We start from the raw sequence: 72,089 nt of genomic DNA on the forward strand, positions 1-72,089 counted from the left end.
ATGGGAATTTAATCATATGACTTACTCTCGCTTTGAGAATTTGATTGTCATTATGATTGTGTTCGTCCAAATTGAACCTTATGTGACGATTTTACTCTTATCAAGATTTTTATCATCTACTTGGTTTTACTCATTAGACTTTCAATGACAGGCTTTCTTTTTGAAATTTTTTTTTTCTTCTTTTGTATGGTAAATAATACTTTCAGATCTTTCAAGAGAATGACATTTATTCATGTAGGAAAAAATGCCCCCTTATTCATTACTGCTTAGAAAACAGTTTGATAAAAGAAAATTGAAACGTCATCTAACTAGCAATAATACCTCTTGAAGTGCTCTACATTCCATGGACGAGGTAACTGTTTATCATTGAGTGATTTGAGGTAATAAGTTCCTCTTTTGGAATATTTGATGATCTTGTATGAGCCTGTGTATTTTCATATCATTCTTTCAACTAGGGGAACAATCCTTCTTCTCCTTATTTTTGTGTTAGAGCTCGTCGATTTCTTCCATCTTTTGCTTGCCATCTATTCCATTTGTAGTTAATGCAGCCTCTCTGTTCATGTTCTTCTGGGCTTTGAACAGGAGGTCTATCATTGTAGTTGACGGAGTCTTCCCTAGAGAGAAGATGAGGTTAGGATTGTTCAACCCTGCTTGGAAGGTCGTCATTATCACCTAATCGTCTACCTCGTCAATTTCTAACACTACTTTGTTGAAGCATTTTACATACTCTCTTAAGATTTACCCTTCTTGTTGTTTTATAGTTAGCAGGTATGAGGTGGGCCTCTTATGGTGTTGGCCCCCAATAAAATGGCAAACAAAAGAGTCACTCAGTTGCTCAAAGTTTGTGATAGATGCCATGGGTAGCTTGCTAAACGATACCCTTGTTGCTTCTCTAAGGGTTACTGGGAATGATCTTCATAGGGTCTACTAGAGGTTTAATATTGTCTTGAATGCCCCTATTTATGATCTAGGGGATCTTTAGTGCCATTGTAAACCTCTAGCTATAGGAGACAAAATTTGGGAGGCAAGGGGCACTCCAAAACGATGGCAGTGAAGGGTGAGTTTGTCCTCTTGATCATACCATCAAGATTTATTGCTGTCTTTCCCTTCATGGTGTTCTTAACTTCATCTAACTCCTTCCTCTTGTTTTTCATCATCTGATCATTGCCATGAGTTGACTATGTGGTGTGCTTAGAAGTTTCTCTTTTGCTATTTCCTGGACTGTGGGTTCGTCGTCATTGTCATTGCGATTATGTCGTGATTGTGACGTATTTGTGTCCCCTGGACGCACTCTCCACTTCAAGTCTTCATTTTGTTTCTTCAATTCTTACATATTGGTTGTTAGTGCTTGGATTTGTTAAGCCATCAACACCAGGTCCAGCGATGCAGTTGTGATTAAGTCCATCGGTTCTAAGGAACTTAGTCAGTAGAGAATTCAACGGCTTATAGTCGAGTCCCCACAAATGACGCCAAACTGATAAAACGTGATTTCACCTCATTAGTATGTTCCTCATCACTATGATGGATGACCTGGTGCTTGTCAGTATGTTCCTCGTCAGTATGATGGATGACCTGGAGCTCGTCATTATGTTCCTCGTTACGATGGACGACCTATAGATCCTATACCAAAGAAAGCACTAAGCAAATAATGACATTGGTTTGGGGCCTACCAAAGACCCTCCGATGCTTAAATTAGCTTAAACTCTTTAGAAATCTATAATCTATAGAGTAATTTGTGTATGTTTTCAACTTGAATCATTTACCTGTCTCTCCTGGCTTTTTATAGCCTTTGTGTGAGTAAATGCTCAATCTACTGGCCTCTCTAATGTTGTACCACAGCTAGAGGATTTATGGCCTAATAATGATAATTTATCCTCAACCCTTTAATATCTGTAATGGCCATTAAATGCACAGAATTGGGCGGTAGTAATGGCTCCGTGCTCATTTATCACTTGAACATTAAATGCTATCTGGAACTAATGCGCTTACACTCGTCCATACTTTTACTCATCATTAACTTGGTTAGTTTGAAAGTACGGACGAGCATGTTATCGCTATCCATCAGTTATGGTTGAGCTGGAGGGTTAAATGACTCATTTAATAGCCATTTAACTTCCCCATTCAATGTCCCTTAATGGTTGTGTAATGGTTAGCTTGAGGTAGTTGTAACAGTTGTGAGATGGTGTCTAGAAAGGTTATACGTCCATTACCCTTGTGTCATTTAAGTAAGAAATTTATATCTGAGCATTAATGTGTGCTTAGAAATGTTCTTAGTAATGACGGTCGTCCTTAGTAATGACGATCGTCTTTAGTAATGACGGTCGTCCTTAGTAATGACGGTTGTCTTTTTTTCTTTTTTTTTTTTTTTTGCTTTTCATGTTCTTTGCATATTTTTCTTTTAAGCATATCATGCATGAGCATATAGGAGAGAGAAAATAAAATACCCAATTATGTAAGTTGAACATCTTGATTTTGCTGTGCAAGTGTTACACCTTTCCAAGCATGGCTTTTATGAATTGTACACAGATGTTTTATGATTGATGAGTTTTATTGGTGAGATAGTTATTTATGCCTTTCTCTTCAGATTTTCTAGTCCTTCCCGAAAAAAAGAGTGATTTATGATATGAAAGATAAGAGATCAACCAAATCATACAAATCACATAAAAGAGTCACAAAGCTCACATTACTTAGTTGTGCATGAAGATATTCATCTAAGCTACAAGTGATACAAAGTTGAGAAACTTTGTTTCAAATGCCATCTAAGATACACAAATACCAATATGTTAGGATTAATGCCTTTAAATCCTATTGTATGATGCTATGTATGATATTATGTATGACATTATGTATGACTTAATGTTATGATTAATAAAGTTTTATTATTATCTAAAATAATGGTAACATGAATATTTGGACATTATCATATAGTCCATGAGATGCATAGTATGTGATTTATGTGATTTAGTCACAGAAGATATAAGTCACAAGTTCTTTGTAAACTCAAAATTTTAGTTCGTAGTCGGTGATGAAAATTGGGCATTTCATCTTCAAAGACTAGAACATATCAACTAAGATGATTTGTCTTGATTATGGAAGTAGAGTTTTCTAGTTGATATGTTGATATGTTTTAAGAGTTAAGACATATTGAACTAGACCGTTGTGAAATTTATTATTCTCCTAACAACTGTCAAATTAATAATAAATCTCACGACTTCTATTTACATCAACTCTTAATCCTAAGAGAATAATGGACCTGATCATGAAGTGTAGGTTGCTTTGATATATCAAGAGTGAGATCTAAAGTCACGGTCAAAACCTCAGTATGTTGGGTAGCCATATTTAGTGTTGATGGAACACATATTCTCAAGATGGAATTCATAATTTCTTAACGGAGATATAAAATATTCCCTTGAGATAAGTTTAATGGGTTTGGTTATTCAGAATGTTAGGCCTAACTATTTTGGTAATGAGTTACAGAAGTATATGTTTATGAAATTGGATTTCATAAATATATGATGAATAACTTAAATGATTAAACTAGGTATTCAAGGATTAAAATGTAGTAATCTTCAAAGTGACAGTCTACTTTTATGACTTTGTATTACTACGAATATTTTATGAAGGGGTTGCATGTACAATAAAGTCTTAGGATATAATTTATTAATAAAGTATAGAGTGCAATTATATTTAAATAGTGGTATTAAATATAATTAATGGTAATTTTGGGCTTGTCAAGAATTGATAGAAAAGCCCAAAACCCATTGGAGCTAGTATCTTATTTGTTCCCTTTTGGTCCCACTCCAAGCCACACACTAAAACCCAATTAGAAGGGCTCAAAAGGCTAGTCCAATTAGATAATCAGTTATAAGGAGAGAAACATACAGAATTTTGTAAGTGAATGAAATGGTTTGTATGTGAGTGTTGGACACTCTCTTATTCTCTCTTGAACACAAACATATAAACTGATTAAGAGACCACACTTCTTGGGCACTAGTAGAATTGGAGTGAAGATTAAAAGTGTTTCCAAATACTTCTAATATTTGGTTTTGAATTTCACCGCACCAAGGTACACTCTCTTGTTCTTATATTTTGAAATTTACATAGTACATATTATCAATTGCGAATGAAGTAGATCTGTTAATTTTCCGCTGCGTGTATGCGATACAAACATGTATTTTTCCAACACAATATACATAAACACACTATTTTTGTATTTTTCAAATTTTCTCTCTTTTTTTTTATTAAAAAAAATTAAAACAAAGTAAAGACAAACAAACAAACAGACTTAGCATCAAACTAGATTGACTCAAACCACAACACAAACCATGCATGAGATTAGGAAAGTGAAGGAATCACTTGAAATCTTTTTCCTTCCAGATGGGAGACCTGGATGGCGATCCTTTTTTTTGCATGAACTTTTGTTCAGATGGATAAGGAGGAGAGTTGAAAACATTGAAATTTGAGAGTAACATGACCGCCTTAAGAAGTTCTCCAAGAGGGGCTAAAGAAAGTTGGAGTTGATTTTGGTTCCTAAGAGATGACACACTATTACTTTGTTGAGTGGTTAACTACTTATAGCAATTTGTATGAGTGTGCCCAGATGCTCCACAGTAGTGACAGAAGTAAGGCCTCTTTGGTTGAGACTTCTTGTTGGTGGAACGATGATTATTCTGCTTAGTCTCTTTCTTACCAACCTTAGGGCGTTCTCCTAGAATGAATTTTTCCTCATCACTTGTATCCTCACTCACATTTTCAATTTTAGGATCAATTACTTCAAAGTTATCATTATTAGTAGGGTGAACAAAAATAACTCTATTTAAAGCATTAGAAGAGGTATTGCAAGAGGAGAGAGAATGATCATACCCAATACCTTTTTTGTCAGATGCAGACTTCTGGAAGTTTAGCATTTTATCTAGCTTGGCACTTGAAGTCCTTTCCAATTGTGCTCTAACCTGAAACAATTTAGCATCCAGTTTCTTGGTTTTTTCAACAAGATGATTGTTCTCAAATCTCAGTGCTCCAATGGTTTGATTAGCTTCATCAACCTTGGTGGAGAGTTCCTCATGTTCCAACTCCACCTCACTGAGCTTTCTCGTAGCCAACTTGTATAGCATCTCATGCTTCTCAGAAACCTTGTACAACTTAGAGGAGGCAGTGTGGATGTTATCCTGTTCATCCATCTTCTCAAACTTTAATTCTATCAGTTCTTCTTCCTCATCAATTAGGTCTATTGCTTCCTTAGGAGACTTAATAGTAGCTGCGAAACCACTCACTATCCCATCTTAGTCACTTTCATCAGAATCTACTTCTGGTTCTGTATCACTTAAGGTGGTAGCTAGGGCTTTGCTTTTGCCAATGGATTTGAGATATGTGGGACACTTTTGCTTCATGTGTCCAAATCCTTGACACCAATAGTACTTTGGCCTAGCAGGAACACTATTGCCTTGACCAGCATCCTTGAATTCTTTCTTGCCTTTGTCTTGGGACTTGAATTGAGAGAATGCAGATTGTTTGCGATCTTTATCACCTGCTTTGAAGTTTGCATTTTTGATGAACTTCTTGAATTTTCTGGTGATATAAGATTTTAACTTAGTATCCTTATCTTTAAACGACTCATCGTTATCATCATTCTTAACCTTCAAGGCCATGTTCTTCCCTTTGCTACCGTTGCCAACACTTGCTACCCTTAGTTCATAGGTTTGCAAGTTTCCAATTAGCTCTGTCAAAGGAATAGAGTCAAGATCCTTTGATTCTTCGATGGCAGTGATCTTGGCATGGAATCTCTCTGAAAGAGATATGAGAATCTTCTTGACAATCTTGGGTTCTGGAATTTGTTCTCCAAGATTAAAGGCTGAATTCACTATGTCCTTGAGCTTGGCATAGAATTCATCGAAAGACTCGTCCTCATCCATCCTTATTTCCTCAAAACTGGTAGTGAGCCTTTGGAGCTTGGAATTCTTAACAGCTTTTGTGTCCTCGTAGGTATTCTAAAGAATATTCCATACTTCCTTTGCATTATTAGTGGAAGAGATCTTCTTGAATTCTTCATTGGTCACAACAATAAATAGATCATTTAGTGCTCTACTGTTAAAATTTGCAGCTTTGATCTTTGTATCATCCCATGTTGCTGGTGGCCTTTCAGGTTTCTTCCAGCCTACTTCAACTGTAAGCCACATTTTCTCATCTAAAGACTACAAAAAGGCTTTCATGTGTAATTTCTAGTATGCATAGTTAGTACCTTCAAATAAAGGAGGTATAATCAGGGATTGCTCATGATCCATAATAACAGGGGCTGATGGATCACACAAAAATGATAAAAACCTAATTAGAGTGTGTTTGGTTTGATACCACTTGTTGGGTTAAAATAGCTTGATCGCGGTTAATTAATTCAATTATCCAAGTTGATTAATTAGGTTCAATTGCATGCAAATCGTGGAGGCAGCAACAAATCACCAAAAATATTAAATGCGATGGAAAAAAAAATTGACACAATGATTTGTTGAGAAATTGGGAAAAACCTCGCAAGGCAAAAACCCCACCGAGTAATTTAAGGTCACCACTCCCAAGAATCCACTAATCAACGATCAAGCGGTTACAAGTATAAGAAATCTTACCAACTACCATGGCCTATCCCGAAATACTAACCTACAGTTGAACCTTTGCTCCAATACCTAATTGGACTTAATCTTGTAATAGCCTTCTTTAACTTGATGCACAAACCTCCAATTTGTGACTAGCTTCTTTGCACAAATCCCAATATGTGACTAACTCTAGCAACTTGAATGGTTGTTGTTGGGTGCAAAGTTCTTCACTTCATTAATAATGAAGATCAAGAAGCACATGGTTACAAAACCCAACGGCGTATAAACGCAGTAGCTTTTTACAGAGAAATTAAGCACTTGGTCACTGTATCCGTACATTGACGGCTTTTAAAATAAGCTTTATATATGTCTAGGGTTGTGAGAAAAGAAATCCCAAACAAACACATAAGATTGGGTTGGATTTCAGATCTGGAAATTCTGAAATCGTAATTCTCGATAGATTGAGTTGCTGTTGAGCTATCTATTGAGCTTCACATTAAGTTTAGATAGCAGGCATTTGTCGAGACTTAATGAACAACTTTTCTTCACTTGTTTCTTGGATCAATCTTCATGTCTTTAATACTTGACTTGAATAACATGTTTCTTGAAATGCGTAACCCATTTTAGATCTACCTAATTACAAGTAAAATGCATTTTGTTAAAGGATTAGCCAATTACAAAAAAATGACCCTAACAGAGACCACCACACACCCTTGACGTGATGGTCACTTCACAGATATAAAGTTATTGTGGGGTGTGAGGAGGCAAGGGTCGAGGTTAAGTTTCCAAGATGGTACTTTACACACATTTATATTTAGATTAGGCTAGAGTAAAATTTCTATCTTATTTTTTAAAAAATTAACTACTTGAAAATTTAAAATTTAAAATAATGTTCATAAAAATGTTGAAATTTAAATGGAGCATTAAAGTTTAAACAAAACATTTCCAAAAATTATTGAAAAAATAAAATAAAACATTTTCAATTTTTTTTGAGAAAATTTCAACCTATGGTGTTCACTCTTAATGATAACGCTTTATTATCAGACCAAGACACTAATCGGTTTTAGCTATAAGCAGGGTTTGAACCCCAGATTTTTCATTCAACTATCAAAGACTTTACTAGTTGAGTTAACTAAAACCTACTTTTTCAAAATTCTAAGGTTTGAAAAGTAATAGAAATAAATATTAAAACACGGAAAAAAAAAAAAAAAGAGCCATAGAAATCATATAATATAAGAACATGTTAGAATCGTGAGTTTACTGGACTGTTTTCTGATATTGGGAAGATAGTTTATGTTTGGTCCAAATGGATTAATAAATGTGTCGCACATAATAAAATTAGTTTGTTTTGTCAAGTGATTCATTAATCTATAATCTATATTTATCGTTTTTCTTAAAAAAAAAAAAAAATTTAGAATCCTATATTTATCTATATACTATATAATAATGTAAGTGTAACATTTAATATTACTATACTTTTGTTGCTTCACATCATTGTCTACATCTATATTTCTTTGTTCCTTTTTTATTTATTTAAATTTTCCATTTTTGTTAATTTCTTTTCAAGAATGCGAAATATATAAAATGCTAAAATGTTTATACACCATGACTTAACACATTCTCTTAAACGGTTCTAGTCTTCTAGCTATCGTTTAATGTTGTTTTATTTTGCATGTTTATTACTAACATTAATATTATTAATCTCTTTAAATTTGTAACTGAAAAAGCATACCCTAAACTATTCGTTTTTAACTTGACATCTATTCCCTTAAAATTCTATTGCACTACCGCTTAACAAAATGATTGTCCTATTAAAATAACGGAAAATAATATATCTACAACATTTTCACAACATTTTTACAACAAATTCTAAGTAGCGGATTATTACTAGTTGTTATTTGTTGGGGTAAAAAATTAATCTTTGTGTTAGGTTCAAATTTGAACCAATAACAACTAACCACCTATGATTTGTTGTAAAAATATTGTGGACGTAGCACCTCTCTAAAATAACATTAATAATTATTCAATTTTCTCCAATACTTCCTAATTAGTAGCTTAATTGAAGGAAAAAAAAAAAAAAAAAAAAGCCACTTTTCGCCTCCTTTATTTCATCAAACATTCAACGTTTCAAATTCATTCCCTGAAATTCTGAATACCTTTTTCAATTCTCTCATTCATGACCTCTTAAAGATTTCCATTACATTTTGTCCAACATTTCCGCTTCTCTCATTTCTTATTGCGTTTTCAAAATGGACCTCAAATAGTCTATTGCCCGAAAAACATATTTTATTGGGCTAATTCTACAAAGAACAAAATTTAACTACAAAATTAATTGCAATTTAAGACTATACTTTTACTTAATATTTTTAATTAGATGTAAATTTTGTCAAATCCACAATTAAATTACATTTTTCCTCCTATATTCTTCATGCTTGCAAAATTTTCAAAAGATTAAAAATTAATAGTTATGTTCAATCAATTGTTTAAATTACAAATTTTTATAGTTTAAAGCTATGCATAAATAATAAGTTTATGGATTATATAGTAAATAACATCTAATTGTCACAAAATTTGAAATGTGCTAAAAGCGTAAAGAACATATAATCCAACAATTAAATTTTCAAAATATATGATGTGGGCGGATAAAAATTAGTCCCCCATGGACCTCCACAGATTATAGCTAGTAAGTCTCACACAATCTATTTATAATTGAACGATTGTGAATAATCACTCTACAATGGGAAGCTCAAACAATTGGTTTCATTGACAAAAATCATATTACAATGGTATGACCAGTACAACTTCCTCAACCCCCACTTGTGTTAGGATGTGTGCCCTTAAATCCTATTGTATGATATTACGTTGTGATTAATAAAGTTGTTTTATTATTATCTAAAATAATGGTAACATGAATATTTGGACATTATCATATAGTCCATGAGATGCATAGTATGTGATTTAGTCATAGAAGATATAAATCACAAGTTCTTTGTAAACTCAGAATTTTAGTTCGTAGTCGGTGATGAAATGGGGCATTTCATCTGCGAAGACTATAACATATCAACTAAGATGATTTGTCTTGATCATGAAAGTGGAGACTTCTAGTTGGTATGTTGACATGTTTTAAGAATTAAGATATATTGAACTGGACTGCTGTGAGATTTATTATTCTCCTAACGACGATCAAATGAATAATAAATCTCACGACTTCTATTTACATGAACTCTTAATCCTAAGAGAATAATGGACCTGATCATGAAGTGTAGGTTGCTTTGATATATCAAGAGTGAAATCTATAATCACGATCAAAACCTCAATATGTTGGGCAGCCATATTTAGTGTTGATGGAACATATATTCTCAAGATGGAATTCATAGTCTTTTAACGGAGATATAAAACATTCCCTTGAGATAAGTTTAATGGGTTTGGTTATTCAGAGTGTTAGGCTAAACCATTTTAGTAAAGAGTTACTAAATTATATATTTATGAAATTGGATTTCATAAATATATGATGAATAACTTAAAAGATTAAATTGGGTACTCAAGGGTTAAGGTATATTAATCTTCAAAGTGGCGGTCTACATTCATGACTTTGTACTACTATGAATATTTGTGAAGGGGTTGCATGTACAATAAAGTCTTGGGATATAATTTATAAATAAGGCCTAAAGTGCAATTATATTTATATAGTGGTATTAAATATAATTAATGGTAATTTTGGACTTGTCAAGAATTGACAGAAAAGCCCAAGGCCCATTGGAGCTAGAATCTTATTGGTTCCCTTTTGGTCCCACTCTAAGCCACATACTTAAGCCTAATTGGAATGGCCCAAAAGGCTAGCCCAATTAGATAATCAGTTAGATATTAAGGGAGAAACATACAAAATTTTGTAACAAGTTGTAAGTCTATGAAATGGTGTGTATGTGAGTGTAAGCCACTCTTTTATTCTCTCTTGAAAACTGATTGAGAGACCACACTTCTTGGGCGTTAGTGGAATTGGAGTGAAAATTAAGAGTGTTCCCAAGTACTTCTAATCTTTGTTTTGAAATTCACCGCTCGAAGGTACGCTCTCTTGTTCTTAAATTCTGAAATTTACATAGTGCATGTTATCAATTGTGAGTGAAGAAGATCAGTTAATTTTCTATTGCGTATGTTTTGTATGAGATACAAACCATGTTTTTCCAACAACTAGTACCCGTGGTGCTAAGCACTCTTTCATTTTCCTAGGTTGTCTCACTTCTTTTTTGCCACCCCTTTCCAAATCTCTATTTCATTTGTTTCTTTCTTCCTTATTTATAGGCACACTTCTCATTCTTATTCCTACAGCTGTCCTGGCGCTAACTAAACAATCAGGGATGTTTTTCCTTACTTTATCGGTTTCCTCCCTCCCTTATCCTTGAGCTCTATTTTCTAGGGTATATTTTCTTTGTTCAAGTTGTCTCAAATGTATTTAATGGGGTAGAAGTTACGTAAGGGCTCCCAAATTGATGCAAAAGTAAAAATCTTCAACCTTCTTACGTGTTATGGAAGTTTCCCCAGGTCTTGGATACTGTCTGGGAGCTACACGTGGGTCATCCGTGCACCTTGCTTCTAGTAAGGTTTGTCTCTTACCTTTTCCACAGGAACCTTTTTCCCATGGTGTTTCCCTTTTTCGGGTTTGAGGGTTCGTTTAGCTTCCTTTTTCTTACAACTTGTTTCCTTCTTGGACTCCACCCATGCATACAGGTTTGGCCCAATTTGTTCCCGTGACCCAATCCATTATTGGGCTAAAGTCTGGGTGGGGATTCTTCCACTCCCCACAATAGCCCCCCACAATTTCTAGGTCATTATTACTGAATTAGGGATCATGGTTCAAGAAAAACGGAACAATCATTAACTAACATTTATGAATAGTGGTGGCGTCAATTAATTAATACCGCAGACACACCCGAGTTTCCCGCCCCATGATCATTGCCACGTATCATTAATGGATGGTTAGACGGGGATTTTGGAAAATGGAAAATTGAGCGGGAAAGGAAAGGTTTCTGCCCATCCTTTCCTCTCCCTTCTCTCCCTCTATATATGGAGCGCAGACCTCCACACTATGGTTTCTTCTTTATTGATTTACTATCAAAAATACCAAAAAAAAGTACAAACCTCTCTCCACTACATCTTTTTTTCTGGTGAACTTCAGGCGACCTTCAGTGCACTTCTGCTTTCTAACTCCGTTGTAAGTTCATCTTCTCTTCTTTCTCAAGAGTTTAGCTTCACCTCATTAATTTTTTCGTAGTTTTTTTATCTTGTTTTTTTCTTTTAAACCATGTCTCCACTACATGGTAGGGGTACCAATGTTCCGTGGTGATCGAGGAGAGGTATAGGCAGCCAACGTTAGGGCCGAAATGCTAAACAATGACAATGAGGATCTTTTTAAGAAGATCTCAGATGTCATGAGCAAGGTCTCGAAATCTGAGAGACTGCAGTCTAAGGCTGAAGAGAACGCTAAGTCCGACATGGAGAGGGCAAAAACTTTGGAGAAGGAACCGCAAGAGGCTAGAATGGCCCTTGCAGATAAAGATGCTGAGCTAAAAGGCTATGTGGCAGCTGAAGATGCATGGATTCAAGAGGCCTACTACTAGGGCCAATATGATTGCATCACCACCGTGAAGCCAAAAGTTCAGCAAAATCTCCAAGTCTATTTCTCCAAAGGATGGGTTACTACCCTTGACAAAATGCAAGTAGAGGCTTCATCCTCCTTAAGGCTAAAGAGTAGTATACCTATCCCCGCAGATATGGTCATTATTCCAAACCCTAAGATCCAGGCCATCACTAATGATGAATCTCCTGCTCGAGAGGTTGACTAGACCGGGCCTGCCACAGTGTTGGGAGAAGAGGCAACCACTTCTTCTGCACTATCTTCCACCGAAGAACCTCCTTATGCTTAATTTGCTTTGAACTATTTACTTTTTCGAGAAAAATTCCATATTTTGCTCAGTTTTAGCGGCTTTTGTTTTGCAATTATTTAAGTGTTTGAAACTTCCTCTTATGAATGCTTCTATTTTATCCATCTATTGCCTCGTATATATATATATATATATATATATTTCCCAATCTGCTTAGATTTATGGTATTTCCTGTGTGGGAAATACCATTTTCCTTCTATCACATTAATAATTTGCTGAGCTTTGACAGTGTCTAATAGCTAAATACTTAATCAAACTTAATGTAATAACCTTAACTAATCACTTATCTAGGATACTTGCTCTGCGAAACCTTTCTTTTACGCACTATCAAGTTCCACCTGTAGCAAGTGTCGATGCCGGGCCGCGAATGGCTGGAAAACTACTGGGCCTTCGTTCGACCACCTACCGTGGCGACACTCCCGTGCACGCGGGGCCTATTGGAGGCCCCTCTCGATAATTGTATGGTTCGTGCAGAGCTTCATGTGCTCTTTCTCTCGGGGGAGGAATGTAGGTGTCTACCTTTGGAGGTGTGGCAGGAATCTTGGCCAAATTTTAGGTGATTATCAAAGGTAAGTGAAAGTTGCCATCGATCATTGGGTTTTTCTAAGATGTGATTGGTCATCTATTTCTAGTTGATTTTATTATCAATCCTAGGCTAAGAAAAAGGGCATTTTTCCTAATCTAATGTGGATGGCAAAAGATCTTGATTCTTGAGTCTGAAAGTTTGGTTATGTGTGGCGAAAGTGTTAGGCACCCTACAACGCCTATCCAAGGACAGTCGTTTGTTTTGATGAAACCTTAATTTTCAAAAATTTGTAGTAAAAACATGATTTTGGCATTGGCTTTCAAGGCTTTGCATGCATGGGGGGCTTTGAGGTTTGGCTTTTGAATGGGTGTGGTCCCAATCTATGCTTTCCTAAGGCATTCGGGCAAAGTACCAGATTTTCATGGTGAAAATTTGGCGACGTGTCACCTTACTTTCATGGCAGAAATTAGGTATCGCTTTTCCTTAGGTGACATGGACTGTGACAATCACTCTAGAAGGGGGAGCAGGTATATATATACATACATCATACATAATGCAAGCACAAGAGCAAGAAAATAAATGTCTACATCCCTAGAGCATGGCCTAAAATATAGGTGCAGGAAAATAAACAGGGGTTGCCATATTCTAGAGATAAGGATGAATGGCACATGGCGTGATATACCTAATATAACCCATCTAAGAGATAAATGAGGGAGGAAGGAAGGGGGTTTAAAAGAGTACATAACCAAATGGGAGAGGCTAGACACCTAAATCTACTGAACATAATTGCTTGGCTTATATCCACATGCTCGCATCCTCGCCCTTTTTGCTTGCGCCTGGGAGATCGTGCCCTAACTCTATGCGTCCTCGCTCCATGTGTGTACATGCAAAGGAGAAGACAAGAAACTAGTAGAAAAGCAATGGAAGGAAAAGATACGAAGAGCATATGAAAGAGACATAAAGTAGATAAGCATGATGAACATGGCTAGCAAAGAAACAAGGAAGCAAGCAAACCAGCAAGAAGGTAAACAAGCAAGAAAGCAAACAAAAGGTAGTGTCTGCGAGGGACAAATGTAGGTTGGATTGAATGTCCATAACTTCATTGTGTTGAAGCATGGACGACACACTAGCAAGCAAGACTCATGCATGGACATGTGACCAAGCATGTAAAGATGCATAGAAAGCTAATGGGTGGCGCGAACAAACATGGTAAGCATAGCATCGCACAGAGCGGAAAGGGAAAGGTATGTATGAAGCAACTCAGCATCCGAAGATGCTTCCCAAATGGTCACATCTAAGCAAGGCCTCATGAGCATCGGATGTAACCAAACAAGATCAAGCCCATGAAGGGCGTCAAGCATGGCAAAGCCTAGAACAAGAAAGGCTAGCACAAGCATAAAGCATAGAAGCAAGTAGGCATAGACATGCAAATAGGATGATCCAAACCCTTTGATATGGGCCTTGGTGTATGGACAATGACAAAGACCATAAGGTTTAGATTGGGTCTAAACCAGTAGGCCAAAATGCAAGAAAATGTGATAAAAGGAACAAAAGGGCTACAATAGCACATGGCATGATAAACAAGGTCTAGGCCCAAACACATAAACGTGGCATAGAGCATCTAAGCACATAGATCTAACGTAGGAGATGACACAAGGCATGTAGCAAGGAAGATCCAAACCTTAAAGCACACGGAGGCGTAGATCTAAATATATATATATATATGCATGTAGATATACATCTAAGCATGTGGATATGGTCATAAAGACATCGTAGAACACAAATCCAAGCATGGATATAGTTATAGAAGCATAGGACCTACATACAAACATGTAGATCTAAGCAAGACATAACCATAGACATGATATCAAGCATGTGGGCATGTAGGCCCAAGCATCAACACATAAGAAAGAAGGATATAAACATGGCATAAAGCATAAAGCATGAAGAAAAGGCAACTAGCTCATGAACAATCATGGAAGTATATGGAAATAAACCAAAAACATGCTAGAAGCAAAATAAAGCAAAGAGCATGCTAGATAAAGCAATAAATCATGTTATTAAGGCAAGATAAAGTAAGATAAAAGCTAGATAAAGCTTTAAAGAAAAAGGGGTATGGAGGGTATGAACACTACCTCGTATTTTTGGTAAAGAGAAGAATCAAGAGGCTTTGATGTGGTTTTTGTGTTTGGAAGAGAGGAGAAAAGCCCAAAATTTGTCCAGGCAAAGAGCATGCAACCAGGAAGACATTTTTTTTTTTGGTCTGGAGGTGCCTGGGGCCTTTTATAGCCCCAACATGAATTATGAGGCGATGGCCCTTGTTGGGCTATAAGAGGCCCTTCAAGGGACGCCACCTTCAAATGGTCCTAGATGGGGTTGATCTTGACACCCCTAGAAAGATCTTGACTTCCATTTTCTAAAAAGGTATGGAATTCAAAAATCCAACGGTCGGATCAAAAGTTATGGCTTTGGGAAGTTAGCAATGCATCGATCGGTGCGTTTACTCGGTTTTCATGAAATCTCAACCGTTCTAACTCCGATTTTGACCCATGAATAGTCGTTAGAATGAGAATTTGATAATCTTCGCTATGGTATTGAGTTCAACCAGTTTTGACAGCCAGATCAAAATTAGGATTTTTGGGGCTTACTAAGAGTTAACTCTTGGTCAAACTTGGTCACAGTTGCCAAAAATCTCCAAGAAGCTCAGGTTTGATGCAAAACTACAAAAAGTGATATTTTGAGGGGATTTTGACCTTGTTTGACTTTCGGCCAATCTAAGGTTGACCAGGGGCATTTTGGTCATTTTGGCTAAAAGAGGCACTTTGAGTACTTCTGTGTCCGAACGGGTTGCACCACATTATTCTAGATGTTCTCATGGCCCCATGGAGAGAAGATGATATTTTTGGAGTTTTTGTGGTCCGACACACAAATCGAGGGTAGACAAAATATGGTATCAACAGCAAGGATGAAGTTCCTTATCATGAAACTTGTCTTTCCTCCTATATAAAGTCTTTACCTCGCTTTCTGTTAATGACTATGAGGTCATATTAAAGTAGAACATGTTCACAATTCACCCGAGGCAAAGACAAAGTCTGGTACCTCAAGGTTTACTTTCAGTAAAGTTTTAATTTCGTTTCCTATTAGTGACCCTGAAGTCAGGCTAAGGCAAACAGGTCAGCTTAAAACCCACCCGAGGCAAAGTACCATGGGGTTTACTTTCAGTAAAGTTTTAATTTTGTTTCCTGTTAGTGACCCTGAAGTTAGGCTAAGGCAGAGAACTCAGCTTAAAACCCACTCGAGGCAAAGACAAGGTCTAGTACCACGGGGTTTATTTTCAATAAAGTTTTAATTTTGTTTTCTATTAGTGACCCTAAAGTCAGGCTAAGGCAAAGAACTTAGCTTAAAACCCACCTGAGGCAAAGACAGGGTCTAGTACCACAGGGTTTATTTTTAGCAAAGTTTTAATTTCGTTTTCTGTTAGTGACCTTGAAGTTAGGCTAAGGCAGAGAACTCAGCTTAAAACCCACCCAAGGCAAAGATAGGGTCTAGTACCACGGGGTTTATTTTCAATAAAGTTTTAATTTATTTTTCTGTTAGTGACCTTGAAGTCAAGTTAAGGTAGAGAATTCAGTTTATAACCCACTCGAGGCAAAGACAGGGTCTAGTACCATGGAGTTTATTTTTAGCAATGTTTTAATTTTGTTTTTTGTTAGTGACCCTGAAGTCAGACTAAGGCATAGAACTCAGCTTAAAACCCACCCGACGCAAAGACAGGGTCTAGTACCACGTGGTATACTTTCTCCATATAACCTTTGAATTCCCAATCATGCTTTTACAGAACTTGTTGCTATTCACCGAACTTAGACAAAAAGGAAGCATGAGTAGTACATATCTTCTTACATAATAATCAAAAGCAATACTTCTTCAAATCAAAAACATCCCTTGGCCTTGCTATAGGTCTCTCATCTAAGTCTTCTAGTCAATACACTCCAGTCCCTGCAATGGATTGACCTTATAAGGCCCTTCCTAAGTTGGGCCCAACTTTCCCATAGTGGGATCTCGGGTATTTCCCAAAACTTTTTTGGGCACCAAGTCCCTTGGAATAAACTCCCTATTCTTGATTCCTTTGTTGTACCCTCGACTAATCCTTTGTTGATAGTTAACCAACTTTGTCGAAGCGACATCGCAGTTCTCCTCTATTAGGTCCAAATGCTTGTAAAGTAGTTGATCATTCTTTTCCATGTTAAACACGTTTGTCTAAGAAGTCGGCAGCCCCATTTCCACTAGTATTACAGCTTTTACCCTGTACATCATGGAGAAGGGAGTTTCCCCCATGGAGTGCCTCAGGGTAGTTCGATACGCCCATAGTACGCTCAATAGCTCTTCTGCCCATCTCCCTTTTGAATCATCAAGCCTTTCCTTCAACCCATTGATGATGGACTTATTAGTTGCTTCAGCTTGACCATTACTTTGGGGATAAGCTGGGGTAGAATATTGTTGGTAATTCCTAACTCCTCGCAATACTGCCGAAAAGCCTTGTTGTCAAATTGCAATTTGTTGTTCGTTATAAGAACCCTTGGCAGACTAAATCGCATCATGATGTTCTTCCACACAAATGTCTTAACATTTGTATCTTAGATATTGGCGAAGGGCTCAGCTTCCACCCACTTGGTGAAATAATCTGTCATTACCAGGAGCCATCTTCTACTACCCATTGCCTTTGGAAAAGGGCCCACTATGTCTAGCCCCCACTAGTTAAATGGCCACAGGCTAGATATAGGATTAAGAAGACCCTGTGGCTGATGGATGCTAGGAGTAAACCTTGCATTGATCACATTTCTTGGAGAACTCCATTGCTTGTTTCTGCATGTTCGACCACCAAGGGCTTGGTGAGCCAATGACCTTCCCCCTATATGATTCCCACATATTCCTTCATGTAATTCCTCAAGAAGCATTTCAACTACCTCAGGGTGCACACATAACAATAGGGACTCGAATATGATCTCTTATATAACTTCCCTTCTTTAGACACCTAATACTGTGGAGACTTATATCCTCAAGTAGAGTCCCATTTCGGAGGTAGGCAACAATTGGATATATCCAACTTACGAATGGCTGTATACTCAAGATGGAGTCCCTCCCTAAAAGGATAACACTTGAGAAGGGTAGGAGCTCAACTGACACAATTCTTTGAAGGGGATTTGCCACTAAGGAAGCCAGAGTAGCTAGAGAATCAGCATGACTGTTGTTACCCTTAGAGATCTGTAAGATCTCCATCTCCTTAAATTGATGTTTTAGTACCCCAACCTCTTTTAAATAGCTAATCATCCTTTGATCCTTGGCTTTAAATTCGTCAAAGATTTAACTAACCACTAGCCGAGAATCATAGTGTAACCGCACTCTATCTGCTCCTACCTATCTAGACATCCTTAGTCCCGCGAGGAGAGCTTCGTACTCGGTTTCATTATTTGATATCGGGAATCCTAGCCTGATAGACTTTTCCATTCTAATTTCTTTTAAGGAGATTAGTATGATATTGACTCCTGCTCCTCCTTGGCAAATTCAACGCCCCATCCATATACACTTGCCTTATTCTTTCACGGAGTTTTGCTACCTTGCTTCCTTCCACTTGCATAATTTCTAGATGCCCTGGAGTAAATTCCACTACAAAATCTACCAAAACTTGTCCTTTGATGGAAGTACAAGGCCTATACTAAATATCCATCCCGTGAAGTCAGACTTTCTGAGTAATGCCTGCAATGGATGCGCAATCAACACGACTACTGTATGAGCTTGAAAGTAATGAGGCAACCTTTGTACATCATGGATTATTGCAAGTGTAGCTTTCTCCAACGGTAAGTAATGTGTTTCAGCTTCCAGAAGTGTTTTACTAACATAAAAGATTGGCTTTTGAACACCCCGGTCCAACCTTAACAAGACCGTGCTGACCGCGTGATCCGTCATGGCTAGGTACATATACAATGTCTCCTCGGGAATTGGTCTTAACAAGACAAGAGCCTAAGATAAGTAGAATTTAAACTTATCAAAAGCTTGCTGGCATTCATCTGTCCATTGAAAGTCTTTCCATTTCTTCAACAATTGGAAAAAAGGCCGACACTTGTCTGCATAACGTGAGATGAACTGATTGCGAGCCGCAGTCATCCCAGTAAGGCGTTGAACCTCCTTAGGGTTCCCCAGAGATTTCAAATTTTGCAAGGCAACAATCTAATCTAGGTTTACTTCAATTCCCCGGTGTGTTACTAGATAACCTAAAAATTTCCCCAAGCTAACCCTGAAGGCACACTTAGAAGCATTCAATTTCAAACGGTGCTTTTGTAATGTCTTAAAGGTTTCTACAAGATCGTTAAGGTGATCCTCCATGGCCTTACTCTTCACCACCATGTCATTTATATAAGCCTCCATATTCCTTCCTAATTGCTCTTTGAACATCTTGGTAATCATTCTTTGATAAGTGGACCTGCATTCTTCAACCCAAATGGCATGACTTTGTAATGAAAGTTACTAGTAGGGGTAATGAAAGAGGTTTTCCCTTGGTCTTCGGGGGCTAAAGCTATCTGGTGGTACCCTTGAAACGCATCAAGAAAACTCATACTGGGGTGCCCAAAAGTTGCATCCACAAGCTGGTCTATCTTGGGCATGAAAAAAGGATCTTTCGAACATGCCTTATTTAGATTTGTGAACTCTACACATACTTGCCACTTTCCATTCTTCTTTTTCACTACTTCTGTGTTAGGAAACCACTCAGGGTAAAAGACCTCCTTAATTGCCCTAGCCTTTTTAAGTTTATCTACTTCTTCTTTTATTGCCTTGGCATGTACATCTGAGGACCTGCGAGGTCTTTACTTCTTTGGCGGATACTGGGGGTCAACATTAAGCCGATGGCAAATAAAATTTGGATCCACCCCAGGTGGTTCATATGGATTCCATGCAAATACATCTAGATTGCTTACTAAAAATAAGATTAACTCCACTTTTTCTGAGGTAGGAAGGCTTATTCCTACTTGAAAGTATTTATCCCCAAGGTCAATGTGTATCTTTTCCAATCGCTCACATATGTCCTTAGGGGGTGACTGTAACTGCTATAACTGACCTACTGGCTTAGACTTTTCCTCCTTCCTATGCACCACGACAACTACCTAACATCTTCAAGCAACACCTTGATCCCCACACACCCTCCACGATACCTTGCTCGGTTGGAAATTTAACTTTTTGACGCAAAGATGAAGGTACTGCACCCATGGCATGGATCCAAGGGCATCTAAGGATCGCTGTGTAAGGGGAGTAGAAGTGTACCACTATATAATTGACCATCACCTTCCTCCCTTCCACTTCCATGGAAGAGTCACCTGTCCAACTGGCAAAAAAACAGTTCCAACAAAAGCTACCAGAGGACTATCATATGCTGTTAAATCCTTAGGGGTAAGCCTTAACCCCTCATATAAGTTAGGATAAATAATTTTTGCTCCACTTCCTTGATCTATCATAACCCTCCTAACATCAAAACCCCCAATCCACAACATTACCACCAATGCATCTTCATGGGGCTAAAGAATGTCCTTGAGGTCTTTCTCGGTAAATCCAATGCACTCATCTTCCCCATGCCCCTTTTTAGGCATGGGACCATCTAATTCTGGATCCAAAACGAAACCTACAGCCATTATTCGAGGTGGAGTTTCGGCAGTTACCACCTACTAACTTGCTGTGTGTATTACCCCTATAAGCCCTCGAGTTGGGGTCGAAGTTCTTGAGGTGCTGGTCCCTTTCAGATCTTGCGGGTAAGAATCTTCCCGTACCAAGAATTCCCCCAAATAACCTGCCTTCTCAACCTGACGTAAACGGTCTTTTAAGTTTCAGTAATCTTCAGTTATGTGTCCTCGGTCTTGATGATATGAACAATACAGTTTTGATTTCTCCTTGTGATGTGCCCATTCATTTTATTTGGCCAACGAAAGTATGGCTCATTTTTTATCTTCTCCACAATTCGGTATATGGACTCTTTGTACAATGGGCTTACCATCTCAAATCTTGACTTCTAAACTTGAGGGAAGAAGTCCCTCTAAGGTCGTGGAGCTTGATCTACTTTAACCTCTTTCTTCTCTATGGTGGAAGTTTTTTCCTTAGCCTTGTCCTGTAATTGGTCATCTTCTAATCTCTTATACTCTTCTACTCGCCCCATCAACTTATTCATATTCATAACTGGTTTCAAGGCCAAAGATGCTCTTAAATCAGAATCAATAAGGAGCCTCACTTTGAAAGTACTGGCTGTAATTCCTCTATTATCTCCCCCAATCTCATTGTATAACTCCTAGTAGCGATCTGAATAGGCTCTAAGAGTTTCCCCCTCCTTCATTGTCATTGTAAGAAGTAAGGCAAAAAGCTTCGAAGTTCTACTGCACGTCTCAAATCTTGCCTCAAACGCTCTAATCATCTCATCATAACCTCAGATAGATCCTTTTGTCAACCCATCAAACCATCTCATAGCTATCAGCCCTAAGCTGGAAGGGAAAATTTTACACATCAGAGCCTCGTTTTTAGAATATATGGCCATGCTTTAATTATAATGACTAACATGTTCCACGGGATCTATCTTGCCATCATATATTGTGAAGGTTGGCCTTGTAAACCTCTGTGGTAGAATAGTTTTCTCAATTTCTTTAGAGAAAGGAGATTGTGATATCTGCTACAAAGCCTTGCCCATAGCATCATCTACCAAGACTTGCATCGTCACTAGAACTCGGGAATAAGGAACCGTTGTGCTGAGGAATTGGACTTTTATGCCTTTCCTGATCTTACTCTTCGCTTCTGCTTCTCTTATGAGACGGGGAGGCTGTTCTTTCCCTGTGAGACTACTCACGTTCCCATGGAGATTGGTTGTCTTTCTCTTCTTACTTCTATCATCCACCACACGCTCTTCTCCTCGAAAATGACTGTGTGCTGGACTCGGGCCTCTCTGACGATGAAGTTCTTCATCTTTATAGCGAAGTAATTCCTTATCCCTATCTGCCTCCCTATGCAACACTGCCACTTGCTTCCTCATCCTTTCCTTTTCCCACTCCTTGTTAGAATGTGAGGGACTGTTTGTACTGGTGGCAGATTACTCTCTGTGTGGACGTGGACTAGGTGGTCGTGGAGCCTCCTTATGAACCTCAGATCTCACATGTCGATCCACATGAACAAATTCCTCTAAAACGCTTGGTCATTCCAAATGGGCAAGACCGCTACGAGACTGATTCGCCATAAAATGTAACCTAACTCTTGAGCCTACTGCTTAGTAGAAGTTTCCCACAGACGGCCCCAATTGTGGGTAGACAAAAACTAGTCCCTTGTGGACCTCCACGGATTATAGTTAGTAAGTCTCACACAATTTATTTATAATTGAACGACTGTGAATAATCACTCTACAATGGGAAGCTCAAACAATTGGTTTCATTGACAAAAACAATATTACAATGGTATGACCAGTACAACTTCCTCAACCCTCATTGGTACCCGTGGTGCTATGCACTCTCTCATTTCCCTAGGTTGCCTCACTTCTTTTTTGCCACCCCTTTCTAAATCTCTCTTTCTTCTGTTTATTTCTTCCTTATATATCGACACACTTCTCATTCTTATCCCTACAGCTGTCCTAGTGCCAACTAAACAATCAGGGATATTTTTCCTTTATCAGTTTCCTCCCCTCCCTTATCATTGAGCTCTATCTTCTAGGGGATATTTTCTATGTTCAGGTTGTCTCAGATGTATTTAATGCGGAAAAAGTTATGTAAGGGCTCCCAAATTGATGCATAAGTAAAAATCTTCAACCTTCTTGTGTGTTATGGAAGTTTCCCATGGTCATGGGTACCATCTAGGAGCTACATGTGGGTCATTCGTGCACCTTGCTTCTAGTAAGGTTTGTCTCTCGCCTTCTCCACGGGAACCTTTTTTTGTGGTATTTCCCTTTTTTGGGTATGAGGGTTTGTTCAACTTCCTTTTTCTTACAACTTGTTTCCTTCTTGAACTCCACCTATGCACACAGGTTTGGCTCAATTTGTTCCCGCGGCCCAATCCATTATTGGGTTAAAGTCTGGACGGGGATTCTTCCACTCCCCCCATATGACAATGTTAATTTTTTTTTTTTAGAGGAAATCATAAACTTATGTTACAACCAAGTTTGTCAAATTTTGTTCTTCTATAAAAAAGAAGCATAATTCTATGCATTCTATGCTTGTCTTACTGTAAAAAGGACAAAATGACATTATGTTTCAAGTGTATACATCTAACTTTTTCACAACATGTGAAACCCACCCATTAGTGAGTCTCACGTGCTGTGAGAGGGACCAAGTTAATACACCCATAGCCTTCATATCTTACATTCCACCTTGTAGCAAGTAAATTGAAGCCTATATCCTTTGTACTATGTGAGTCACGAGAAGGTATTTGGTATAAAATGATACCATATCTGCGGTATCAAAATCTAATAAGTATAAGACATGTTAGTGAAAAATAACTACCTTACTAACAAATGAAAAACACGTGTTAGTGGCTAGTTATTTTTGTATATATGTCTTTCATTTATTGAATTTTGATACGAATAACATGGTATTATTTAATAAAAAATACTTTTTCGTGAGTACCACTTACTCTTTTTTTTTGGGGGGTGGGGTGGGGTGGGGTGGGGTGGGGACCAGGTTAATACACCCATAGCCTTCACATCTTACATTCCACCTTCCCCACCAGGTTAATACACCCATAGCCTTCACATCTTACATTCCACCTTGCAACAAGTAAATTGAAGCCTATATCCTTTGTATCGTGTGAGTCTCGATAAGGTATTTGGTATAAAATGATACCATATCAGCAGTATCAAAATCTAATAAGTATAAGATATGTCAGTGAAAAAAAACTATGTTACTAACAAATGAAAAACATGTGTTAGTGGCTAGTTATTTTTGTATGGGAAATGCTAATGAGTGCCCTTAGGGCATTGGTTAACAATCCATTTTAGGAAAGTTTTGACATTACTTTTATGGGGAATGAAAAAAGCTATCAAAACATTAATTGCTTTTTTTTCTTTTCCCATAAAAACATTAATTGCTTTTTTTTCTTTTCCCATAAAAATTTTCTTTAACTGGATTGTTAACCAATACTCTAAGGGTACTCGTTAGCATTAGGGGTGTCAATGTTCGATCCAACCCGCGAACACGACATGAACCCAACACGGGTTTTTTCGGGTTAGGGTTGGGCCTTAATGGGTTTGGGTCATAAACGGGTTAACCCGAAAGCGACACGATAAAAAAAGTGTCATAAGTGGGTCAACCCGCATAACCGCAATAGATACGTTTGACACGCCAATTTATTTGTGTCAACCCAAAATGACCCATTTAACACAACCCGTTTAACTCGTATAACAAATAAATATTTATTTTATTTTAAATTTGTCAAATACCTTTTATATCCAACATATATTTTAAATTTAAAAAGAAAAGTGAGTAATTATAAAAATTTACAAGGGATATAATTGAAAATTGAAACTTTACAGACCCTAGAACTACTAATACTTTTTTTTTTTTTTTTGGCATAGAACTTGCACAAATGAAATTAGATGAGCTTGTGGAAGATGTTATGAATTTGGACATTAACAAAGAATCTATGGATGGTAATTGTGGTCATAGTCAGTATTAGTCTACTGTTTGCTCAAATTTTTTCAATATTGATACTTAGCATTTGGCGAGTTCCAAGGATATTATATTTTTGTTGAGCTATGTTATTTTATTTTTGTTAAACTTTGTTATTTTGAATTTGGGTTGAAGTGTATGCCTTTCTTTTGGGGTGTAAAAAACTTATTTCTAGATGAATGTTATATTTTTGTTGAACTATATTATTTTGAATGTGGGTTGAAGACTTGAAGTGTATGTACTGCTTTTTGGGATGTAAAAAAAAATTATTTCTAGATGGATATTATATTTAATATTATGTAGGTTGAAATAAGTTGTGTTATATTCATGTCAACCCAATAGGACTTGTTTATTAAGTGTGTCAAATGGGTTGGGTCAGGTCAACCCGCTTTATTAACAGGTTGGGTTAGGGTTAAAGGATCATGACACGATTATTAAATGGGTCGGGTTAGGGTTGAGCCATTTAGTCGAATACCCCTACCTTGACATGACACGAACCCGAAACGCTAACCCAAATTGACACCCCTAGTTAGCATGTCTCTTTTTGTATATATATATATATATATATATATATATATGTATAAAACCGAAACCTCTAAAACTCCCACAAATTTCCACATTATCATTTTAATTTATAAAAAATTTTAATTTTTTAAACCAAATTTCCACATCATCATTTTAATTTATAAAAAGAATTTAATTTTTTAAACTAAATAGTGAGAGAGTCCTAACAGGAGTCTCTCTTATATATATATATATATATATAATATCTCACTCCCCTCTCATCCGCTTCTCTCAAACCCTAAAACATCTCACGTAGCCTTTTTTATTCGCTTCTCTCAAACCCTGAGAAAACACACAAAGGCTAAAACTAAGCATGTATTAGAGGATGTAATCTGCTATTCAAAATCATATTTTGCCTGGCAGATTCACCAATTTTGTCACTGTCTCTTTGTAATTCTCTCTCTCTAATGATTTTGCTGGTGTAACGTTTGAAGAACGAATTTAAAGGTGGTATCTTTTGTTTCTCTATTTTTTATTGGATTGCTTAATTGGTGACTGAACAACAATAAACATTTACCTATTGGGCGGCTAAGCAACAAAGAATGATCATATCATGTTACCTAGAATTGCTAGATCTCCTTTGATTCGTTTCATTATTGTTGGACAATTTTTGAATCTGCATAGGATTTAAAGGACTCTGAAACTATGGGGACAATTTGAGAGGTAATTTTTTGTTTTGTTTTAATTATTCCAATCTTTTGTTAAATTTGATTGCAATAGTAAGTTTATAATTTAATCTCCATTATGAGTTCAAATTTAATTTTAATTTCCTGTACCGGTTTAATAGTTATCGTCATTGAAAGTGTCAAAGTTTATAATTTTAGTACAAACTTACTATTGCAATCAAATTTAACAAAAAATTATGTTGGAAGCCTATATTATTTGCACCTTCAAATTGTTTAACAATGTTTGAACCAAATTTTTCATCAATTAGGAAGAATTGGATAAGCTTTCCATCCTTACTGAAATTGTCTTGCAATAATGACTATATTTTTTTGATTTGTTTCTATAATTTGTAGGTTTTGAATCTTTTGATTTTTAATTTTATTGTCTTTTGAAAGTCTGACCATCTAAATTCTTTGAAGGTAACCTCTCTTTCTCTTATATTTCTCTATTTGGTAGTAATATATATTTTGTTTTGTTTCAATAATTTCTAGGCAATGCCAGTGAATTTTCTGATTTTTTTATTCCTTTCGGAAGTTTTAACATTAGAATTTTTTAGTTAGTTTTTTGCAATATCTAAATTTGTTAGCTAAATGTTTTGCAACCCGTTGCATATTCAAGCAATGATTTATTCATCAAATTGTAACTCAAAAAGATAGTATAGTTTCATAATCAATTTAAAATTTTATAAAATTATTTTAGTTTATTATAAATAATAAGTTCCTGTACGTTGTACGGATTTCCGACTAATTTATTGAATTTTGATACAAATAATACGGTATTATTGAATAAAAAATACTTTTTCGTTAGTACCACCATGCCGTTTGCTTCGGGTTTCGAGTTTCTTGCCTCACGCGGTCATGTGTGACATGCCTCTATCGCGATATATGAGCCACGCATTTTTCAAGAAAATCTCCATTGTCTTGACCCTTTCTTGTACTACACCCCCATAATCCACGGCCAAATTTTACGGGCAATGGTTTCAACTTACAAAGTCCATGCCCGCGTTCGGCACTTCAGTATCAGTGGCAAAGTAAGATTTTTATTTTTTTTGATCCGAGTCAAGTGTTAAATATGCCAAAAAAAATTTAAATCAGAATTATAATAACCTATTAATTATATAATATATACAGAAAAATACCTGTAATATGATTTATAGAAAGCTATTTTTTCACTACATAAAATAAATAGAGTTACATTACATAACTCAATAAATAAATATTTTTTCATCTAGTTTGTTTTAAGCTACCAATTATCTTTTAAATCATATGGATCATAATTAATACTCTTTTAAACATTTTATAACAAGATTTTTTGTTAAATAATTTTAGAGATTATACAGTTAGAGACTACAACAATTTTAGAGACTATACAGTTAGAGACTATAACAATTATCTTTTACATTATATGGATCAGAAAATTAACGGCACTTTACATGTCTAATTTATACGTGACAATATAAAAAAAAATTATAACAATAATAAAAATTAAAGATTTTTTTCTTTACATTTTTTACACTAATGGACTAAAAAACCGCTTACTCCTAACCAAAAAACCCGCAATTGTCATATCTTTAAAAATGAAATTAAAAACAGACTATACGTAATTTTAAATCATTGAATGAAAAATTTTAAATAAATAAAAAAATTTATTTCTGAAAAATAAAGAAGAATTTAATATATATATAAACATATGCTTTAGGTACATAGACATTGAATACATTTTAATTTATTGAGTTAAATAAGGTATATTGAAAAAAAGAAAAAAGAAAAAAAAAGTGATGCATTAATCACTTACAGTAGGGGGACTATCACTGGCCTCGCTTCCCTCTGCCACTGTCCACATTGTTCAAACCAATGACACCATATGGTCCATACCTAAGTCAATTTTTGTAAATTTGTGATTTCCAATTATGTTGTGTTGGCTTTAATTCCGTGCTAAAATTGATTGTAATTTCTTCAATCATTTTCCCTGTATGTATGTGGGATTAATTGTATGAAATGAGTGTGAGAAATTGGTGAAGACTCAAGCTTCAAAGGATGAACAGGTGAATTTCGCAACTGGCTCGCGAGTAGTTTACTCGCGAAAAGAGCCACGTGCAGAGCACATAACTGGAAGATGAAGAGTTGTGCCAGGCTGGATGTTTCGCGAGTGTCTCGCAGGTAAGGCCAACCCGCAAAAGACTCACAAAACTCTCTATTTGGTAAAAAGTTATGTTTTGCTTTACCATGTCTTTACTCACACTATATATACCTTTATTGCCCACAAATTGGAAGAAGAGTTTTTTAGAGAGAAAACCCTATAAAATACACTTGAGAATTAGAGATTGTTATACCCACAATCATCTACACAATTTCCTTGTGGTTTTCCTCAACTCTTACCTCTCCATCTCTACATCCTTGAGAGGTTGCTAGCTCAAAAACTTACAACATTCATTTTGAGTGTAAAGTGAGACTTTGGTGCTATTAGGAAGTATTGGAAGGAGTCATTCATTGGCAGATGCAATCAGACTGAATTGCGGGATTCGAAAAGTTAAAGAAGACAAGGTTCTGAAAAGTCAGTTGGTAGCAAGAGCTTGGAGGGATCAAGTACATAGGGTAGACTAGGCTTAGAAGATCTTTTGTTATTCGTCTACTCCAACTTTATTCTCTAGTAAATCGATTTCGACTTGGAGGGTCGCGGAGAGATTTTTCGTCGAGTCCTTCGGTTTCCTCTTCGATAACACATCTAAGTGTTATCTTATATTTGTATCTCTCTTCCCTAATCTTAAGTTTTCCTTTTATTGTTGATAATGGACAAATATAACTTAGAGTAGTGTTATCGGTTCTTTACGCTTATTTACTCTTATTTTGCACTTAATTTAAGTTAGAGTAAAAACTATCTAGCCATAACTTTTAATTGGAGGTCTGAACAAGCTCTTATGTTTTAGCACAAATCCGAGCTTTCAATTGGTATCAGAGCATGTACACTTTTCGGATTTCATTATCCTAATATGATCCTAGACCCCTTGTTTTGCTATGGATATGGTAATGGCAAAGGCCAACATAATTTGTGGCTCATTTGTTTGTGATAATGACTCTATGAGCATCTTTGGAGATTCTCCTAAAAAGAGCTCTTCGAGTTATTCAAGTCTAAGGAACATGCTAGAATGTTCGTACACATGCTGAAATGTCTAGAGCATAGAAATCATGAGCTTCATAATGGCTTGTGTGAGTCTAATTCCTTAATTGCAAAATATAAGAGAAGGAATAGACATTTATGTAATAAACTTGATGGTTTAAAAAGAAAGCTTCACTCATCCATGCATGAATAGTGTAAAGAAAGATGAGTCTTGCTTTAATAATCAAGAATGTTTGTCTCATGCTTGACTTTTTGTTCATACCGCATTGAAAGTGTTTAATTCATGTTTGTGATGCAGTTACTCATTAGTTCTAAATTTTATATTAAAAATATTTATTTTTTTGTTTTTCAATATTTTTTTCTTTTCATTTTGATAAAATATGATAAATAGGTTGACACAACTAACCCATTTAATAAATGGGTCGTGTTAGGGTTGGAAAATCTTAACTCGTTTAATAAAAATGTCAAGTTAGTATTGACACATATAATCAGATACTCATGAGTTGACGCAACTCAAACAAAATACACAAACATGAATTGCCACCCCTAAATGTGAAGCACAGATACCTATAATATGGATTTGGATTATCTCTATTTCAAGGGGAATGGAGAGAGTGTATTTAGTATTTAATGACCATGATTCAAAATGAAATAAATCTAGGGTATAGGTTTTGTGAAATCATTAATTCTAGTTTAGTTTAATCATAGTTAAATTTTAAATTAGTTGACAAAATCTAGACCCTAAATTTATTCTACTTTGGAACCAAATCCCTGCTTATTACAATGGTTTACTAGAATAAATCTTCAAAAAAAAAAAAAAAAAAAAAATCGCAACAAGAACTTGGGCTTGCTGACCTAGGCTACAAGCTGGTTGCTGCAGTGACTAGGCCTAACTCATAGACGTTGAAATTGGCTATTGAGGATTCTAAAAAAAAAAAGAAAAAAAGAAAAATGAAACTGGCTGCTGGGCTTACAAGCTGATTGGACTTTAAGAACTTGGGCCTTACACTGTTAAAGTTCGGTCGGGAAGTACCTCACTGTTCATACAAGTTGGTCTGCCAAACCTTTTGGGTCTTCAATATTTTTGTGACCCAATTACTTAAAGTGGGCTACGTGGCCTTGGTTCATGTGTGACATTAACGACAGGTTGTTGTCATGATGGACCACCGGGCCTGGTGGCCCAAGTGGTACCTGGTCAAGTCTAGTGACTTTCAACTCGGGTTCCAGCAGTCCCTGCACAAACAATTTCCAAAAAAAAAAAAAAAAAGGAAAAAGATTGTTGCCATGATGGTTGTACTTGACTAGTTGTGCTGATGTAGCATGGTGGTTTTCGATGCGATTTGATGTGACTGTGGCGGCGAGGCTGTTTACTCCTACAAAGGACATGGTCTCTTGATCCCCTAAACAAACTTAAGTTACTAGAGCGATTGAAAAATTGTTCAAAAGAAAGTGTAGAAACACACAAGTAATAATGCAAATTTGTCTCCACAAGAGTATAAGAAAGTCATTTATTGGTTCATTAAAAAAAAAAAAAGTCATTTATTGAATTACAAAAATACCATCCTAATTAACTAATATGCCCAAATAAAATCCAAATGATCAATAAACCTACACTTCAAAATAAAAAATTTCTTGTGCTTCCCACATCAAGCACTCCCACACTTAGCAAATAAACACTAACACTTAGTTTGTGTTGCTATAAAATGTTTTCATAATGCTGAAAGCATTTTCAGTAAAATGTTTTCATTTTATAAAATACTAGTCGCTAACCCGTGTGATACACGAGAAAGCTGCTAAAAATGAGATCAACTCAAAATATATATATATATATATATATATATATATATATTGGATCCAAAGCAAGTTACAAATTGTCAAGCTTTACAATTAGAATCATTTGTAAATTAGACTACAAAATTGGTAAAAGAATCAATTGCTTGTTACAAACCGTCCAACTTTTTATTGGTAGCAAAATCACTTGCATGTTCGAATTTGGTCTTAATGGATCAAGTGCAAATCCTTCATCTTGATATTCCAGTATCAGGATAGATGATATGTTTTTGATAGGTAAGAATTAAGATAAATAACAATTACACATATCCACATAACTCCAAAAAAAAAAAAATAATAATCATTTATTAAAGAACCTCAAAAATGTAAATTTTGCCAAACAAAACATCACATATAATGCCTAAGCACATGTCTACATAGCTTTTGAATCATCCAAGTGCAGCAACATTAGAAGCAACCTTTAGGCTTCTGCCCTTTTTCAAGTGGATCTTAAACAAAGTCCTTTTTTCCTTTTCAGTTCTTTTCATCATTCTACAATATAAAAATCACAATCAACACGTATACATCTCATAAAATCCATAAGCCTTTTTCCTTTTTTTTAGAAAAATTTTCCTTCACCCTCCTTAGTTTGACCACAGAAGTTAAAAATTACAATTTAAAACTAAAAAGTCAAAGTTTACTTCTTTATGGTGTTTCACATAAAGTAGATCCAAAACCAAGCTTTTAATAAGAGTTCAAGTTAATTTCAAAACACAAACAGGTCGAGTTGAATACGATGAAGCAAGAACCTTTGAGAGTGAAACTATACATACTTCAAATAATTGGAAACTTGTCGAAGCATAATCTCAATCATAATTAGAAAGACTTTTATCATGAATGAGCTCTAAAGTCTAAACTACCAAATAAATTGAGTGGCATCATATTAGGATGATAGACTATCATACTTTATATAAATTTTTTTTTACTTAAAAAACATTCCATTGACAAATTGAAAGCACTCAAATAAAACTTTCATCAACAAATTCAGAACTATTGATTCAGAACCTAACGATAATCATTCATGTTGACTTCTAAACGTTCTACAAAATGACAATGTTACAATAGCAAAAAAAGAAGCAATGTCACCATGATACCTGAAAAAATGATATACAAAATGCTAAGCACACTACCAAAGTAATAAAATATAAAGGTAACAGTAATAACTTGCAAATACTCTGTTTGTTTCTTTAAAGCTCCTATAATTCTTGAATAGGAATGGATTTATAAAAAAATATTATATTACTCATTGAAATTTCTTAAAAAGACAAATGGATAATCTTTAAGACAAAGTAAGCCTACAGTCATATTTATTTCAATTTTTTTTTTTAGGTCAGTGTCAGATTGCTAACCTTGCTATAAAAGATAGACAAAAAAATAAAATAAAATTGAAGTCAGATGGACTTACCCCTCCATGTGCAAAAGCAATGGCCGTGTGGTAGTTGCAGTTGACCACATATATGAGACAAATAACTTTTCATTAAGCAATACCCATCAAGGTTTGCATTAAATTCAAGAAATTTCGTTCAACATGAAGCAAGAACCATCCAAAATTACAATGAAAGAAGTCCTCAACTCAGAGATAAATAGCAGTACAGAAACCCCACTTACTTTGCCTTGAAATAATCTTTCATTAAGACCAAGCCATATGTAACTGATAGTAACACCAAAGGCCAGCTGAACATAAAATATACCAAACAAATGAGAGTTCCTTGTTCATGAAAATTGTTCCTTAAGGCTTCCAATTCAAACAAACATTTGGCACTAAAGAACAATACTTTTTACCAGGCAAATTACTTTTGACTACCTAATTGAAATATGTGAATAAAATACACAAAAGAGAAAATAAATGAAACACATTTATTCTGCTTTCTAATGATTTACAATCAGAAAATAAAATTGTTGGAAGCAAACCACAATACATGTAAGTAGGGAAAATATAAAGAACATAAGAAAAGTTATACTTAACATAGAATTTCACATTTCCATCATAATGCAAATCACCTTATTGAATTGTTTATCAAATCCATTATTTCACTATGTTCGAAGTAAAGACATATATAGTCTCTAAAACATAAAATAGCTCAAATTGTGACAAATCCATTATTTTTTTTTCTTTTTCTTTTTTGGTTCTAAATTGATGAATCAGAGAGAATATGGTATTATTTGAGTTCAATAGGTTCAATTATAGGCTTCTAAATATTTTCAAGTTATTTTGGATTTGAATTGTAACATGGAACTAATAAAGTAGGGAGAATTGGATTATGTAGTAGACTCTAGCTTCGTTATTTTCCTCCAATTTTCATGATATTATGCAAATTCTAAAGTGATTTTAAGGTACATGATTCAGAGAACTTTGCTTCATATTACATGAATGATATTATAGGTAGGTTATATGGCAATTTCAAAGTAAATTCAGCATTTGATGGATTAAACCTTCATTGAAACAAATCTACTTGTAGTTAGTCTTAAATGAGTAATTTCAAGATGATATTTTTCTTCCTTATTTTTGGATTTTGATAGCAAAATTTGACCCTGTCTGGATTTTATTGGTTAATAAACATTCTTTCATCTAAAAAAGAGATTTAATATCAATTCATGTGTGTATGCATGTATTTTTCACAATACTATTCTACATACCCATAAAAATTAGATAAAGAAGTCATAAAAACAATAGTAAACTTGAGATGAAATAATAATTAAACTAAACATAAAACCAAGCTTGACCATAACCCAGAAACTTAAATTAAATCCAAACACAAACAAATGACTCACAAAAACATCAAGAGCATCCCAAGGATGCTCGTCTAATAAAAGGATAGGAAATATCATTACTGTCCCACAAGATGAGCATCAATTATAATATAAACCTTAACTTGTATTATTCATTCAAGCCATCACCTTTTTTTGGGTGCAAAACTCCTTGCACAAAACACAACAAAGGGGGAAATAAAGAATTGCTAACTCTGACTTACCGCATCTTGCTCACTCAATTCAGCACCAGATTTTGGCTTCATTCCTGTAGCCAAAAGCTTAGCTGGAATTCACCATTAAGTAAAACATCCAGTAACAGCCCAAATAAATCTTATTAATTACACTAAGTAACCCCTGAACTCATAAACTTGATGCAAGTTTCAATCTACACACATAAAAATTCAATCTAAAATCCCAGATGGATTTTCTCACGGCCAATAATTGAAATTAATAAAACCCACTACAGGCTCCAAACCCATCAATCTAAGCTAATCATTCAAAAAAAAAAAGACTCCCAAACAAAACCCTAAATCATATTTAACAACCAAAAACGAAACCCTAAATTATAGAACAAAATAAAAAAAAAAACTTACCGATAATGTTTGCGGAGAGAATCTGGTCTAATGGTAAATTCTCAAAATCAAAAAATTTCTGCCACTAAAGGAGTGGGAGGCTGGCACCCGTGGACTATAGCTTAGGGGTTTGAGAATTAAGAGAGGCAGAGAGAACGGAAGAGGCAAAGAACCAAAAACGAAACCCTAAATCATATTTAACAGCTAAAATTATAGAACAAAATAAAAAACTTACAGGTAGTGTTTGCGGAGAGAATCTGGTTTGATGGTAAAGTCTCAAGATCAAAAACTTTCAGCCACTAAAGGAGTGGGAGGCCGGCACCAGAAAGGCAGAGAGAACGGAAGAGGCAAAGAGGAGAAGGCAGAGTGTATATATCGGGTTTGGGTTTTAGAAAACCCCTTGCGTTTATGATTTTTTTTTTTTTTTTTTTTTGGGTGTTTTAGAAAGCCCCTTGCGTTTATTATGTTTTTTTTTTTTAGTTTAAAAAAGTTTTTTTTTGGGTGTTTTAGAAAGCCCCTTGCGTTTATGATTTTTTTTTTTTAATAGTTTAAAAAAGTTTTTTTTTTTTTTTTTTTTTGTGGGTTTATGTTTTTTTTTTTTTAATACTGTGCTAACGTGGAAAATTGTGAGAGTTTCAGAGGCTTTGGTTTTATATATATATATATATATATATATATAGACTAGTTTTGAAGCACATGTGTAAATTACTATTAGAGAATATTAATAATTAATAATAAATAATATTATGATTCTCTCACATCATTTTTTAATTAAAAATTAATTCCTCTATATCATTTAGAATGAGCATTAATAATTTATATACAACAGTAGCTTGGTGTGCGTGATATGCATGAGTGATCAATGTTTCAAAGATAGCCAGAAAACTACACTTCCTACAACATATAATAGTGAGCAAATACAAGACCTCTAAGCTTAATTGAATCTAAGGATACTATCATTGATGCTTGAGTGGTGTCGATTAATGGATTATATTGAGCTTTGCCTAGAGGAGTAAACTCGGTTTTCTTTGTTTTTACTAATCTTTTTGTTGGTCTGTAAAAGTAAAGTCATCTTAGATTCTAAAGAAAAGATAAGCAACAGGAATAAGATTGTGAATAAAACATAAATAAATGTCAGGTAAATTGAACAAAAATATATAAGTGCTTAAGTGAAAGCATGTATTATTACACAACATTATGAAAAATGAACTTACAAAAATGAAATAGGACCTAAAGAATATAGAATGTATTTCTTTTGAACTTGTAGCTTTAATCTCACCCTAAAGCCAGATTAAATATTAAAATTAGATTAAACTTCAAAGTCATAGAAATTGATATGCATGATGAAATGAACAAATATACACCATGCATAATAGATTGAAAAGAACTATAAAAATATCATAATTTACCAATCAAATCCAATGCTAAAGCCAAACCTCCATAATCAAATCTCCAATTATTAATACAGTTTTGCCAGTTTTAACACTTCTTGATAAACAACATTTTTAGTGCATCCATCATTTGAGTCTTCACAAGAGGTTGACCTAATGAGTACCTTTACAAAGTTTGTTGTTTTTTTGCTCTAGAAAGAGCAAAATATAATTTTCCATGTGAAAATACTGATTGCGGAAGATAGATACTGACAAATTTAATGTTTGGCCTTCAACCTTTTTTATGGTCATATACTCATAGCAAAGTTTAGACAAGAGGAAATTGAGATATTTTAAATGGGTAAGGATATTTCGCATTATCGGATGTTTTAATGGAATTCTAGGTATCAAGACTCTCTTATCACATTCTAACTAAGTTTCTATCACCTTGTTTCTCAAAAAAATTAAAAAAAAAAAAAAAGTTTCTATCACCATAGAACCATTCACAGATTAGAATCCACTAAAGAGCTTGAAGATTAACTATCCAGGGTAATTATTAAGCATAGGATTTCATTGAATTTTAGGGTCTGTTGGGAAACAAGGCAAAAAAAGGGATAGAGGAAATGGACTGATATCAATACCCTACAATAGAGTATAGAGAATGTTAGCCCCTAAGAATAAGTACCCAAATAGTAATGTTAATCTCTATAGATGTTTCAACTTTCAATACCCAACAAGTTGTTGAAAAAGATACATAGACTTATAATGCCACAAATATTGAAATATATTCAAAGAGAACCAAAAAATAAAATAAAAAAATCAATGTACGGAAACGGAAACAAGAATCACCTGGACTATGGAATTCGGAAAGCATAGGATGTTTTCTTTAAAACCTAAAGCAACAGCAACAAAGTACATAGATTGAGAATCAATACGACAACACCTTAATAGCAATGAAACTTTATATCACGAAAAAAATGCCCCAAATAAGTTACAAATATCAAACATTTTCTCTTCTCTATATTCAATTTGCCGGCAACTAATCAAATAAAATAAACTAAAAATCAATGATCCAATGTAATTTTTGAGCAAAAAAGGAAGTGTGGTTGCTTGAATTAAGAGCCGATGCAAACCCTATCTCTAAAATTTTTCATCTCTGTATAAAATACAAAATCCCTCTGTTAGATATATTGTCATTACACAACAACTCATTATACTGTCAAATATAAAATTTGTTTAACAACATAGTCATAAAAAGTGTTAATTCTGATTTTATAATCTCTAAACCAAACCTACCACTAAAAAGATATCTTTCATAGCAATCATTAAATATTTGATATCCAATATTCAAAGGTATTTTCTTACTTCCTAAGAACTTGAAATTACTCCAATTTGATTGCATCCAAATATTGAAGAAACTACAACATAACAAACAATATGGGTGATTATTATTTCCTAATTATCCAAATAATTACATTTTATGAAATAAATTAAACTGATATTAAAAAAATAAAAATAAAAATAAAAAGCCCCAAGACAGTCCACAATAGGAGACACAATATATTTAGGCTTTTTACCTTAGAAAGGATATAGAGATGTGGCTGAAAGGACATATTGTTTGCACTAAAGAACTAGAATTCCAAACAATAAATCTAATTCAGGAGCTAATCCATCAACTACAAAACCCAATATATAGCAGTATTATCCATACAAATCCAACCAATAATTGCACATGCATGAAGGAAATTTATAATAATAATTAAAAAAAACGTTCAATGCCAAAATAAATTAGAGTTGCTTGAAGGCAAGAGACAAACAATTGAGAGTGGTGACTGGTCAAGAGAGGTTGCTAAAATGGGTACTGAGTGAGTGAGTGAGTGAGTGGGCTTCTCAATGGAGGAGGAAATATGGGTTGATACTATTCTTCTTCTTCCTAGACTTTCTCCATCTTTATGTATTTGTCTCGTTCTCCCTGTCTCTTGTCTCTATCCATTCTCTCTCCTCATATCTATGGGAGTAATTAGAGACCACAATTCTTATCTTTGAACTTTTGTGTTTATCAAAGTAAGTGCGGTGGATAAGACAAAAATGTGAACAAAAAGACAAAACAACCCTCAGAAAGAGCAAAAACAAAATGCAACACACATGACTTATGTCATTTAATCATTTTTGTAGTGTTTAGCCAAACACAAGCACCTCAATTGTCCTTTTTTATGTAGAGTATAAATGTGACAATAATTTTTCTGTGTTTGTTTCAGCATAAGATGAAAAAAAAAAAAAAAAAACACTTATATACATGTGCATCTTTCCATTCCAAGATATACCACAAACTAGTTCTTCAAGAAATCCACCCCACATTGTTGGCCTCCTTCTAACCATATAATTTCCCCCATATAAGAATACCGCTTTGATCTGAAGGCACTTAATCCTTAGAAACAGTGATAAATTCTTCAAACTTGTTCAGAAATTTAGAGTTGGAAGCCTGCAACAATGTAATATTGATTGATCTCAAAACAAAGGAACATGAATAATTGCACATGAACTTACGAAGAAACTTGAGCAATTGCTGTTGGCCTAATGAATCTTCAAAATAGCCCAAGATTATGCACGATAAAAAGAAAAGATTATTAGTAATTGTATCACTTATTTCACAACGTACAGTAAATTCGATTGACATCTAACAATCCAAATTGTCATTAATCTACATGCAGAAAAGGTACCTCGCTAAAAGACTTGCATGCCTATGAGATTCCTTCCTCATCAATTTCTAAGCGAGCGATGTGAGCTATATTGAACCAATCATTTCTTGTCTTATTTTGGAGTTTTGGTTTCAACAAAGAGCACTCTTTGATGCAGAGAAAAAATAGGGAGGATGGAAAGCCCCATTCTGGCAATGACTAGAGTTTGTACAGCAGCTAATCTCCAATGTCTTGAGACAAGTAAGGTGTTAAAGCCCCTTGTAGTGAGATTCAAAAGTCTGCTGGTGCATAGAAATGACACTACATTTTTTACATCCACCTTCAATCTCCAATCGATTTAAACATGCAACTATGCAAGCAAGCTCATGCAAATCCCATTCCTTCCCAATTAAGCATAAGTTTGTTGCAGAAAGTGATACTAAGCAAACTAAGTTTCGAAGGCAAACTTGCTTCTAAAAGTGATACAAGTTCTAGACAATTATTTATAAATATTGAGCGTAGAGAATTGAGTGTGTACAGGTTTGGCATACCTCCAGTATTTTCTTAACTAGACATCTCCTGTTGTTTTAAATATACAATGGCAAGTGTTAATGGATTTTAATCTCCACCTTTCATTTAGTTAGATAAACATGATAGAAATTAAATAGAAGAACCTAAGCTGGACTAGATCTGACCTGGGCCTAACTTGGATCGTGCTTCTAGGCTGGCTAGCTCTAAGGCTAATGGCTGACTTTCTCCGCTAACTTTGTGCGTTCCAACTTTCGACTAGGCCACATGGGTTTCAAACTTGCACATAAACTCTACTCTAACTACTCTACATGTGCTTTCTGTCGCAATTGGGCCCATACCCAGTCAATTTTTTTAACAAATTTATGTTTTTGAGCTCACAGTGCAATTATGCATTTAGCACCGTTAAAGAGCATCATTGAGGCCCACTTAAAAAGCCCTTTTAAACCTGATTGTTGTGAATAGGTCTGTCCAAACCCGACCGGAGCCTGACAACCTTGTCAAACCGCTCGACGCCGACCCGATTCCACCCCAAACCGAAGGTCCAGTCAGTCGGCGACGAGTTTTCGTTCTCAAAAACCAGCATCAGCGGGTCGAGTGGCGAGTTTGCATCTCCAAAACCTGAGCAACCCGAACCCAACCAGAGCTACAAAAAAATCTGGCCAAATCCTGCAAAAATAAGCCAGATCCAGCGAGATCTCAAGCCAAATCCGGCTAGATCTTGTGGGATTTAGCCAGATCCAGCCAAATTCCAGCAATTTCTAGCGAAAAAAAGGCAGATTTCAAGAAAAAAAAAATCCAGTTTCCGACGAAAATTCCAGATTCCAACGTTGCTTTTTTTTTTTTTTCCCCTTAAATTTTTAATTTTTTAATTTTTTAAATTTATATTTTATTATTATTTTTTTTTTATAGATTTCGATTCCTTTTTTAATTCCGACAACCGACCCAGCCTGACCAACTCTAACCATCAATCGATTGATTTTTTCGGCAGTTGGTTTCGGGTAACTCTGCCCCCCACCCGACGCTGGCGGGTCGAGTCTGGGTTGGGTAAAAAACCGACCTGGCCCGACCCTTGGACAGCCCTAGCTGTGAATGGTATTGAGCCCAGTTGAGCAACATCACAATTCACAGCCTAGGCAACGGTGATGAGGCAAGTCTTATTGTCAATTTCATGAGTCAAGAATGGTAGGTAGGTGCTATTGTTTCTCATTGTTATCCCCTATAGAACTACAGAAATTCCAGACATATTGTCACTAACTTCAACAAGGTTGTTATCTATAAAATAAAGTTTTAACTAGGGTCTCAAATGTCAAGTGTATTGCTAAGAAGCATGTTTGGGTTACTATGATTTCACCTTATAATTCTGAGTGTTCTAATATATGTTTTTTTGGTATTGTGATTATTAGTTGTTGTTGCTTTTTTTTTGGGGGGGAGAAACTTCTTGTTGCATTTTCTATGTTAGATGAAATTATTTTAGAAGTGATATATGATATTTTGAATCGATCATTTTTGCCTCATTATGTTGCGTAGGCAGTAACCAACGTAGAAGAATCAAACTACTTTATCATAGAAATTATAGCGATATAGGGTAAATATACTTGGTGCTAGAGGTAACATTAAAAATTGTTTCAAATGGACAATAATGAATAATCTATTTTGCTTTCTTTGTTGTAATGTCTATGGTTTCCTTAAGTTAAAGAATTTTAACAATAGTTATACTATTTTCTTGTTCAACTTGGTTAGCCAGCTCAAGTCCAAACATTTGTAGAATAGCTCAAAACTGGTGCACTAATTAACCATTTGTGTGACTCATTCCTTGAAAAAAGAAGAAGAAGAGATGTGTTTATCTGAAGTTAATTGCTTTCTACCCTCCAAATAAAATTTAAAAAATATATATATATATATATATATGTAGCTTTGAAAGCCTAGAATTTTGAGATGGAAAAATGTTAAATAACGCCTATTAAATTTTCTTATCAATTTTGTTCCCTTATCCCACTTATAAACTAAATAGCCTTCTCTACATTTCCATATATGTCTTAAGAGGTCCTCAGCTCTTTCTTTTCTTTTCTTTTTTTGATGGGAAACTTGAAAGTGTATCATTCCAACTTGAAATTGAAATAAAACAGAGCAAGGGAAACAGAAAATTACACCAAGATAAAATTACATCATATCATCCCTAATAATCTGCTGGATGGGAGGGGCAGGGGGGGGGGGTGGGGGGACACCCTTCCAAATTTGAGTTAGACCCAAGAACTTAGCTTCCCTGGCTAACACATGTGCTGCTCTATTGCCATCCCTTTTCAAGTGCTTGAATGAATAGCAAGAGAAAGAGTGCAAAGTAGACTTGATGTCATGAAGGATGTGTCCAATCTCACCACCTATGCAATCTGAGGAAAGGGCTTGGATTATCGATAGAGCATCTGACTCAAAAATGGTGCACGGGATCTGCATTTCTAATGCAAAGAGGGCTCCTTGGAGAAGGGCATAGGCTTTAGTCACCTCGGCAGAGAAGTTCGATGAGAGGGGCTTGCTTAGAGCTCTAATTGGAATACCTGTGCTATCTCTGATGGTGACACCAATACATGAGTTCCCTCCATTTGTTGAGGTTGCTCCATCGACATTAACCTTAAGGAAACCTAGGGGAATGGCTATCCATTTATGTTGGGGAGCAGGAGGTGTTAGGATGGCACAGTGTAGGCATTATTGAAGTCTAGTAAAGCTCTTCTAGTAGATTCCCACACTTGCATCGGGTTAATACCTGCATCATTGTGAATGGCTTGGTTCCTATTATCCCAAATGGACCAAGCAGTCATGAAGAAGATGCCAAGGTCCCTAGAGGTTCCTTTCTCAAAAAGCTAACCTGCAATGTCTAAAATGTCCAATTTTATAGCAACAACATCTAACGGGCAGTCCTGCCACAAAACCCAAGTATTCCTAGCATGTGCACAATATATAAGAGCGTGCGTAGTAGTTTCCATACATTTGTCACACAAAGAACAAAAATTAGCTGAGCTCAAACCTCTGCAACAGAGATTATACATGGTGGGAAGACCATTCATACAGGCATGCCAGGCAAAAATCTTGACCTTAGGAGAGACTTTGAGCTGCCATATTTTCCTCCAAAGTGGTAAGGCCGAGCTGTCAGAAAGTCTTCCTCTTGTTTACCTTGTTCAATCATCTTAGTAGCGATATAATAAGCACTTTTTACCGTAAACAAACCATTTTTGTTCCCCATCCAGATTAGGCTATCCTCCGGAAGGCTAAAACTGATAGGGATTCTAAGGATGGTGGTGGCTTCAAATGGGAGGAACAAGGACTTCACCAGTTCTGTTTCCACCATTTGGTGTCTTCATCAATGAGTGAGGACACCATTAGGAAGTTGTCAAAAGGTTTCAGGGGGGGGGGGGGGGGGAATAACCTTGCGGGTGGTCAGTGATGGTAGTGACCTATCCTTCCAAATTTGGATCCTTTTGCCATTTCCTACCCTCCACCGAGTGTCTTTCCTAATAATATCCAAGCTATTATGAATGCTCCTCCGTGCATAACTTGGATTGCTGCCTTTTTTAGAGTTTAGGACATCGTCGTGGGGAAAATACTTTGCTTTATAGACCCTTGCCACTAGGGAGTTGGGGTTCGAGAGGATCTGCCACCCTTGCTTGGCTAATAAGGCTAAGTTGAAGGCTTGAAGATTTTGGAATCTCATACCCCAAAAGAGCTTGGATTTGCACATTTTTTCCAACTCACCCAAGCCAATTTTTTTTCTTGATTCCTTTGACCCCACCAAAAATTTCTCATCATCCATTCAAGAACATCACACAACATTTTAGGCAATTGGAATCAACTCATAGTGTATGTTGGAACAGCTTATGCAACGGCTTTAATGAGAATTTCTCTACCCCTAATGGAAAGCATCTTCCCTTTCCAACTAGCCAGCTTCTTCCCCACTCTCTCTTTAATTTCCACAAAGACCTGAGTTTTTGATTTCCTTATTAAGGATGGGAGACCGAGGTATTTCTTATGCCTAGTGTCTTGCATAGGGCCAAGAATACACAAGATTTCTTCCTTAATCTCAAGGGGGTTTCAAAAAGACCGATGATTTATTCGCATTGATCTTCTAACCTAAGGCCTTTTCATAGGCATTAAGGATGTTGATTAGCTCCATGCATTCAGAAGTATTGGCCTTGCAAAAGAGCAGACTATCGTCTACAAAGAAAAGGTGAGTGATTGTAGGGCAGCCCCAACATATGGATAAGCCATTAAGTGATTGGTTTCTTACTGCTTGATGGATAAGAGCAGAGAGGCCCTTGACACAAAAGAGAAATAGCCCAGGAGAGAGCGGGTCTCCTTGTCTGAGGCCTCTAGTGGGAGTGATGTTTCTGAATGCCTTACCATTAATGATCAACGAGTAAGAAACTGAGGAAATGCACTGCATAATGAGATTTACCCATTTTCTGTCAAAGCCTAATTTTTCCATGACACTCTTTACAAACTCCCATTCCACTGAATGCCTTTCTTTCCTTGAAAGATAGGGAATTCTATTTTATGGCTTGCTTTAATATTTACAAGAAGTCCAATATAAGTACACATAAAAAAAAAAATAAATAAATAAAGTCCAACATAAGTAGAAGAGTAATGTTACACACACACAAATTGACAATTTTTTTTCCATACCAATTGAGTTTGTAAGCTTTTACTAGTGCTTATCTAGATCCACTACTCACATAATTTTTTTACATACCACTATTAATCTGCCATATTAGTACGTATAAAATTATTTGATAAATTTTGTATGTCTCTAGACTTTTTCTAAATAGAATTATAAAACTGAGACCACTGACTAGTTAGGCCGATGAACCAATGACACAATTCTAAATCGATTCGAGTCATTAGTTAAATTGTTTAAGTACATGACCCAATTAGTTCAACAAGAAATCTTTAGTTATTGAATAAGAAATTTGAGGTTCAAACCTTAGATTATTTTTTATTTTATTTTATTTATTTTTTTTGTGCTCAAAATCACTTCTATATTTAAATTTGAAAATTTTTTAATAAATAATTTGGCATTTTGGTTTTTCAGGAAAAATAAATGCAATAGCAAGGAAAGAAATCATCAAATACAAAGTCTTAGATGATTTATTTGTGATTATTTTCATAAATGTATCTCTTAATTAATTTATATAAAGTTATTACTATTTAGAAATATATAAAATTTCAAAATGGTTCAAATTATTTTCATTTCAAAGTTTTTGACTTTTTCATAATATTTTTCTTTAAATGGATTATTTCTACTTTTTATTTGTGTTAACATTATCAATATATATCTAATTTTTATTTTATAATTGTATCTTTCAAATACAATTAATACATTTTAAATTCATTTAATTATAGAAAACATTTATTTTTTATTTTTCATAGCATTCTTGTCTTCTACAATAAACGAGTACGTATATGTAATATATGGAAAATATGCATACTTTACTAATTATACAAGATAATTTCATCCAGAGGATCCAACCTAACCCAACCAATTCCCACGGATTCAGTTGGTTGGTTTTTATAGATTCAATTGGGTCAAAGATGTATGAATTTAAGTTGAAATGAGTTGTAAAACATGCCAAACCTAACCCACCCCACCCACGCACAATCCTAATTCTACCATCTCTTTCTTCCTCTCTCACTTCACTAATTTCTATGCTCCTTATCTCTCTCCACTCGTTTTTTTTTTTTCTTTACCCCCAAGCGCAATTACTAAGTAGTCAAATACATTTTTGAAAATTCATGACATAGACTTTCAGCTTAAGATTGTTTTAAGGACTAAAACGTTTCACAAATCTTATGATTAATACTCACACACAGCTTTCCAGCCACACAACTCTTTAGTGGTAAAAATTAAAAATATAATTACATCCCCTCTTACATCTCAAACAAAGACCGGTTAAAAAAAACATTTTCCCAAAACATTTTTTATTCCCTCATCAAACCAATACACCATAATTCATCAAGAAGTGCATAAAAAAAAGGAATTTAATCAATTTATCAACAACAACAAACATAGGTAATAGATAGATATATAGAAATTGAATAGAGGAACCTCAGCTGGGCTAGATCTAATCTGGGCCTGACTTGGATCTTACTTCTGGGCTATCTAGATCTACGGATTATGGGCCTATGGCTGGCTTTCTCCAGCAACTTTGTGTGTTCCAACTTTAGACCGGGCCAGATGGATTTCAAACTTGCCCATAAGCTCTACATGTGCTTTCTTTCGCAATTGGGCCTATACCCAGTCAATTTTTTTAAAAAATTCTTGTTTTGAGCTCACGGCCCAATTATACACTCAGTACCCTTAAACAGCATCGTTGAGGCCCACTTAAAAAGCCCTTACTTAAACCTAGTTGTGGTGAATGGGATTGAGCCCAGTTGAGCTCAAATGGTTTCATATGAGCATCCTGAATTCTATGTAAAGCCACCATGAGAGAGTAGCTAAAAAAATTGGTGTATTGATAAATGTACCTCAATAACTGTATGGAGATATTGTTCATATGTTATTTTTGCACACTAGAATATTGAGCTTGATGCATGGTCCTTTTAATTTGGGACAATTATCTTTTATTTCTTTTTAGTATCAATTTTGAACACTTATCTAGTTATTTATTATTTACTCTTTTGGATCTTATTTGTGGTTTGTATTCTAATTTCTAAACATAATTTATTAGTTATGAATTCATTTTATCATCTATTATAACTCTTAAATTGATATATGTTTAATAGTATATGAACAAATAAATGCTTAACAATATTTATAAATATACATAATTAATAACTAATAATGAATTAATATGGAATTGTGTCATAATTTTTCAAAAATTGCATATTGTTGTGTCTTACTCATACATGTACTCATGATCTATTTTCACATAGAAGATAGTCTAATCATCCTACTCTAGATCACAACTATTGAAATAAATTTGGAGTTGAATCTTGAAAGAATCAAAGTAGATACTTTTTTTTAGTGGAAATTCAAAATTTGGAATTGATTGGGTACAAAAGATGTACAGAAGAGTAAGCCGCAGCTTGTCAAATCTCCAAATTCAAACATGATGTGTAAGAGGAAGGGGGTGTTATATCTGTGCATCCCAGGTCCATTTTTATTGTTTTTGGCTAATGATATAATTCTTAATGCTTTCAAGCAGCAAAAATTTACTTGATAGAACTGAAATTGGAAATTCACATGCTAGCACCATATATGTGGTGACCAGTTAACATGTAATACTGGCATGGCTTGTCCAAACATATGACTAGAAACAAGGTAACAGAACCTTCAGAGACAAAGCGGTACCACTATTTGATAGAAGATATACAACTAATTGCTCAAACTGGAATTGCATTTGCAAATCCGCAAAGGGGATGTTCCAAATCTTGTTCACACTCCAGTTTTAGACATGGATAATACCAAATAGGCTGGAATGTAAAGCTGGCTGCCCCAGTTTGGGCAAAGATTGGTGTTTTAACAGACTCCCAATAGTCTTATGTTTCTTGTAAGGTAAGATTTCATAGCCCCTCAGTTGTCAGATATGGATTGAAGATCTAAGAGCCTCTGGATGCTAAGAAAGGCTATAGAGTCAGGCTTAGTATACTCATCCAAATACACTGGCTAAAACAAAATCAAGTCTAGTAATACAAAATTTTTCACAACTTCTGAGATTGGCATGTCGGCATCAACTTCATGGACTTGGACTTTCTTAACATTTTTACACATGCTTGCCACTGAACAAGCTAACAATCTATTCAATATGTCAGCTTCAACAAATTTGAGAACTGAAACAATAACGTCTTACAGAAGAGCAACAGAACCTGCAGTTTGCGGCTTAGAGAACATAATACCCACTTCAAAAGATATTTATTAGAAGGAATTAAGGAAACCAGCTGAACCTTCACACAAAGTGAAATTAGGATGTTAATCTACTCTACCATATATGCTTGAGTATGACTGTATGAGAGCTGAAGTGATGAGCTCAAACTACTTTTCTTTTGGGAAGTAGATAAACCCAACAGAATTTACTGGACTTAGACATGTTGATATCCACTATTATAAATATGATTTACAAACACTCAACCCGCTCTTATAAAACAGACACAAACCCTCAAGCTCAAATCAACTTATATGTGATCACAACTACCTTTGACTCTAAATCTCCCCAAAAAAAAAAAAAAATCATGAAGAGCTCAAGTTCCAATTCCAAGACCTCATTACATACAATGACTCACACACAAAAAATAAAAATAAAAATAAAAAAGACTCAAGCCACATATAAGTTATATACATTAAACCCAAAATACACAAAATATTTTTTCAAGGAAATCCAATCCACACTCTTTGAAGAGCCTTCTTCTAACCATATAACTCCCTCATATAAGAAGAACACTTTGATCAGAAGCCTCTCAATCCCTAGAAGCAATGCTAAATTCTTCAACAAAATGGAAATGGGAGCCCACAAAAACTACTGATACTATTGATTGATCACAAAGGCAGAATATACGCACCAAAAACATGAAGTAGGAGGCAAAAATGAATAACTGCAGAAGAACACATGTAGAAACTTGAGCAATTGCTGGTGGCACAAGAAGTCTTCAAAGTTGGCCCAGATAATGAAAAATGGAAAAAAAAAAATATATATATATATATATATATATATATTAGTAAGTCAAGTGCATTACTTGTTTTACATTGTAAAATAAATTGAATTGAGATCTAGCAGGTCAAATTGTTATTGGTCTACATGCAGAAAACGTACCTCTCTGAATTGCATTTTCATTGCTTCAAACAAGGGCTCTTCTAGACTTGCTCATGAGATTACTTCCTCATCAGCCTCTATGAAAGAGACAAATCTTTTCCTCTTATTTTGAAGCTTTGGTTTCAGCAAAGAGCATTCATTGATGCAGAGAAAAGACAGGGAGGATGGAAGTCCCTCTTCTGGCAAGGACTTGAGTTTGTTACAGTAGCTAATTTCCAGTGTTTTAAGGGCAGTAAGGTGTTGAAGCCCCTTGTAGTTCAGATATTCATGATTCAGAAGTTTGCTGATGCGGAGAGAATTGAGATTGCTAGGCAGTAGCTCCTCCTCTGGAAATGACACTATGTTTTCACATCCACCTTCAAGCTCTAACCGACTAAGACAGTCAAGCCTATGCAACCCCCACTCCCTCCCAAGCACGAGTTTGTCACAAAAAGTGATACAGAGTACGCTTAGTTTGGAAGGCAAACCCCCACCTGAAAGTGATACAAGTTGCGGGCAATTATTTATAAACATTGAATGGAGAGAGTTGAGGGAGTGGAACTAATCAGGTAGTTCCTTGAGATTCTTGTAATTGGAGAACCAAATGGTTGTCAGGTTGGGGGCACGCAATCCTCCTTTTGGAAAGGATACCAGATTAGGATAATCCTTGATCTCCAAGGCCTCAAGATATGTGAGATCTTTCTCAATTCCCTCTGGCATTGAAAGGGATTGCAGATTTACACAATCCCAGATAGAAAGAAATCTAAGCTCCAGAAAGAAGTCTAATGGGAGGAACATCAGGAATCACAACTACTCCCTACGCACAAATGTTCAAGAAGTAAAAACTGGTGTGTGCTCTTTGCACTAGGTGGAACTCTAATTTCTTGCAGTTCTGGATATTAGGATATAAAGCATTTTCAAGGCAGTGAGTGAATGGCCCCCAGTAAAGGACTTGAGAGAACAGCAATTAATGATATATAAATGTTGGAGAAAAGGGTTTCTGGTCATCACTTCTACAGGTATGAACTCCAGAGCATCGCATCATTCAATTTTGAGGCTATCTAACCCTGTAACTCCCATCAGTTGTGATATTCCAGAAACTTTTACGCTTTTATTAAAAGATAAGAGGTCTTGCTGTCTACCTTGGTTTGACCAGTTTTTGGTTGGAACATCAACTTCATCCCTAATATTTGGAGTAATCATGGGCAATGAGGAGTCTGTGGCACCTTTAGTTATAGGCAATGAGGAGTCTGTGGCACCTTTATGTGTAAAGACAGTCATTTGCTCCAAGAATGAGGCAACTTTATCTTCACTTATGAACAGAACCTTGTCCTGATAATGTAAAGTCCTTTTTGTGTAATGATGCCTCTGTCATAATTGCAGTCACAAGCTCCTGAGATTCAGAAATCTCAACTTTTGCTACAGAAGGAAGTTGCTTGGGTAAGTTTCCCTTCAGCTTGGGGCATCTCCTTATACAAAGCTCAATTAAGCTAGGGAATTCTCCACCTCCAACTTCAAATGAAACCCATCCTTCCCATTCCGACATCCCCTCAAATGATATTGTCTTCAAAGACTTAAATGGCTTATCCATCTCATAGAATTCAGGACCCACACTTTTCATTGCATCCATCCATTCAATAATAAGGACTTCAAGAGATGGTAGCTGTCCAAGTGGTGGCAAGGATGAGCAATTGTTGCAGTTGCTAAGACGTAGGGAAACCATGCCAGAGAATAACATATGCCCCACCCAATTTGGAAATCTTGTATCGCAGAAAAAATTAATGCTGAGCTTCTTCAGTTTACTATTAGGCTGTAGCGCTTCAAGCACATTTTTCTGACCAACAGTACTGTTACTCCATTCCAACACTAGCTCATCAAGGTATTTCTTGGTAAACAAACGGGCGCCAGCTGGATCATTTTCAGAGACTACATTCTGCAACTTTGAAATGTGAAGCGTTCCATGAAGATCCCGAAGACCCCCCAACTCTTTAAGCATCGAGCCACTTCTTTTGCCCACAACAAAGTAAGGCAGTGTTTGAAGTTTTTTCAATCTACTCAAGTTTTTTGGCATCTCATTTATGTCAGTTCCACTAATATCAAGATGAAACAAGTTAACAAGCCTCCACATGTTTTCTGGCAATTTGGTCAGAGAATGACAGTTCGACAATATGAATGTTTGTAAATTGCATAGAGCACAAACTGATTCAGGTAACCACTTAATTCCAGTGTGAGAGAGATCAATGTACCGTAAATGTTTCAAATTGCCTATTGAAGCAGGTAGCTCAGTGATATTATAATGAGATAAAGAAAGCACACGCAGGAATTGCAGTTTGCACAACATATTCTGCAGTTCATTACTACTTAAACGACATGATTCATGATCTAATGGCAAGAATGTCCTTAAAAACTTGGCTTTATCAATACTTTTAAATATCACTGAGGAATCATATTTGCCTCTACAGAGATGAGACAAATTATTATCCTCCAATCTGAAAATATGTTTCCAAGACAGATGAGCAGCCAAATCATCCACAATATCATGCATCAGAAAACGTGAATTATTGGCACTTGATTGTTGAAAAAAAGACTCCGATAACAATTCATCAAAGCACTTGATACCATCATCTTCCTTTCCACGATTTTGCAAAAGACCTTCTGCCAACCATAAAAGAACCAACTTCTCTTTCTCAAATTCATAACCCTTGGGTAATATTGAACAATATGCAAAGCATCACTTTAACTGTGCAGGAAGTTCATCATAGCGCTTTCTTAATTCAATTCCATCTCCACCATTCCTGTAGGTAAAGAAAAATGCTTTAGGCGGTCCAATACAACTCTCCACTCCTCAACTTGTGGCTTAGAGCGCAAGAGAAGCCCAAGTGCTTTTACTGCAAATGGCAGGCCCAAAAAATCCTGCACAATTTGTCTGCCATTGGTTTCTACTTCGGGATATGAACTAGGAATTTGGTCTCCTAAAGCAAATTTTGTGAACATCAACCAACTTTCTTCATTTGACAGTGACTCTATATTGTAAGTACATACAATGCTAATCTTGGATGTAACTTCTGAATCGCGTGTAGTTACAATAACACAACTTCCATTTGCCACACCAGTCAAAGTAGATTGTATGGATTTCCAGTCTGCATAGTTAAAACTCCCCACATCATCCAAAACAAAATGAAATTTCTTTCCCTTAAGGCTCTCTTGCGAAGACTGCAAACTAAACAACTCAGAAATTGCCTTTGTCATCTTATGATTAACGGGGTACCAAGCCTCGATCTCAAAACGTTGACTTACTCTGCAATCATTGTAAACGAGCCGAGCAAGAGTGGACTTACCAACCCCAACCTCGCCCACGATCGGAATCACAGACAAGTGTTCACTCTTTACATCATCAGACAGCAAAAGACTAATAATAGCATCTTTATCAGCATCTCTACAAAACACTTCATGATCATCTACCCAAAAAAATGAAGTTATAGGCATGCTAAATTGCTTTTGTGGATCAGATATTATTCCTAATCCCTTCAAACTCTCCTTGCTCTATAAAGAATTCTAACCTGTCAAGCAACTCCTTCATCTTTTTTATCACCTTGATATTCCATTCCAGACTGGATGACTTGGTCTGAGATTCAGCATCCAACTTGTGTCTTAAACTTTCAATGCACATCTCATCCACGAGATCCTCTGTGTGGTAGACAACATCTTGAAGCTCGTCCAGCCACAATTTAACAACTGGGTTTTTGTTCTGCTTCTCCTCAGCTTCATCGACCATCACAGTAAGATACTGCAGCACGATCCTTAAATCTTCTAGCAATCCAATTCTGAATTTATTTGTTCGAAAGAAGTTGACTGAAAGCAAACTGTATAACAGCTCCTGAATTGCGGCTTTCACCGGTGAGACAGCCATGTTACTTTTTTTTTGTCACGAAAGAGTGACGGCAGAAACGGTGAAATGAAAAGCAAATAGTGGACTGGATCGTGGAGCAGTAACAGAGATGAGTTCAGGGGCACAACGACTTGCTGAAACACCACCCCTGTAGTTGTAGTTAGGTGGGTTAAAAGTTTGATTAGATTTAAAAAAAAAAATAATAGTAAAAAAATTGGATGGTTGGGAAAGGGGATTGAATATAAACTAGTCGCTAATCCGTGCGATGCACGAGAAAGTTTTTAGTAACTATAAGATTTCAACAAATCAAATGCTTTAAAATTTGAAAATCTTAAAGAACTTACATTAGCATTCATCAATTTGTTTACAAAGCCAATGCTAAATAGATCTACAAATTGCATTCTCATATCCTCTGTCATTTGCAAGGTGACACGATTCTTTTCAATACGGTTTAAATCCTTCTATCCTTTAAAAGCTTTAAGAAGTGTCATCTGGTCACTGCATAAGAATGTGTATAAGGTTATACAAAATTCTATCATTACGATCAACATCCTAAAGCCAAAATTCAATCTAAAAATGTGTAACCAATTTTACATATTAGAGTGTTGTAGAGGGCAGAGAGAAGAGCAAACATTTTCTTACAACCACGACCATATGGCTTAGAGTTCTAACCATTATTCTAAGGAACCCAACAATATCAATAACCCCAAAAGTATTGTTGTGATACATTTACTTTAGGACAAATATATTCGAGCAATCAAAATCAAGCAAATTTGTCTTAAAATTACAATTTTAGACACAATCACACAAACCCACTATGAAATTCTACTTAAATTGTCTATTGCTTTCATCAAACTATTTGATTAACAAAAATACAAACATCACTTAGTGTAAGTAAAGCCAATAAAAATCACCAAAAAGGAAAACCATCTTGCTGGAAACATCACAAAGACCAATAAATTAGACAGAAATATAAAATTAAATAAACTCATTTCCAAACATGTACCTATGAAAAACTCAAAAATATTTAACAAATTTTCTTCTATCTTCATTTAATAAAAAAAAAAAATGATAAGAAACTATTATTCTAACTTTCATAAATTGCACTTATATGTATCACTTTCATCAAACCATTTGATTAACAGGCATACAAACAGCACTTATGTATGTAAAGCCAATAAAAATCACAAAAACAAAGGAAAACTACATCATAGGGACCAATAAATTAGACAGAAATATAAAATTAAACAAACTCATATACTAACACATGTCTATGAAAATCTAAATAATATATAACAATTTTTTTTCTATCTTCATTTAATAAAGAAAAATGACAACAAATTGTTATTCTAACTTTCATAAATTTCACTTATATCCTTTTTTATAAGCAAGCAAAAAATGCATAGCTCAAGTTGTAATAACAAAATTGGAAAATTCTTAATGGAAGAAGGTAAGCTGTCTATGAATTCAGTCGAAGATATAAGAGGCATATGAGAGCAATAATAACACCAATCAATCAATTATCCAACCAGTCACACACTATCCTTAAGTTGATCCTAGGCACCTATTTCGGAACCCATGTTATACCTTACCATTCAAGAACTTAAGTGCAATTTGCAGCATGAGCTTGGAACTTTTTATTACATGACAATGATGAAACTACCAATTTTCAACTCTCTCCTAAAATAAAACTTTTGCTCTACTGATACCTTAATTTCCCTTCTCAATTGGTTTGGAATTGGAAGAAACAAAAGCTTATAGCAAAATGTAACACTAAAAAAAGAGCTGAAAATAATTGGTAATTTGCCAAAAACAGTTAATCAACTTCATGCAATTCATTTATAAGTAATGTAGGTTAAAACAAATAAGTAACTGTACTAAATATTACATTTGTGTGTGTATATATATACACACACACACACATTGCACATATATTTTCTTTCACGTTTTCACATATATTTTATAAGATCCTGGTAGGGCACCTTAACTAATGGTTCATAAGTACTATTTACCACATTATAAGCTCATGAATGTTAAACACAATTTAATGATTTAAACATTATGAAATAAGTGGAAACTAAATGAAACTCACTAGCATTTTACTTTTCACACTGAAAATCAAACCTGCATTAGCAACTGTAGTTGGCTTTAAATGCTCCAATAGCCTTGATAGCCACATGGACATCATTCCAAATTTACTACAAATGGCTAATTACTTACAAACGGGCAGAGCAATCTAATTAATTCATATAGGTACATTAAAAAAAAAAAAACAAAAAACAAACAAAACAAAAGAGCATGGCCATTATGATTGATAACTCAATTGAACATGATCAAATTAAATAGAGTGAAACTCCCTGCATACAAATTCAAGCACAACTTTTGTGTTATTTGTTGCTAATAACTTACAGCCTCCTATTTTTCCTTTTCTTTTTCTCTCTATCTTAAGGTTTATTGTGAACTCTTTCATGGGCACTTGATGGATAGGGAAGGAAAATAAAAAGGGATAGAAAACATAGAGCATTTTAAAATATAAAGGTAGCTAAATGTCTTGTAGCTTAATTAAACTTCCACTACCCTATAAGTTGTGGAGACTCATTTTGCACAAACCACCACATAAAAGAATCTCAAAGCACTGTCCTAAAATAGCCAATCTAATGCAAGCTTAGCAAATAAAAATTTCGAATATAATCTGATTTTTATCTTGTCTTCAAAATTTATCTATTAATCTTGACTAATTTTGTAACTTCAAGTTCAAATCTCAAATATGCAATTCAATCTGATTCGAAGTGAAGTTCCTCTTGGGGAAAATCTAATTGTTCTAAATCCAAGATCACAATTCTAAAAATACGGGGTTTCAAGACAGAACCTAAAGCTTTAAGTATAAGGTCAACTGCACACAAAAAAAAACTTTGTATAAAGGTGTGATATATGCCTTTTGATTTATAATAAATAATGCCATAAGAAACTGTAAATGCATCCATATACAAATAATCACTTTCTTATATGCTTTGACACCAAATGGGTATTAATTAACTAAATTTCACATCACTAATCCAATGAAGCTCACCAAAGACCACAAAACATTTATATGAAAATCAATAGTTTCACTACTTTAAAATAGATCATAACACTATAACTCTGAATTCAGAAATATATTTTGAGAGCAAAACCTTAGAAACCAAAAGTACACAAACTACTTATATTAAATCATGCACAATAAACATGCATAACGTGGTAAACTTATATAATCTCTCAAATTAGACACTCCAAAATATGGACATCTTGTTATTCCACAATTAAACTGCAACCCAAATACCCAACAGACACCTATTGCTTGACAAAAGTAGCCAGATCCTAGATTAACGTTCTTCTCGGAAACTGAATCTGCACAAAACAATCATAAAACAATAAATTTGCACAAAACAATCACATTATGAATCAATCATTAATGGCCATATGTCTCCAATTTGTGTCACCAACAATAGAGCAGAAAAATATACAAAACAACAAATCTAATGTTGACAAATAAGTTGTGCTAATTTGTTCCCTTTGCAATCACTTATCACATATCTCTTTAATTAAGATTTTATGTGTTTCATCTACTAGAATAGCTTAAAAAGAATAATTGCTGGAGTTTCACTACGATTCTACTATAAAACAAAACAACAGCTACAACCCAATTGAGAAGATAAAATTTCTTCCTAAATTTTACAATCAGAGATAGACCAAAATGAAAAATACATGAACTTGTATAGAAGAGATAGAAGGTTTGAAAAAAAAAAAAAAAAAAAAGGGGACTGAGTGGAGACAAAGAAGGTTGAGGTTTTAGGTGCACAAATAATTATTTAATCAAACAAACGATTAAGCTAAGCTAAATCAAAAGTGCTAAAAAACCTAGATAGCAAAATAAAGCAAAACTTGAAGATAAAGCAAAACTTATAGGATTGTTGTTAGATTTTGACGGTTGAGAGGCTTTTCAATACCATCTCCACTTTCTTACAAAACCTGTAGAATTTGATTTTCTATGAGTGTTTTCCTGACTTCAACAAAAATGAATAGAGAGAAAAAGGGGTTAGGAATTGAAATCCCTAAATTGAATGAAAAACCTAATTAAAAACGAAATCCTTAAATTGACAGAAAAACCATTATGCGCCTAGGCAATCAAATCCTTGTGGGGAGGAGTCAAAATCATGGGCAAACTAATAGCTTGAATTTTACTTGGCTTTTGGAATTTCATCTCAATATATAAACCCTTCAGCAGTTCTTTTGACAGATTCAAGTCCTCGAAAGTACTCGCCGATGTATACAGGGTATCCTTCACAGTAACCTACATCAAATTAACTCCCTAATATATCAAAACCCAAAATTGAAAACTGAACAAAACATATCTATTAGACTCAACTATACATGTGTGTTTCTACATTCATGTTCCAAGTAACATAATAATAGGAATTAAAACTATAGAACACTATATCTATTACCAAATTGTATAAGCATCAAAACAAAAAGTAATATCAATGATAAAGATTTAAAACCCTAATTAGGATCTTAAACTATAATCAAAATCAGTACTTTATTATAATTTAACCAAAAGTAGCAGCCAAGTTATTGAGTTGATCGAAACCCTAATTAGGATCAGGCAAATAAAGAAATTTGAATCTTGGTGATGTGAGAGATTGATGGTACCACAGTGCTGAGTGTTTTGGTGTCGTCGATGGTCAAGGCCTCGATGTTGACGAAGTAGCTGTGTCCTCCAAAGGCTCGCCATTTTCTTCGTCGCCCCAGCATTTCGTCTCCGTCTTTGGAACAGGGATTTCCTGTGGCAGTGGCAGCGAAGCAGTAGCAGCAGCAGTCGTGGTGTTTTCCTGAGGCGGTGGTTGTAGTGGTGTCAGTGGTGTCAGCCATTGTGTGTGTGAGAGAGAGTGATCGATAATTTTTTTTTTTTGAGGAGAGTATATATACATATATATATATATATATATATATAAAGTTCAGCAAAAAAAATAGACGGAGAGTATATATATTTAATAAAAAGAAAAAAATTATATTTTTTCTTTTATAAGGAGATCCACTGAAAGGTTGATAAAAATGTAACTCAAAAGGCATTGTAGTGCTTGAAAATAAGAGATGGCTAGCTCTTCCTCTCTCTCCCTCTTGCAAGAAGAACAGGTGGAGTGGGCTCGCAGTAACAAGAAGGTTAAGAATGTGAATCATGTAGGATTTAGTAAGAGCAGTGACTCAAGACCACCATCTCCAAGTCAGCCTCAAGGCTTGTGGAGTCGAGAAGTTTCGTTTAAAGATAAGGTAGTGGGTGAGATTCCTGGTGCCTATACTCAAGCTTTTAATTTTGGGGATCTCATGGAGGATGACGCAGAGTCAGATGATGATGTGGAGGCTCTTAGGGAAGGTCTCGTTGTTGTTAAGTTCTCGAAAGATCTCAAGTAGAAAATCAGGAATCCTTGGGCAAGGGCTTTGATAGTTAAGGTGTATGGGAGGCCAGTAGGATTAAACTTCCTCCAAAGTAGGCTACTATCATTATGGAAACCAATAGGCAGACTTGACTGTGTGGATTTAGGCCACGGATTTTTCCTTACACGGCTGTCTCTCAAAGAGGATTTTGAGACTGTGTTGAAGAGGGGGCCATGGTTTATAGGTGGTCACTTCCTTTCCATACGTCCATGGGAACTTGATTTCAAATCGGCATTGGCGAATGTGTCATCGATTACAGTCTGGATTAGACTTAATGAGTTATCGATAGAGTACTACAATGCTGAAGCACTCTATTTGATTGGGAAAGCCATCGGAAATGTTTCAGGGGTGGACACCCATACTGCGGCAGAGGCTAGAGGTAGGTTCACTAGGTTGTGTATTCAAGTCGATGTTACTAAATTTTTAGTAACAACTGTTTTGATTGGGAAAAATGAGCAATCTATGAGCTATGAAGGAATACAGTCGCTGTGTTTTGATTGTGGCCGAATGGGACATAGGCGAGAAAACTATCCATACTCAATCCGGAAAGAGGCGACGTTGAAGGAGACGGCGACCATGGAGCCGGGAAAGGAACATACTGGGTCATGCAATTCCCATGGGTCATGTGTTGACAAGGGAGGTATGGGGTCCAGCAAGATCGTGTCTGAGAATGGACAACAAAATGTGGGTGAGAACGTACATGATAGTACGTATGGCCCATGGATTATGGTCTCATGCAAGGTGAGTGGAGCAAGAACCCAAAGGAGTAATAGGGGACCACCTAGGCAGGAGAATGATCAAGTTAGGAGTAGGAATACTCTTAGTAGTTTTATGAAGGTAAATGGGCTAGTGTAGGGTCTATAAGGGATGATCAGGCCGCTGGGCCCTTGAGAGAGGCTAAAAGGAAAATGGTCCCAACTAAGGTGACGGCTGAAGCACTAGGGGAAGGTAGCAATATGGGCTTAGACGGTTTTAAGGATTTGAGAGGCCTAAGGCTTTCGGGCCTAAGCCCAAAATTTCCTGCGATGGATTCAAAGTTGAACCTGGCCAACTTGAGTTCTAAGCCCAGTTCGCATGCTTTTATTAAGGGGAAGAAAGCTCTAGCACAGTCTAAGGTATTGACAAATGAGAAGGGTTATAGGGTGAGTTCCTCTAATCACCAAGCCGCCATTGAGCCTTTCCTTTTCACATCTCCTAACCGTGCTATTGCCAATGGAAGTTTTGAGCTGGAAGCTGCTTTCAAAGATCGCGAAACCAACAGTGAAGGGGATTTTATGGGCAATCACGGTAGAAGGAACGGTGCTGTTAAGCTTAGAGGTAGAGATTACCAGAGATTGGGTAGGTCCGAATTGGATTTGGGGCTGGTCCGTCACCAAGAAGCGGAGAGCATGGATGATGATCTGTCCGAGAATCGCCGTAAGTATGTTGATCCTTGTGTGGATGGGTGTGAGCCTTCCATGGGGGGAGTGGTCATCGGAGCTGTCGAGTCTGAAGGAGGATCAGCACTTGGTGTGGTCAGCCATACCCAAAATTTATGAGATTCCGAGGGTAGCCTTGAAGCGGCTGGAATGGATATTGAAGGTGGAGGTAAAGCCTCTACCTCCTGTTGATTTGTGTCCCTGCATAAAGCTTATTCTCCCTATGAATATTATTGCTTAGAATTGTAGAGGTGCGTGGAAAGCCGCGTTTAGAAGTCATGTTAGAGATTTGGTTCGAATCCATAATCTAGCTATTTTAATAGTGATGGAGGCTCATGTTGGGGGAGATGGGGCGAAGGCGATTACTGATGAATTGCCGTTTGATGGAACTATCCACACCGATACCATTGGCTATGTGGGTGGGTTATGGCTACTGTGGAATGGAGATAGAGTGGAGATCAACCAGCTAGCAATTATTGAACAAGAAATTCTTGTGGCTATTAAGGTACACTCTTCTAACCTTAACTGGTTATTATCTACAATCTATGCTAGCCCAAGGTGTGCTGAAAGGCAAGTGTTATGGGTAATCTTATAAAAATGGCAGACCTTCAGGATTTGCCATGGGTAATGGCGGGTGACTTTAATGAGCCACTGACGGAGGGTGATAAATTTGGAGGTAGGGGGGTGAGTGTTAATAGAACTCTCTAGTTCAAGGAATGTCTGGATGCTTGTAGTATGATTGATATAGGTTTTTCAGGTCCGCGGTTTACCTGGACTAATAGGAGGGATATTCAAGCTCTTATCCAGGAGAGGATAGATAGATTCTTCGTCAATTCCCAATGGTGTCTGATGCACCCGAAGGCCCGTGTGGCCCATCTCACTAGGTGCCATTCCGATCACTGTCCTGTTCTGTTGGAATTGCAACTGAGAAGATAGGAGAATAGGAGGAAATTATTTAAGTTTCAAACGTGTTGGCTGTCTAATTGCAACTTTCCTTCCATTGTTACTTAGGCCTGGAGTCATAGCCTGGGTCTAGCACAGGTTATTGAGATTTTCACTAACGAGGCTACCAGGTGGAATAAGGAGCAGTTTGGTAACATTTTCACTAGGAAAAAGACAATTATGGCAAGATTAAATGGCATTCAGAGAGCTATGTCAGTTAATCCTTCGGATTTTCTCCTTAACCTTGAAAATGAACTCCTAAAGGATCTTGATTCTGTGTTGAACCAGGAAGAGGAGCTATGGGCGTTAAAATCGAGAGTTAATTGGATGATTCAAGGTGATAGGAATACGGCTTTCTATCATGTCTCTACCTTGGTGAGAAGGAAGAGGAATAAGATTTTGGATATCAAAAACTCAATGGGGGAGTGGTTATATAAGAAGGAGGAGGTCAAAGAATTTGTGATGAATGGGTATAGGGATATTTATACTACTTCTTTTTGCTGTGACTCCTTTCTTCATCCTCGGATTACTTCCTGGCAAGCTAGGTTGTTGGAGGAGGAAAAATGTAGTATTAACGGTGAGGTGTCGGAGGAGGAAATAAAAGCCGTATTATGGTCTCTGAAAGCTTTTAAGGCTCCCGGGCCGGATGGGTTGCATTCTGGTTTTTTCCAAAGGTTCTGGCTCATTGTGGGTAGCTCAGTTATTTCTGAAGTTAAAAAAGTCTTTGCTAAGAGGATAGTCCCGGAGTACCTTAACACAACTCTTATTGCTCTTATTCCGAAGATCCAAGGTCCGGAGACGCTCAGTAATTATAGACATATTAGCTTGTGTAATACAGTGTATAAAATAGTGTCGAAGATTATTGTTGCCAGATTGAGACCATATTTGGATAAGCTTATTTCTCCTTGTCAATTAGCCTTCGTTTCGGGTAGAAAGGGTATTGATAATGCCATTATAGCATAGGAGGTCATCCACTCCCTTAGCAAAAAGAAGGGGAAAGTGGGATACATTGCATTGAAGATTGATCTTGAGAAGGCGTATGATAAATTGGAGTGGAGTTTCATCCGAGATATGCTTATTAGGGTTAACTTGCCTACTGATCTGATTGATACTGTTATGAGTTGTGTAACGACAGTCTCCATGTTAATTGTTTTTAATGGGGAAGCTCTGGAGCCAATTTTCCCATCAAGAGGGTTAAGGCAAGGGGACCCTCTTTCTCCCTATCTTTTCATCCTTTGCATTGACTATCTTGGTCAGCTTATTGAGGAAAAATGTAGTGCTAAACTTTGGAATCTGGTTAAAGTCTCTCAAAGAGTGCCTTTAGTGTCCCATTTGATGTTCGCGGACAATTTGGTTCTCTTTGCCAAAGCAGGTAATATTAACTGTTATGCCATTAGAGATGTGCTGGATGAGTTTTGCAAGATGTTAGGGCAAATAGTTAGTGAATCAAAGTCGAGGGTGTTCTTTTCTCCCAATGTTGATATGGATGATAGGGAAGCCTTTTGTGATATCCTTGGATTTACCTCCACGCCATGCTTAGGAAAATACTTGGGTATTCCCATTAGGCAGCTGGGTAGGTCTTCTCGTGAGTATAATTTCATTCTTGATAGAGTGAAACAGAAATTAGCGGGTTGGAAAGAAAATTTGCTCTCTCTGGCGGGGCGTACGGTTCTCATCCAAGCTTCCTCAGCGGCTATTCCTTCCTATGTAATGCAGTGTGCATCTCTTCCGAGTAGAGTGTTGGATGGTGTAGATCGGGTCAACCGTAATTTTCTGTGGGGTACTACGGAAAATCAGAGAAAGATGCATTGGGTTGGGTGGCAAAAAGTGACTAAGATGAAGGAGGAAGGAGGCTTGGGTCTTCAAACGGCTAAAGGAAGAAACATTGCTCTCCTGGCCAAACTGAATTGTAGATTACACTCAAAGAAGGATTCCCTTTGGGCCAAGGTTTTAAAGCAGAAATACTGCTCTGGGAGGAGAGCTAATGCTAAATGCAGATCGGCTCCCGTGTTCTCAGGTCTGGTCTACTATGAAGAGAGGTAGGGAATCTTCAATAAAGGTAGTATGTGGCTGGTAGGCAAGGATAGTACTTAGAATTTTTGGTTTGGGAATTGGATCAAAGGGGGGCCCATCTGTCATTTGATTCAGTGGCCTTTGACTTTTGAAGCTGATCAATTAATGGTGAAGGATGTGTTGACTGATTTGGGTTGGGATTGGAGTTGTATTCCTTTTGTTCTGCCTACAGTTATTAAGGATTTGATTCTAGCCACGCTGGTGCTGTTCACTAATAGAGGGGCTGATAGGTTAGTTTGGGCAGGCAGTGCTAGAGGCGGTTTTGATGTCAAGAGTGTGTATAAGCTGGCTGTAGATACAAACAAGATGCCTTCCTTGCTGGTGGGGTGGATTTGGAAAATTAATACGCTTCCTAGGATTAAAACGTTTATTTGGAGATGTGTCCATGACAATATTGGGGTGAAAGGCTGCCTATTTAGGAGGGGAGTTGGGACTGATGATTTATGCCCAATTTGCCAAGATGAAAAGGAATCAATGTTGCATGCTCTTCGTGATTGTCCTCGGGCTAGGGCGATTTGGTTGCAACTGGGAGTTAGGAATATGAACCAAGATTTTTAGAGGAGCGAGCTATAAAAGTGGTTTGCTACAAATGGGAGTTTGGGCAATAGGACCATGCACAGTAAATCCCAGTGGAGCATGTTATTCTCCTTTGCCATTTGGATGTTATGGAAAAGTAGGAACCAGGTGGTCTTCACGGGCAAAGCTCAGAACCGGAATCTATTAGCTGATATTGAGAATCATGCAACTAAATTCATGTATTGTGTAAGCTCTCCGAGGTGTCCTGTGCCAAGAGTGGTTGTTGCGTGTCATTGGGAGAAGCCTCTAGAGGGCTGGATGAAGCTAAATTCTGATGGATGCGCTGTTGGTAGTCCGGGTCTCGCTGGTTGTGGTGGTGTAGTGGAAGATAGCCATGGGGAATGGGTCGTTGGGTTTTCAAGGCACATAGGGACCACGAATAGCTTTGTGGCTGAATTATGGGGTTTAAGGGACGGGTTGATGCTGTGCAGAAATTTGAACATTCCTGCTCTTATAGTTGAAATGGATGCTAAATCCATAGTGGATATTTTCTGCAGAATTGGCTATGTTAGTGAAGTGATTTCTCCTATATTGGATGACTACAGAATGCTTATCACCAAATTCCAGCAGATTCAAGTCAATTATGTGTTCCGGCAATCGAATCGTTGTGCAGATGCTCTTGCTAGAATAGGGGCTGATCAAGTTTTAGATTTTAGATCCTTTGAAAGTCTACCTGTGGACGTTTTTGATCTTATTGAGCAAGATAAATCTGGGTTGTATTTTAATAGGCTTTGTCTTGTTCCTGGTTAGTTTGTTTTATGAAGTCCTCTTTTTCAACCAAAAAAAAAAAAAAAAGATTTTAAAATTAAAAAAAATGCCGACGTGGAAAATTATGAAGCTAGCAAAGGCTTCGGTTTTATATATATACTAGTATTATGCCCGTGCGTTGCACGGTTTTAAATATAAACTTTTAGTATAATTTTATTGAGAAATAATAAATTAATAATCACTTGAATATAGATCATGAAAAACATTTATTTGTTTTTGTAATTTGGTGCAGCCACTTGGTGCAACCATGACTTCTAAGCCCAACCATGACTCAAAATTAAATAAAAAAAATTTATTTCTTAATTTTAATAATCCATTTTTTTAAGAAAAAAGAAAAAGCCAAATTTCTAAACATTAAAAATATGAAAAAAAAAGTTACGCAAAGAAAGACTTACATAGAAATTGGATAGGTGGATCTAATTTATTCTTCTTTTTTTCTTTTTTTTTTTTCTCTTGTACCCAATCTTAAATTGGCAGCAAATTTTGCTTTTAGAAAAACTGGACTATACATAAGAAAGTATCAAACAATAACTGCAACAAATTAAATCCACAATATTGATGTCAATAAAATGTAAAATAAAAATAAATGATACAGCTAGCATAATCTGTAAATATATCCATACATGAAATTTTAACCTATCTATAAAATGAATAAATTCAATAAATAAAGAAAGAGCGAAAAAAGAAAACCACTTTATTCAATTACAGTTTTTAAGCCCAACTTGTACTTCCATTAATATTGTAAAACCTACCTACTTCTCATTTGCCTTGCACATCTAAGTCTGAGTCTACCATATTTACTTAACTAAATAACATTATAATTTATATACATTTCAAAGAAAAAAAGTTATATACTGTAATACGACTTTTTTATTTTACTCAAAACATGAAATGGAAAAGATTCGTCTACATGTTACCTGTAGAGGAAATTGAAGTCGACCACATTTCAAATGATAACCATTTTGCGTTTAAAGTTTTCTATTCCATGGTTGGTATATATATATATATGTGTGTGTGAAAGTATGTCATCTTTATCCTTATCTCTAGCATAACATATAGAGTTTGTTCTTATCATGTAAACCATGTTATCAGGTAGACAGAAGTGAAGAGATCCATAGATTAATCATTTAAAAAAAGAAAAAAAAAAACTCTTTCATGATTTTTAGATTGATATTATTGTAGAGAGTGCAGATATGAAGCCGAAATTGTAATCACCCTAGATATCATAACTCATAAATCAAAAGGGAGAGGACATGTTAACGATAACTATGAAGAACTCAAAAAAATATTAGTAGTAACCGTATGGCATTAGGACATAAAAGGTAGGATATAGTGATATACATCACGTTAAATATTTAATTTAATTTTTTTGTTTTTATTTATAATATTTTTTGTAATTTGGTGCATCCACTTGGCGCAACCATGACTTCTAAGCCCAACTTTAATTTGTGGACGTGTGAAAAATAATCTCATTGCTTTTTTTTTTTTTTTTTTTTTTTTATCCAAAAAAATTGTAACTAATATTTGTAGTTATATAATTTAAATAAAATTGGATTCAAACTTAATTTGTGGAGGTGTGAAAAATAATCATGTTAACTCAATCATATATCTTGTTGCTATTTTTTTTATTTCAATTAAAAAATTGTAGCTAATAGGTGTTGTAATATAATTTAAATGAGAAAAAAAGATTGGATGAAGATGAAAATTGAGAAGAAATAGATGAAGAAAAGAATTCAAATTGTAATTAAATTAAGATTATTAATTTAATAATATTAAAAATTTGAAAATTTAGATGATAAATATTATCTAAATTAAATTTTTGTATGTTAAATATTATCCCCTAATTTAAGAAATATATCCTAACAAAAAATAATGTTAATTAGATGATAAATATTATCCCTTAATTTAAGAAATATATCCCAACAATTAAAAAAATAATGTTAATTTTATTTTATTTAATGATAAGAATAAATTAGATTCCTGGTAGTATACTATTCCTTTTTAGTTCTTTAAAAATCTAAAAATTTAAAAAAATTTCTGCAATTTGGTGAAGCAACGTGGCGCAACCATGACGTTTAAGCCCAACTTTTATTATATATAATACTAGTTGCTAACCCATGCGATGCACGAGATAGTTAAACAAAATTTATACACATTCAGTTTTATTGGTACAATCATTTGAAAACAATTATAACTAATACCCAAATGTAAGAGACACATTGACTTACTATTTAAAGTAGACTTCTGAAGAATTTACACATATTGTGCAACTGAGCCTTAATTTCTTATCAACGGCTAGAAATATAAATTGCAAATATATAAATAAAGGCCGTGACTTGAGAAGGATGCATTAAACTTCAAATTAGAGTAGTAATGTTACTTTCTCAATCTTTGCTCAGTTGTAATAATAATATAGAGGAAATTCAAAACATGGAAAGAAAATAAAAATTACAACAATTAATTCCATTATCTTTCATGCTAAACTTTGTAATTGTACCGAATTAAGTCAATTCAATTTAAGTAGTTGTAATAAAATTGGCTTCTACTATTCTCTATTCTATAGAGATATGAACATATTGGATTTCTTAAACAATAACCGGTATTGCAATAAAATGATTTATTATTGAAAATAAGAAACAATTAAGCTCATCCCTTAAAGATTTACCTCTTGTTCTTGGTAATTTCCATTCAAACTTTAAAATAGATTATTTGCCTTACCTAGATGTTTTCCTTGTGGTGAGGACAAATAAAATGAGATAGGTGCTGCATGACCTTCAAAGCAAAAAAGCTTTCTTCTAGTAAAAACAAAACTCGTCAAGAGGAGTAAGAGAGAGAGAAATTACTCAATGAAAAACCATGGTGAATGGAGAAAAGATTTTTGAACTTCCAAAGATCCACACAAATTTTAGCCATAGGTGCAAAGTGCCAAGTTAAGAAATATAAATATTGATCTACAGGTGCAATTTTTAAATAGAAAATAGTAATTTCATGAACAAAAACCCTAGCAACCAAATAGAAAAACTATAACCTTAATTTGATTTCTCATTTATCAATGATGGTGACTGGAGAATAAGTTGATTTAGTCCATAAGAGTGGCCCTGAGTAATTGCCGATGGCAAGTGCCAAAGATAGTAAGTAAATCAAATCAAAGAAGGAGAGAGTGTAAATTATCTCACGAAATCAAAGATCTCTTTACATCCCATAAAATTTAAAATAAAGAAGAAAATCTCTCTATAGCTTAAGAAACACAACATAATAAAATTAAAGAGAGAAAATTTTTGGAGGACAAAATATTATAGATAATTTAAAAGAATTTTGGTTTAATTCCTGAACTCCGCAACTCCATAAAATTCATACTAATAATAATATTTTATTATTGCACAGACTATTTTTTTAGAGTGTTTGATCTCAACATTGGCGTGCATTTAATCTTTCACTAAAAGCAAAGGGAAGTAGATCATGGTGCATACATCTTTATTAGAAATTTTTGACAGTCAAGCATAACAAACGTGTAACCATTTTGTCCTATTCCTACCATCTAAGAACATATCCTCTCTTATAAGTTGATCATGCCAAGTTTAACATATCCTCTCCTTTTTTCCCCCCAAAGAAATAAAAGGACTTTAAAGACATGTCCAATTTGTTAAAATGCAAGTGCTTCAAGCCATAGAACGATTTAATGAAAATTGCAACTCCATGAATTGAATTTGCAAACGGTATTAACTATTGGCTATTAATGCAATTATTAAGTCGTACCACATTGAACATGTTTCTCTATCAAAATATACAAACAAACTAACCTTACAAAAGCTAAACTTTATAATTTAAAATCTATACCATGCATTGTAGATCTTGAATGCTATATCGTGCGTTTAGGGTTTCCTACATCTAGAGAGAGAGAGAGTTTGCAGAAACCAAAGAAAATCTCTCTATAGCTTAAGAAACACAATATACTAAAATTAAAGAGAGAAAATTTTCAGAGGACAAAATATTATAGATAGTTTAAAAGAATTTTGGTAGATCTTGAATGCTATACCATGCGTTTAGGGCTTCCTACATCTGGAGAGATAGAGTTTGCAAAAACCAAAGAAAATCTCTTTATAGCTTAAGAAACACAATATACTAAAATTAAAGAGAGAAAATTTTAGGAGGACAAAATATTATAGATAATTTAAAAGAATTTTGGTTTAATTCCTGAACACTGCAACTCCATAAAATTCATACTAATAATAATATTTTATGATAGAGCAATTAGAATTTTGGTTTAATTCTTGAACACTAAATTGGAAATTGATTATATGAGTATTCAATGGTGAACAAAAATTAAGTTGAAATTTGAGCATTGTAACAACTTCTTCACATAGTATTCTACGGGTAGCAACGAATTTAATTTGATTGTGTTACTATGTAATCCAAACTTATTAATATATCAGGACTTTGAATTAACTCAATAAAACTATCAAAGCCTTTCCACTTCAAGAACATGTGAAGATTCTGTTAATTTGAGCAAACTTAAACCCCTCCATCCACTTAAATTTTAGAAACAAATTATACACTTAAAAGGGTTAGTAATTTGTAGCACTTACCCCCCACTATTAGTATACAGACACCAAGTGCAGTCGTCGTAACCCTTTGAAAGAACCTTCCCCAATTGGACCCTATAAAAAAGAAAAAGAAAAAACACCCAATTAACAAAATTGATCCAAAAGGGTCTAAAAAGCACACAAAATAAATTCAAAAAACAAAAATATGAGACAAAGTAATTACTTTCCGCTACCAATGAAATCATATTTTGTATTGCTGTTCCAAACTACAACACTTATCTCTCTAAGGCCTTCAATTAACGAAAACACAAACTTCTCTTGGAATACCGGAGTATTATGACCATCTATACACAAACACACTCACACACAAAACAAAATCAACATAACTCACTATAACTCTATTGAAGCCTCAAAAATATAAAGAGAAATTAAAGGGGTTGAATTTGATATTTACGTTTGGAGAGAGAGAGTTTACAGAAACCGTGGCTTTATATTTCTTAACTTGAGAGAGGGGTAAGGTTGCTAGGGTTTTGAGGAGTAATAATGTTTTTATTTTTATTTTTTATTTTTTAAATATTCTGCTGACGTGGAAAATTGTGGTGCCAACAGAGGATTCGGTTTTATATATATAATAATAAATATAGATGATATGATATAGACTAGAATATTGAATATACATTGAATTTTTTTTCTTTCTAGAGAAAATAAAAAAAGGGTATTACATGTGCAACTGTCATCTCACGTTACCATGATTTCTACGATTATTACATATTAGCAAGTATAAGGCAGAACTAGTAATTAAACTCACCACCTCTTAGTACTTGGTTCAAAGAGATGGGTCTTGCTGAGAGCTTCCTATCGTTGCACCACACTCATCGATAGTGAATATACATTAATTTAATAACCTAGCTAAGGTTAAGAGTTTTGTAGTGTAATTGGTTGATATCCTTCTTTTTTTTTTTTTCTTTTTCTTTTTTTGTCTAAAGAAGATATTTAAGATCCAAATCCTTCAAACTCCAAGTATTAATGTATCATATAAAAAAAAAAAAAATCAAGCTAAGGTACAAAATAGTTGACTTAAAAAAATAATAATAAAGGGACCTTTAATTGAATTTTATAAATTAATAAAATATGGGAAATGCTAACGAGTGCATTTAGGGCATTGATTAATAATCAATTTAAAGAAAGTTTTTATGGGAAATGAAAAAAAAGTAATTAATATTTTGATAGTTTTTTTTTTCATTTTCTATAAAAATGGTATCAAAACTTTTCTAAAATAGATTATTAATAAGTACCCTAAGGACACTCGTTAGCATAACTCATAAAATATATACATATATTGATATGTATGTATGTATATATTCTGTAGCAAATTTGGTGGAACAAAAACATAAAAGTTAGTTTTTTAATTTTTAATTTATATATATAAAATCTTAGATAAATTGGCAATAAAAAGAGTAACACAATCTAAGAATATCTTCAATTATCTCTCTAAATTTTTACAGTGTTAGAGGGTAAACTATGTATTTAAGATAGATGGACATTAATGGGTAAACTACGTTAAAAGTTGAAACCCATTATACCAAACAATTAAACCTAAAACACTAGGCTAATTAAACAAAAATTATCACTACCCTTTACCTTAAAAAAATAATAATAAACCTATTACACCTAAGTCCTAACATTTAAAACCCAAAACACTAGGCTAATTAAACCCAAAAAATACACCACTAATTAAACCCTGCCCCTTTTTAATTGGACCACACACCAAATGCCTCATCTTATCTATATAAAAATAAATAAATAAATAAATAAATAAATAAAAAATAAAAAAAGGCTGAATTTGGTGACTGAAGAGTCAAAGCTCATTTAAGAACTTTGACAATGTGTGCGGGGACTGAACCCCACGGTGCAGTGGTCGCTGGGTGCAGAGCACCCAACAATTACCAGCCAATGAAAATAAACCGAGCTGCCTATTACTATTGGAGAGGTTACAAAATTTCAACGCTTCAAATACGATTTCAGGTTTCAACTGATTTTTGTTTCTTAAAAAAAAAAAAAAAAAGTTTCGACTGATTTTTTTATTTATTTATAAAGTGCAATTCTACTTTTTTTTTTTTTGAAAGTAAAACCAACTTCATTTAATTAGCAATAGAAATAGAATCCAAAATACAATGCTTCTAAAGCCAGTGGAGGGGAAACCTCCAACCAAACAATATCCTCACTAAGATGTCTAGCAATGCGAGCCAAAGAATGTGCTACTCCATTGGCACTACGTCTAATACACCTAAATTCCACATGTCACAACCTTCCAGCTAAACAACGAATATCATCATAGAGATTCCCCAAGCGAGACCAATCTGTCTGATCTGAAGCAATAACCTCATAACATTTGAATTATCACCTTCCACAATTAAATCTGAAAACCTAGCATCCATCACAAATTCCATAGCTTGTCGACATGCCAAAACCTTTGTCTCTTCACTATCCGTAACTACAAGACCCTTCGATGACAATGCTGCCATAACCTGACCCCTTTCATTCCGAAAAATCACACCAACACCTAAGGCTAAAATGTCTGTGAAGACCACTGCATCAAAATTGAGTTTATATATTATTTCAACGCGATTTTTTTTTTTTAAATGTTTATAATACAAGGCAGTTTCTTAAAAATATGAAAAATTGTTAACAAATATTAACAGATACTATGAAAATATTGGTTTAAAATTTATTTTTTTTAAATTTGTAAAAAAAAAAAAAGATAATTAATTTATTTTACAACTTTTAATGTTTTTCATTAAATAAATACCAAATATATATATATATATATAGAGAGAGAGTTTCAACCTATAGCATCCGCTTTTAATGATAACTCTTTATTATTAGACCAAGATACTAATCAGTTTTTGGTGTAGTCGGGAATTGAACTCCAAGTCTCTTTATCGATCAAAACTTTGTTTATTAATAATTACCAACATTATCAGGAAAAAAATTAATAATTATCAACAGTAGTTAACCACTTAACCATTAACATTATCGTTTAAATAATATTTTTTTAAATTTATAGGGTCGGTATGGGATTAGCTTATCTATATATATATATATATATATATATCTAAAAGCTGAAGCATAGAATTTAATGTTACTACTATCTTATTATACGATATCATCCACTTATTTTCAGCTCTTACTCTCTCATTTTTAACTCCTCTTCTCTTTATTAATTTCCCACTTTCTCCAATATTTCCTTCTATCTTTTACCTTTTGATCTTCCCACTCCTCTCTACCCTACTGTTACTCTTTCTCTATCCATTCATCTTTCGTTTATTTTGACTCTTCTTATCCCATCTTCTTTACTATAAATAAACTATTATCTCTCATTCAATCCATATTTCCCACACCAAAATATGATAACTCTCTCTCTCTCACAATTTTTTTTTTGGTGGGTATATAATTCTTTCTTGTGTCTCCATTGTAGGGTAATGAATTTTTGTTTTGAACCCTTCTCCCATAAAAAATATGATTACTCTCTCTCCCTCTCTCTCTCTATCCCTCTGTTATGTATGTATGTGTGTGTGTATATATATTCATTTGATGGATTTTCAATTCAATCTTGCATCTCTACTTGAAGTCGATCTAATTTGGTTGTGTTTTTAAGCCGTTATCTTTTTTTTTTCTTTGACGGTTAGATGTGTTCCTATTTTATTATAAATATATTATATAATAATATTATGTTATTCTTTTACGTAGCATGGTTTCGATAATTTAGTGTTTACAACTATATCTTTTATTTTGAATATTCTTCTCATTATCTTTTATTCTATATTTGTTATTCTCTCCCCAAAAAAAATGTGATATACTCTCTCTCTCTCTCTCTGTTATGTATGTATGTGTGTGTATATATATTCTTTTGGTGGATTTTTAATTCAATCTTGCATCTCTACTTGAAGTTCATCTAATTTGGTTGTGTTTTTAAGTTGTTATCTTTTTTTTTTTTTCTTTGACTGTTAGATGTGGTCCTATATTAATATAAATATATCATATAATAATATTATGTTATTCTATTACGTAGCATGGTTTTGATAATTTGGTATTTACAACTATATCTTTTTTTTTTTTAATATTCTTCTCATTATCTTTTATTCTATACTAGTCGTGGACACGCGCGTTGCTGTGGTTATTTTTTTTATGATCATGTTATTATTTGAAATATTTTTGAATGTATTACTACTTAAGCTGCATTATATATGTATAAACAATATATTGTAGGATTCATGATGATAGAAGGTATTGTCTTGGAATTAGATGCGGAAAGGATACAATCTCATCTGACAGTTATCTCAAAATCTGAACATCATGTAGTTCTAAAAATTTAGGAACTTTTACTGAATTATTTTACAATCTCATCTAACAGTTATCTCAAAATTTGAATATCATGTGGTTCTAAAGTATTTGGAACATATTTTATTTATAAAATTTCCCCATTTTCCCAACTTGTCTGGGTTTTATATTCTTTTGTATCATGGGAATGTAATTCAATAAAATTTCATATTGAAAGATAGAGACCATAGCTACTAACGTGACTCCATAGTACCTACCAACCATCATTTACTAACCATCACTATAGTAAAAGATCATTTGAAATAACTGGTGGATAACATGAACACCCTACCAATAATATGAGTACTATTTTAGCTAAGCATTTCATTTTAGAGAGACCTGAAGAAATATTCCAGCTTGTGTGAACTTGTAATTTAATAGGTAATCCATTATGATTTGGTAGAAACCAAAAGATAATATAAAATTTATTTTAGCACGCGAAAAGATAATATAATC

At 35.0% G+C, this 72,089-nt stretch overlaps 1 protein-coding gene and 1 long non-coding RNA gene across 2 annotated transcripts; both read right to left on the minus strand.

Moving 5' to 3' along the window:
* Positions 1-31,185: 31,185 nt before the first annotated feature.
* On the minus strand, positions 31,186-37,568 carry LOC115983873. The gene is made up of 2 exons (XR_004090285.1): positions 36,441-37,568; positions 31,186-33,932 (listed from the first exon to the last, which is right to left on the minus strand). It is a non-coding gene; the product is annotated as an uncharacterized LOC115983873 (long non-coding RNA).
* Positions 37,569-48,880: 11,312 nt separating this feature from the next.
* On the minus strand, positions 48,881-51,481 carry LOC115984587 (putative disease resistance RPP13-like protein 1). Its single transcript, XM_031107608.1, has 3 exons — positions 51,132-51,481; positions 50,362-51,007; positions 48,881-50,272 (listed from the first exon to the last, which is right to left on the minus strand). The coding sequence occupies exons 1-3, from the start codon at positions 51,479-51,481 to the stop codon at positions 48,881-48,883; spliced, it is 2,388 nt and encodes a 795-aa protein (XP_030963468.1).
* Positions 51,482-72,089: the final 20,608 nt, after the last annotated feature.

Source organism: Quercus lobata, chromosome 4 (assembly GCF_001633185.2).
Source record: "Quercus lobata isolate SW786 chromosome 4, ValleyOak3.0 Primary Assembly, whole genome shotgun sequence".
In the NCBI taxonomy this organism is placed as follows: Eukaryota; Viridiplantae; Streptophyta; class Magnoliopsida; order Fagales; family Fagaceae; genus Quercus; species Quercus lobata.

Excerpts from the sequence above, each read along its gene's own strand:
- LOC115984587 (XM_031107608.1), bottom strand. The coding sequence starts at position 51,481 with ATGGCTGTCTCACCGGTGAAAGCCGCAATTCAGGAGCTGTTATACAGT. Across the intron at positions 51,008-51,131 it reads ATGAAGGAGTTGCTTGACAG|AGATGCTGATAAAGATGCTA; the intron begins GTTAGAATTCTT and ends AGTGTTTTGTAG. Across the intron at positions 50,273-50,361 it reads TTTCTTTACCTACAGGAATG|GGTTATGAATTTGAGAAAGA; the intron begins GTGGAGATGGAA and ends ATATTACCCAAG.